Source organism: Anastrepha ludens, chromosome 5 (assembly GCF_028408465.1).
Source record: "Anastrepha ludens isolate Willacy chromosome 5, idAnaLude1.1, whole genome shotgun sequence".
NCBI lineage: Eukaryota > Metazoa > Arthropoda > Insecta > Diptera > Tephritidae > Anastrepha > Anastrepha ludens.
The window spans coordinates 37,921,833-37,993,921 of NC_071501.1; the positions used below are offsets into that span (position 1 = coordinate 37,921,833).

The 72,089-nt window shown below is 37.0% G+C and overlaps 3 protein-coding genes across 5 annotated transcripts; 1 reads left to right on the forward strand and 2 right to left on the reverse strand.

The window, feature by feature from the left end:
* Window positions 1–29,221: 29,221 nt before the first annotated feature.
* LOC128865132 (uncharacterized) lies at window positions 29,222–34,753 on the reverse strand. 3 transcript variants are annotated; one of them, XM_054105145.1, is made up of 5 exons: window positions 34,395–34,753; window positions 34,194–34,329; window positions 32,735–34,128; window positions 32,574–32,677; window positions 29,222–32,512 (listed from the first exon to the last, which is right to left on the reverse strand). In XM_054105145.1, the coding sequence occupies exons 1-3, from the start codon at window positions 34,591–34,593 to the stop codon at window positions 32,793–32,795; spliced, it is 1,671 nt and encodes a 556-aa protein (XP_053961120.1). In that variant the 5' UTR covers window positions 34,594–34,753; the 3' UTR covers window positions 29,222–32,512; window positions 32,574–32,677; window positions 32,735–32,792. The 3 variants fall into 3 exon arrangements, with proteins under 3 accessions (XP_053961120.1, XP_053961121.1, XP_053961119.1); XM_054105146.1 differs by having other exon boundaries at window positions 29,222–32,674; XM_054105144.1 differs by having other exon boundaries at window positions 29,222–32,677.
* A 2,771-nt stretch (window positions 34,754–37,524) lies between these two features.
* On the forward strand, window positions 37,525–38,767 carry LOC128865134 (proliferating cell nuclear antigen). Its single transcript, XM_054105148.1, has 2 exons — window positions 37,525–37,804; window positions 37,869–38,767. Exons 1-2 carry the CDS (start codon window positions 37,697–37,699, stop codon window positions 38,541–38,543), a joined length of 783 nt encoding a protein of 260 aa, XP_053961123.1. The 5' UTR covers window positions 37,525–37,696; the 3' UTR covers window positions 38,544–38,767.
* A 553-nt stretch (window positions 38,768–39,320) lies between these two features.
* LOC128865133 (DNA replication licensing factor Mcm6) lies at window positions 39,321–42,240 on the reverse strand. The gene is made up of 4 exons (XM_054105147.1): window positions 41,985–42,240; window positions 41,787–41,930; window positions 40,837–41,723; window positions 39,321–40,771 (listed from the first exon to the last, which is right to left on the reverse strand). Exons 1-4 carry the CDS (start codon window positions 42,074–42,076, stop codon window positions 39,408–39,410), a joined length of 2,487 nt encoding a protein of 828 aa, XP_053961122.1. The 5' UTR covers window positions 42,077–42,240; the 3' UTR covers window positions 39,321–39,407.
* Window positions 42,241–72,089: the final 29,849 nt, after the last annotated feature.

Consider the following 72,089-nt stretch of genomic DNA (forward strand, 5'->3'; position numbering starts at 1 on the left):
AAACATTCCATGCCATATTAGGGAACGACAGCACGTACGCAGACTTCAAAATTATAGACTACAAGAACTCACAACTGGCGACATTCGACACAGGACTGACAAAAATTCAAACCGGAACTTACAGAATAATACACAAAATAGACCTGGAAGCATGCCAGCAAACCTTAAACGAAATAAGCAGAACCATCAAATCCAAAATAACTCCCGAAAGCCCCTTCTTACCCATCCTTATTAATGAATTAAATCTTACACAAACACAACTAAATAGACTTAAGCCCAAAAGATTTAGAAAGTCTATAGAGGAAAAGTATGGAAATGGATCGCTGGAAACCCCGATCATGACGACCTTATCGTCCTAGAGAACCAAATAAATAACGTAATAGAAAATAACAATAAGCAAGTAACTATAAATAAAATAATTTTTGATAGAATAAGTAATATAACAGCAGTTTCAAATAAAATCTTGAAAGTTGTCCAAACCAATGAGGACATACAAACCAATTTTGCAATAGAATTAAAATATAAACTCATAAGAGAAGATTCATAGATATAGATTATGCAATTCATTGGGCTAAGGCCGGAATTGTTAATTTATACATTTTATCAAATGAGGAATTAGATCTACTCAAATCGGTATTTATTAGTAATAACCTCACATTAAATAATGCTGAGGAATCTTTTGAACTAGGAGATATAAAGATAGTTACAAATAGTTCTATGATATTTTATATTGTCGGCATACCACTAACTAATGAGGAAATTTGTAATTCAGTCACAATCAAACCAATAAAAAAGAATAAATATATCAATAAAATCCCATACGAGGACATTATAACTTGTAACAAAAAAATGTTTGCTGTTAAACTAAAATGTAGAGAAAATAATAATTTAAGAATTTGTAACAATAAAAATATAATAGATATTAGTAACACTACCTGTGTCCCACAACTCCTTAAGAGCAAACCAGCAGAATGCAGCAGCTAATTAATAATCAACACATCCCTTCAGTAGAAGTCATAACACCAGGCATAATTTTACTTAATCAATACTGTTTAGGCCACACCCTAATATTCAATATACATTTTTAGCCACCCTAATGGTAACTGCGCCTACCGTTCCGACTGTTGCTAACCACCGTTTCCAGTCGCTGCAACGTGAAGGCCGTTAACCCTGGCATTTCCCGCCGAACAGTTAAAACGTTTACCGTGTTAAACGTTGTTCGGCGAGGTTACTTTCACTTTAATTCTAATAATAAATTTCACTGCGATTTTCCAATCAGAAGCATCAGGGCGTGTCAGCCAATGTTATCAACTATTAATTATACTTAATATAATAATCCATATACAATAAAACGTAAGCAACGTATTGCATATATATTTCTATGCACATATCTATATGTATATCTATCTATGTATATGCTGCAATAAACATTAATGAATATATACTGACACGCTTTTGTGCTTTCTATTTTTTATAAAATATATCATCGGAGCGACCGTGGAGACCCCACATTTTTCAAACCGCCCATTGCGTCGCATTCCGATTGAGAACATGGTCCTTCGAGCCGGATATTAACATAAAAGATCCATTTAAACAGAGCACCAGCAAGCTAAAGAGCCCCAGCAAGCTAAAAAGCACCAGCAAGCTAAAGAGCACCAGCGAGCATCAAAAGCACCAGCAAGCTAAAGAGCACCAGCAAGCTAAAGAGCACCAGCAAGCATAAAAAGCACCAAGCCATCAGCTAACAATCCGTTTCAGCAAAATCAGAATGACTCGCTACAGTGTGATGAAGAAAAGGGCCAGTCGCCACCCCCAACGATACCCGACAGCGTGCCGTTTGTGTGACGCAAGGCACCCAATACGCCTCTGCCCCGTCTTCCGGGGAAACAGCCCTATTGAGCGGCTTCGGGAAGCGCTTCTGGGCCACTATTGCGCCAACTGCCTATCTATGGCCCACAAGTCGCGCAATTGCACAAGCGAGGGAAGGTGCAGACGATGCGGCGACCACCATCACACCATGCTGCATATTCCGGAGGAACGACGCTCGTGGAGCCAGCAAGTCGCTGAGGAAGACAGCGACGCGGTATCAGTTAATGCGTCGGACGATCTCTCGGAGACACCGATTCCCGATCAAACCACGGCTGGAGCGGAAACTAGGCCTTTTCGCCCAGTTGTGGCCGCAGCGGGAACCCGGCCTTGCCGTACTACCATAGACAGGGGATCGGAGACCAGGCCTCTTCGACCCCAGCTACAGCACGAACGTCGGCGCGAGCGTGAAACGGAAACAAGGCCTGTCCATACCAGGGTAAACAGGGGATCGGAGACCAGGCCTCTTCGACCCCAACTACAGCACGAACGTCGGCGCGAGCGTGGAGCGGAAACTAGGCCTTTTCGACCACGCACGCGAACGACGTTGGTGCGCCAACACCCACGACGCAATGCTCGACTGGCGACTAGGCCTCGCCAGCGAGCATTACCACCCGCATTCCGCGCTGGCGACCTCATTCCAGGCCAGGCGCTACGCCCAGTGGCGACGATCATGCCGACCGCCGTCATCAAAATCGAGGCTGGGGGACGCCTTCATCTGGTGCGCGTCCTCATCGACGCGTGCCTACCAGTCACCATCATTGCAAGCGGCCTCGCAAGGGACCTGGGCTTATTAAGTACCCAGGTAGGAGGCCAAAGGGGATGCGTGATCACCATTCGCGGAAGGAACGGCAATACGATGCGCGTTGTCACACATGCTGCGGTGGTACCGGGATTTCAGCGCGTCACCCCCTTCCGAAGCGTCGACCCGGGTATAGCGGCGTCTTACGTGCATATGAGACTGGCGGACTCCAAATTCTTCGAATCCACTCCTATCCGCCTAGTGATAGGAGCAGAACTTTACTGCAGCGTGATGACGCAGGAGACCCTACCCCGCTCTCTCAGCACCCTGATGGCGCAGGGCTCTATATTTGGATGGGTACTGTCCGGGGTCTGCCCGCTGAACTAAACTTTTTATTTTTATTTTTGTATAATACAAAGCACGAATGAATAAATTTTTGGAAATATAATAAATTTTACTTTTTTTGTGTGCAATAATAAATCCACGTACATAAAATTACATATCTTTGCAGCATTTCAGACGGCACCAGCAGCCTCCGATGTCTCACCAATACCGAACGTTGGCTGACACCTCCGTCCTAAAATAATCATTGCTTATCGCAAGGGGGCCGGCATGTTTAGGCCGCACCCTAATATTAAATATAAATTTTTAGCCACCCTAATGGGAACTGCGCCTAGCGTTCCGACTGTTGTTAACCACCGTTTCCAGTCGCTGCAACGTGAAGGCCGTTAACCCTGACATTTCCCCGCCGAACAGTTAAAACGTTTACCGTGTTAAACGTTGTTCGGCGAGGTTACTTTCACTTTAACTTTAACTATAACTTTCACTGCGATTGTACAATCAGGAGCAAAAGGACGTGTCAGCGAACCAGTAAGTAATATGATACAAACTACTAATTATATTTAATACAATAATCAATATATGTACAATAATACGTAGCAACGTATTGCATATCTATTTCTATGCACATCTATGCATATATCTATGTATATATATTGCCAATAAACTTTAAAGAATATATACTGACACGCTGTGCTTTCTGTTTTTTTATATAAAATATTTCATCGGAGCGACCGTGGAGGCCCACATTTCAAACCGCCCATTGCGTCGCATTCCGAACGAATACACTATTATCCATCAAATCAACGACCTTTTTGACACAGATATACATTTTTAAGTGTTTTTTTTTTCTCTGTATTGTATTCTATGTGTGTACATGTATATTTTTATGTATCCAGCCATTATCAAATCCTATATGAATATGAACTTTGAACATTTTTTTTACCATTTTTCTTAAAATTTTTTAAAACGTAAAGATCTGTGAAAAAAAAATGAAAAAGGATATTAGCTACTGTTGCTAAGGATATTAGCTACTTTACCAGTATCAACATCTACTGCGGAACGCACTTTCTCTAGTTTGAAACGGATAAAGACGATTTTGAGAAACACGACAAAAGAAGTAAGTTTCTTTAAGATCTTAATTTTTTCTCTAAGATCTATAAATTTTATTACAAAATTGGACACTTATTTTTGTCTCTTTTTTTATTGTAGGATCGCTTGAACGGATAGACTGCTCTAGCTATTCATCATGATATTCCAATCACAGCTGATGAAGTCATAGATGAGTTATCGAAAAAGTCCCGAAAACTTGATTTTCTTCTTTAATTGATGCAAGAATTTTTTGCATATTGAGGGCATCCATCTTATGCTGTGCATGCTGCAACAGTGGGTGATGAAAAAAGCAAACATGACATGTGTCGATAGTGGTGCGGCCACACATATGAGTTATGACAAAAATATGTTCGTCTCGCTAGTCGAAAGGCAAGAAAAAATAATGCTTGCAGCAGATAATTACACATTCTCGCAAGGTATAGGTACGATAAAAATAAAAACAAAAGAATGTGAAATAGAACTACGTGACGTTTTGTTTGTGCCTTCACTCAAAATGAATTTTTTTACCGCAACTTAAGCATTACAGCATAAACATACAGTAACATTCAACGAAGATGTTGTCAAAGTAAAAAACAAGATGTAGTTGCTTTTCTTTAAGTAGTACAGAAGCGGAGTATATCGCTTTAAATACTGCAGCAAAGAAAGATGTATACATTCGGCCATTATTAATTGAAGTTGGTTACAACCACGAAGATGCTATTTTGGTGAAAGGTGACAACATGGGCCCAATTCAAATTTCAAAGAATCCGGTATTTCACAAACGCACCAAACACATTGAAATAAAATATCATTACATTCGAGAGCCTATTGAACAAAATAAAATTAAATTAGAGTATGTTTCTACAAATGAAAATATAATATATCTGATATTTTTACGAAAAATTTGCAAAAACAAAAACATGTAAAGTTTACTCAAATGCTTGGTCTTAAAAATTAACGTAAGAAATATTTTACTTGAGAAAGAGTGTTGAAATATCAGTTTGTATTTATAAGTTCTGTAACATAATAAAATGAATAAGTAATATTGCATCAAATGAGCAAGCTACATATACCTATAAGTATATGAACTATTGTACTCATCTGAAGTTTTTATTTTAGTCTTTATTAAACTATCATATTCAACACATCGTGAGTTTGACTTTAACCACAAAAGCGTAAGTATACGAGTATTGCGCACATGTACGAAGTGTCAATACTCTGCAAAATGACTTTAATTTTTCCAAACAGCTAAGTTTATGACCTAGCGAATTCACAAATTCATATGACGATCTCTATTATGCAGCGAATTGCAGCGGCTGCTAGCGACTAAAATTAGCAATTAAAAAAGATTTATTTCCGCATTTATTACAGATGATGGCATTCGCATATAAGTAGAAAAAAATACATGCATTTTGTTTTTGCTTTTGCTTTTGGATTTCTATCACATCAAAATCAGGAATTTCAGGTGAATTTCTGTTGTTATGATTTATCATAATAAATGCAATTCAGTTTCGAGATTTCAAATTGGCAAATACCCCATTTCGGTATTTTGTCAGAAACGGCGTAAATGAAGTTATTCAAATGAAAAAAATTTATAAAAAAAAAAGTGTTTCAAATACAATGCTGGGGTATGTTCAACAATGCATTATAATGCGCAACATACCATTTCAGAGTGAGCAGTGCGTTCAAAAATGCAAATATGGCAGTACTGCAAATGCAACGCGTTCTTAAACGTCATTTTTGTATCAGAAGTCGTGCATTATTTGCAGCAAAAATTTTCACACTGCCAATAAATACGCTAGTACAATGTCTGATGAAAAGTGGGTATTTAATTATTTATTTTAGCTTTTAATACAAAAATTGATGAAAAATACGATATTTAAACTTTATTTTATTATACTTTTCTTAGTTTTAGTGATTACTTTAGTATATCGGAGATAAAATTACTGCTCAGAGTCCGACTGAGCATGGAGAACGAGTTCACGTCGGGAAGGAGGAAAAAGAGCGTGCTCTGGGCTAAGGTCGTAGATGAAGTAAAAAAAGTTAATAAAGATTTAAAAATAGATAGAAACATCGCCCAGCGAAAATTTTCTAATTTACTCATCACATATAGTCCATAATGTTATGTATAAACATTTTTCTAGTGGTTTCCCACAACGACCAGTCCTTGCAGTTAACCAAACTGGAGTTAAAGCTGCTTTCAAATACTTCATAAAACATTTGATTAAAAATACTGATGCAACTGGATATCAAAAACTTACCTCAAAAGTGGACCAATTCATTCGAAAATGAGAATAAAATATATCCTCGGGAAACGATTTTATTGTTTCAAAAAAAGACTTATTTTTGGGTATTTTCCGTTTTGATATTAAACTTTTGACAAGATATGTCCTTCTTTTAAGCTTTACACGGTTTTTTTTTCTTAAATTTAATAAAAGACTTTTCCTTTTTTTTCCTCACATACATATACATCGTCCATGACCAAACTTAGTAACAATTCCATTTTACTGCACAGCGCGTTCATAAATGCAACAAATCTATTTGCAATTTTTCAACAAATCTATCAGTTGCATGAATTGTCACATTGACAGTGCTGCCAGCGCTGCAAGTACTGCGCATTATAATGCGTTTCTGAACATAGCCCTGATTTCGTGATGGCACAAGAAACACCCAAAGTTAATTAAGTGACTTAATTATTGTTACAAAGTAATATCTTAATTAATGCAATTAGGTGGCCTTTTTCTTTGACTATAGGCAAAGTGTCGGTTAAATACAGTGAAGCACAAACGTAATAAGTGAACTCACAGCATTTGAGGCTCTATGTTCCACCTAGGAACTGCGGCAATATATATATGTATATTTATATCGGCGATTCATTACGATTGCAATGATTACACTGGATACATCATCTCAAAACCTGAATGCGAAAAATGTGGAATATTGTAGCTTATAAGAATAATTTTTGAATAATAGTCAATCTATGAATATTACTCAAGTGTTTTACTACAAATTATCTATATAATCAAGCTGGATCTCTTCCCTGAACTTCCTATAACAAAGAAGGATGACCCGAAGTATTTAATTATCAAGTGTCTCATTTCATTTTGACAAACTAGACTCTCAATTTTTTTATTATTACATTAGTCATTTAGCCATAAAGTTCAATTTAGATGGCCCTGACTCATACTCATGTTATTGGCATGATCTACAAAAAAAAATAATGTACGCATGTCGAAGCGTAACTTTGGTGGTGGCAGTGTTATGGTGTGGGCAGTAGGGTTTCTCTCCCGGGATTTCCCGTTCCCGATATCCCGGGTAATCCGCAAAAATATCTATTCCCGATTTCCCGAAAAAAAACGTAAATTCCCGGGATTATTTAACATTTATTATCATTTAAAATGAAAAATTCAAATTACTTTTTTTATTTAAAAATATTCAAAAACAAAGTAAGCTAAGCAAGCATTGACTTTCTTGTTTTCGTGATTATACAGCTGTGCAACACAAATATTTGAAAAGTCATAGCGTTTGGGTGTCTTTACTTTTTTTATTTAAAAATATTCAAAAACAAAGTAAGCTAAGCAAGCATTGACTTTCTTGTTTTCGTGATTATACAGCTGTGCAACACAAATATTTGAAGTCATAGCGTTTGGGTGTCTTTACTTTTTATATTTTAAAAAGTTATATATTAAAAGTGGTTAAAAGATTTCTTTGTGAATTAAAGTAAGTTTAATTGAATTTTAATAACAATTAGTTATTATTCCACTGATATTTTAAATATTAAAATTAAAGGGTTATTAAAAAATACGAATGTCGTCAGAAAGAAATTGGAGATTTTATTTTACCATTGATTCTACTAATAAGGACAAAGCAAAATGCAATAAATGTAATCAAGTGATTATGAGAAAGGGAGGTTCCACAAGTGGAATAAATCGTCATATGCAAATCCAACATGGAATAGATTTGGTTACCAAGAACAATAAATTCGACGCTCAAGTACTTCATCGCCGGACAAATCTGATAAATCAATTTCAGGAAATCAAAATTCCATTTTAAAATATGTAAAGAAACAATCATTGGAAGAAATTCTTGCAAAACTAGCAGCTGTAGATGGAACTTCCATCAATGTTATTTCGAAAAGTACGTTCATTCGTGAATCTATTTGTGCGAAAGGATATTTTCTTCCTAAAAATCCTTCACACATAATGAATCTTATATTCAACTATTATGCCGAAGTTAAATCAAAACTTAAATATAGATTTTCAACTATTCTAAATGCAAATCAAAAATTTTGCTTAACTGTAGATGAGTGGACAAGCAGCCGTAATCGTAGATACATGAATATCAATGTTATGTCCAATGGTGGGATATTTGAAAATTTGGGATTAATAAGAATTGAAGGAAGTTGTGGAGCTGAAAAAACATTAGATTTAGTTAATGAGCGGTTAAAGGAATTTAACTTGAATTTATCTACAGATATTATTGCAATCATATTGAAGTGAAAAATAGAACGACCCTTTATACTCTTAAATGCTCCTACTATGTAATCTACAACTCTGATGAATAAACATGTCCCCTCTTCCGGTCTCGATTTTCTACGAAATGTGTCGTGTTTTATTTCACTGCGTACAATTTTTATAGTTTCTCAAATTTTTTTGGGATTTGGAATTTTTTTTTTTTAAAATGGCGACCGGGGTGTTAAATTTCCCATTTGAGCGGCTACGTGGCCGAGAAAATTTCGACGTTTGGAAGAGGCACGCGAAATCGTACCTGGTGCTAAAAAACTGTTGGAAGGTAACAGAGGTTGGCGTACAAGACGTTAAGGAAAAGGATACCGATGAACGGGCGCTGGCGGAAATTACGCTAATGCTCGAACCGTGTAATTTTGCACATATAGCAAATGCTACAAGCGCAAAAGAGGCTTGGGATTCACTGATGACGGCATATGAGGACAGCGGCCTTACACGAAAAGTTGAGCTGCTTAGAAAGTTAGTGCAGACCAAATTGGAATACTTTTTCTCTATGCAAGACTATGTAAATGAATTGGTGATGACATCCATTAAAGTGCGTAATGCAAGCTTGAGCATTGATGAAAAGGTCATTGCATCTTTAATGCTTGCGGGATTGCCGAGCGATTACCAAGCACTAGTGATGGCTATAGAAAATTCAAAATCCAAATTAACTGTCGACAGTGTGAAGGGTGTATTGATGCAAGACGTAAAATTTGACCGAAGCCACGATTCAACGGAAAATGCCTTGTATTCGAAGAATCACCAACAAAGAAAAGGTGACCGAAATTCTAAGAAAAAAAAGTTCAGATGTTTTAATTGTGGGCAAGAAGGCCACATGCGTAAAGAATGCCATAAGGCTATACAAAAAGCGAATGAAAGCGAAGGTAAGAACAAGACGGCGATGTATTCAAATTCGCTATTAGCAAATTCGTGCTTTTACTCTCAGAGCGGCAAAAGCTCGTGGTATGTTGACTCAGGTGCAACGTCGCATATGACAAATGATCGCCGGTTGATTTCGAAAGAGAGAGCGGCACAGCACAGTGAAGTAATTTTGGCAAATAAACAACGAGTAACTGTCAAGAGTGTAGGCGACGTTAGCCTAATGCTGAATGTAAGAAAGAGACAACTTTTAACTAATGTTCGAAACGTAGAGTATGTTCCTAGCCTTTGCGCTAATCTTTTGTCAGTGCGGCAAATGACAAAGCAAAACAAAAGGGTTGTGTTCGAAGGCAATGTGTGTAACATTTTGGATTCGAAGGGAACATTGATTGCAACAGCGCATGCGGATGGCGATTTGTATAAGTTAGACTGCGAAAAAGTTCCAGTTGGAAGAGCAATGACAGCGATGAACAGTTTTGAGCTTTGGCATCGTAGGCTAGCACACATATGCCCAGAGCATTTAAAGAAAGTTATGCGTGCTTCTATAGGTATTGATTTTGGAAAGATTAGCAACGAAAAGTGTGTGGTTTGCGTGAAAGGAAAGCAAACGCGTGCTTCCTTTAAAAGCAGTGGTATTCGGGCTGAAAATTTACTAGACTTAGTACATACGGACGTAATGGGTCCGTTCGCAGAAAAGTCATTTTCTGGTGCTCGTTTTTTGTTGACATTCGTCGACGATTTTTCGCATAAACAAGTGTTTGATGAATTCGTGAAATTCAAGAAACTTGTTGAAAACCAGTGATCGCGTAAAATAAAAATTATTCGGTCAGATAATGGCACTGAATACATTAATGAAAAATTTCAGAAGTTTTGTTTATCTGAAGGTATTGTACATCAAACTACCTCACCGTATACCCCGGAGCAAAACGGCGTTGCTGAGAGGATAAATCGAACAATCATTGAAAAAGTGCGGTGTATGTTAATCGACTCGGGATTAGAAAAAAGGTTTTGGGCTGAAGCTGCAAATACGGCTGCGTATATATTAAATCGTGTTCCGTATGCGATGAATTTGAAAAGCCCTTACGAAATATGGACACGCAAAAAACCGAACTTGAAATTTTTAAAATTATTTGGATGTAAAGCCATGGTCCATGTACCACGGGAAAAACGAAAGAAGTTAGATGCTAAGTCTTTTGAGTGTATTATGCTTGGTTATTGCAGCGAATTAAAATCGCATAGGTTGTTCAATCCTAAAACACAAAAAATCATAATTAGTCGGCATGTTGTTTTTTTTTGAAACACAAGATAACTATATGAGAAAAATGAACTGTACGCTTGAAATACCAGATGCGGGTGAATTATTCAACATTGTCAATTCAGAAGAGGCAAATAATAAAGAATCGTCAATTGTTGAAGAAAAGCCGACAAAATCAGATTTTGAAAGTGCAAATGACTCTGATGAAGTTGAAGTTTCGGGTGGTCATATTATAAGACGTTCAGAAAGAATCGCGGCAAAAAGAGATGGTGTAAATTTTTTTGTAACTAATTTCACATCAGATGACCCTCAAAATCTAGAAGAGGCTCTAGCTGGTGAGCATGCGAATGAGTGGAAAACCGCAGTTGATAGTGAAATGAACTCTCATTATTTGAATAAAACGTGGTGTTTGAGTGAACTGCCATCTGGTAAGAAAGCCATCAAGTCCAGGTGGGTATTTAAAACTAAAACAGACGCAAATGGCGCAGTAATACGACGGAAAGCTAGGCTGGTGATCAAAGGGTGTAATCAAACAAAAGGTATTGACTACGAGGATACGTTTGCTCCTGTAGTTCGATACACTTCCTTGCGTTTTCTTTTGGCGGTAGCAGCAAAACACGACCTACTTATCCATCAGATGGATGCAGTCACAGCATTTCTCAATGCTGAGATTGACGACGAAATTTACATGGTACAACCTAGCGGATTTGAAGATGGTTCTGACCGTGTTTGTAAGTTACTGAAATCTTGTATGGACTTAAGCAGTCAAGCCGACTGTGGAATGAAAAGTTCAACAACGCTTTACTAAAGTTGGGTCTTACACGTAGCAATGTAGACCAGTGTGTGTATTTCAAAGTACATAACGGCGAGATGCTGTTTGTTGCCGTATATGTCGACGACGTTTTATTGTTTTCAAACGACGAGTGCAGCATGAATATGCTAAAAAAGCAACTTTCATCAGAATTTAGTATGAAGGATCTTGGTGAAGTATCCTCAGTGTTGGGTATGCGTGTCACCAGAGACATTAATGCGGGCACCATCGCGGTCGACCAGTCGCAGTATATCACAGATATGTTGAATCGGTTTGGAATGTTAAATAGCAATCCAGTTGCAACACCAATCGATTTGAATCAGCGTTTAAGCACCACAATGTGCCCTACTGTCGAAGCGGAGCAGCGTGAGATGAGTAAAATTCCGTATATGCAAGCTGTTGGGTGCTTATTATATGCAGCACAAGTAACGCGGCCTGACATCAGTTTCGCTGTGAACGTTCTAAGTCGTTTTTCGACAAATCCAGGAAAAGCACACTGGGTTGCAGCAAAGCGCGTGATGCGTTACTTGAAGGGTACCGTACACAGCGGTCTTGTATTTCGCAGAGAAGCAAGCAATCTTACTGGGTATTGCGACGCAGATTGGGCTAGTGACCTCGATGAAAGGCGATCGACGACAGGCTATATATTCACGTTTCAAGGAGGTCCGATCTCTTGGTGTACTCGACGACAGCGAACTGTTACGCTGTCATCAACTGAGCCAGAATTTATGGCCATGACATCAGCAATCCAAGAAGCAACGTGGCTAATGCGATTACAACAAGAGCTGATACCAAATATGGCGAATGGTATGGTTCTTTACTGCGACAATAAAAGTGCTATACAAGTGGCTATGAACAATTCATATTCACCTCGCACAAAACACGTTGATATAAAAGGTAAATTTATTCGACAGCACTTAGACAGCGGTAAAATTAAATTAATATACATACCAATTAACGACATGCTGGCTGACATCCTGACCAAAGGTATTGTTAAGGTGAATCATATCAATATTTGTAAGTCGCTTTGTCTTATTAAAAAGTAAATAAAATTTGTTTGATATGCTTTAATTTGAATTGACATGTAATGTAATTAACGATACATTTTTTTTTAAATAATCTAAAAAAAAAGGTGTCGTTCAGGAAAAGTATTGAAGTGAAAAATAGAACGACCCTTTATACTCTTAAAATCAACCCTGCTCCTACTATGTAATCTACAACTCTGATGAATAAACATGTCCCCTCTTCCGGTCTCGATTTTCTACGAAATGTGTCGTGTTTTATTTCACTGCGTACAATTTTTATAGTTTCTCAACAAATCATAACTGATGGAGCAGCCGTTATGGTGAAATTTGGAAAGTTAGCTCCTGCCTTCCATTTACAATGCTACACACATGGGATTCATTTGGCTGTTCTGGATACCCTTTTTGGTTCTACTAAGACAGAATTATTATTGCAAAAAAATCAGCAGCACCAAGTAGACCAATTATTAGATTCAGATGATGATAGCGACATTGATAATTATGATTGTCTTGACAAAGACGAAAATACAACATTTGAAGGGATGTCATATGAACATGATACAAATATAAGTGACCTTAAATTCAAAGATCTAAAACCTCATATCCAGGATGCAATAAAACAAATCCGCAAGATAGCATCATTTTTCAGAAAATCGCCAGTACGTAACACAATTCTTCAGCAAAGTGTCAAATTAGAATATGGTAAAGAATTAAACCTATCATTAGACTGTACGACAAGGTGGAATAGCTTATTAGATATGTTGGAAAGATTTGAGCAAATAAGAATTCCGATTAAAAAAAGTCTATGCGAAGTTAATGCTACACATCTACTTGAAAAGGAAGATCAGCTGTTCCAAATTGTAAGCACATTAATTACTTGTTTACGTCCAGTAAAATTAGCGTCCGATGCATATGTCGACGTGATATGGATTTAATAAAGAGTGAGGGAATACTATCGTTCCTAATAGAAACGTTAAATGCGTTAGATAATTCAATATCTCGAGAATTATTACAAAATTTTAAATTCCGTATGACAACTCGAAGATCCAAAATTTTAATTTCATTGGTAAAGTACCTAAATAATTCAAGTTTATTGTACTCCAATCAAGATGATATGTTTTTTGAAATGTCGTCGAAGTCTGAAATGGTTAAATTATCTAAAGAATTGTTACACCGCCTATTTCCAGTTAATATCCTTGAAGACACCACTGTACTTGAAAATGAAGAAAGCGTATTGATTTCCGAAACGGAAAACAATATAGAAGCAGAAATGCCCGCGAATGTTTTGAAACGAAAGCTTGAAAGTGCTATAAATAGTATGAGCGCCAAAAAACAAAGTACTGGAGATACAGAATATAAGACTATATTAAAAGAATTTAATTTATTTGAAGCTAGTGGAAAGTTAACCAAAAATTTGAAAATGCTCTTAGATGCTCTTCTTTGCATTAAACCAACTTCAGTGAAAGTGAAAGAGTATTTTCGACTGCTGGCCTTTTTGTCACCAAAATTAGGACAAGACTCAACGACAATTCAGTTAATGCGCTAGTTTGTCTCAGAACTCATTTTAAAAACTCTTCTAATAAATAACTTTTTTTTTTGTTTTATGAATTTGAATAAATATGAATTTTTTTGTTTTGTGAATATGAATAAAATATGTGAAAATGAATTTTTTAATTGTTTTTAAATTAATAAATTTATTTTAATTAGTAAATATAAAAACTCGATTTTCCCGGGAATCCCGGGAATATTTTCGAAATATTCTCGTTTCCCGGGAATCATTATGTGACGGGAAATGAGAAACCCTAGTGGGCAGCATTTTCGTCAGCTGGCAAGGCTCAACTGTGTTTTGTGCCGTCAAAAATGAACTCAAAAACGTACACCGATATGTTAGAAGACGCCCTCATCACATTTTTAGATGAAAAAATGGACGACGACAGCATTTTTCAGCAAGACAACGCTTCCATCCATGTGTCAAGGGAGTCTCAAAATTTGCTTAAGGAGCATAAAATTGACCTGTTGGGGTGGCCCGCTTGTAGTCCCGATTTGAACCCAATAGAAAATCTCTGGGGATGGATGTCGAGGAAAATTTACGGTCAACAAGCCCAAGGAAAAACTTACAAAACAGTTTTGGAGCTGAAATTAGCAATAAAAGAAGCATGGGAGGATGTGGACAGATCCCTTCTGCGAAGTTTGGTGCAATCAATGAATATATGTGTATATACATATAACTGGTGCTTACACCCTTTAGGCCAAGTTTGATGTCGCCTCCGAACTACAGATGGTTTTTTAGGAGGAGCTTTTCCATGACAGTAAGTTATATATTTATTTGTTGTTTCCCCATTTGCTCTTTCTCTCTTCATTTTAAAACAGTATAAATCCAGCTGTTAAAATAAACTATGAATATCTATAGCTTTTTATGTTAAAGGTGGTCTTTGAAGTAACATTGAAGAGAAAAGATCAAATTGAAGTGTAACCAAATTTGTTTAATTTTTCAAAAATAAATTTAACTTGTGCGTCAGTGAGCATTTACATTTTATACCTGAACATTAGCATTACATCAAGACTGCCGAATCCACTTGAAATTATTATAACATTTAAAAATGCTATTTTCGAAAAAAATTCTCACCATATTGTATGTATTATCAAAAAACAAGTATACTTTACATGAATTTTTCTATTTCACAGATTTCACCATGCCAAAAAAAAATGACGAACGTTCAAGAGGTACCGAAGGAGAAAAAATAAAAAAAATTTCATTATCTAAATTATTGCCATTATCAATCGAAGTAACTCATCAATATCGAGCATTATTTAAGTACGTGAGAGTCTTGATTATTGATGAAATCACCATGATTGGGGCAGAATTACTTGCACAGATTGATGCCCGACTTAAACAAATTACTGGCAATTATGATACCAATTTTGGTGGTATTGATGTCATATTGATCGGAGATTTACGACAGTTACCACCCGTACGAGCAACACCAATATACAAACAGCAAAAACAATCGATTGTTGGACCGATCTTGTGAAGAGGACTGAAATTTTACGAGCTTCAGCAGGTTATGAGACAAGCGAATCAACTGTTTTCATCAATTTTAACAAAAATTGGTAATGGTGAACGACTGCAAGAACACGAATTAGAGTTGATTGAATCAAGATTTTGTACAGTAGACGACGCGAATACTCGTTGTCCACGTGGAATTCAGTTATTTAACACCAACCAATCTGTTACCGCATACAACAACAAAATATTGAATGAAGCAAATGAAAAAACAGTCTCCATAGCCAAAGACGTATATGTATATCGGCAGCACAACAGCTGGCAAGAAGCCTTCCCTAGTCAAAAACTACACAAGATGTCTATCATTGACACTGGAGGACTACCATATGAAACTGTGTTTGTGATTGGCGTTCTGTACATGATAACAACGAATATAGATGTGGCAGACGGCTTGGCAAATGGCACAGTGGGCAAGTTAGTGCATCTCGAATTTGATGGCAATGGAGAAGTCACCTTTGCATGGCTTGGATTTCCGGATTGCTCTTCTACAGGTCGAAAAATCAGAAAAAAAGTTGGTGGTCATGTTGCAGCCAGTAAACAGCGGTACCAATCGGACGACGCACATCAACAATCCCGCTTAACAACAACAAAACGTTTAACGCTAAACGATCACATTTACCATTAGTTTGTGCTTGTGCTACGACCATTCACAAGTCTCAGGGAAGCACGTATTCTGAAGTTGTTTACGAATATGATAAAAAACATTCGCAATCATTAGTTTACGTTGCTTTATCACGAGTCACTTGTATTGAAGGCTTGTGGATTATAACAAACGGAAATGATTTTAGATTTTACCATGGTCGACGAGCATCAGTCAGTATGTCTCATTTACAAGATGAATTCCGGAGACTATCGTTAAATAGACTGGAAACTGTGGATAAACAAATAATCGATTTCATGACTCAGAGAAGAGGGCTATCTGTATATACTCTTAATTGTCAGAGCCTACGAGCACATTCCGCAGATTTAACAGACTCTGCACTATGGGCTGGCATCAAGAAAGGTGGCCAAAAGTCGGTTTTGGAACTGGGACCAATGGAGTATATTTTTGATATCTATACACTTTAGAGCAGCTATGAGCAAAATTTCAGAGAATTTCGTTTAGTAGTTTTGCCATTAAAGGGCGATAACCATTCATACTTCGGCTTTTTTTGCACTTGGTCATATAGTTAAAAACAGTGCGAAATTCGAATATCGCTCAAAATATTTTTGGTAAATTTTACGTTTTTGTATTCAGTTAGAATATTCCAACACAGATTATACTGAAAAAGCTTTGAAATAAAGGAACTTGACGAAAAAAAATTAATTTTATTCTTAAAATGTTGTTTTTTACCAAAAAGTTTTAGCCGTCGAATGCTGGCAACTTTTGGCACTCCATGATATTAACAAAATTTCAATATGAAAATATTCTTTGAAGTATCTATTATTACCTATTAATGCGCAAATGTGCGCTTTTTAGTATTTTCAGAGATAACGGTAAAAACGTATGTGCGCTCTGAACAGCTTTTGTACTGTGTCTATGTTCAAATGCCCATAACGTTTTACTGAATTGACAGATTTGAGTCATTTTTGATATATTAAAAATATTTTTAAAAAATCGTTACACAGCCAATAGAAATGTTTTTTTTGTTTACATTACAAAAGTAACAAAGTAGCCATGATAAATTAAAAAAATCGTAGGGAGAACGTAATTCTGATTGGGGGAAGGTTTTTTTAAATGTCTAGAATTTTGCTTCTAACAACATAGTAGGCATTAAATCAAAAATAAATTTCAGAAAATTCGAAACTTAGTTGGTCGGCTCATTGTTAAATGCAATTTAATCAAAGCTGTTTCATTATAATGGCGACATTCACGAAGAAGGAAATTTTAGATGCCAATGATGCTGAAAAAGGAAGCGGTGTAAAATATATTTTAAATAAATTACTAATTGAAGAAAATAAGGTACATTCTGAGGATCTTAAGCGTTTAGTTAAGATGGTTGCGTCTCTTATTTCTAAAAGAAAGGTTAAATACAAAAAAACCAAAAAAAATAATAAATCATTTACAGAGAAAAATGTCGAATGGATTAATTCACAGTTTCTCATTCCAGAATTAAGAATAAAGTCTAGTTCCGATTCTTCTTCCTTGAAACGTGGTCGCCCATGTGTTGAATTTGAAAAAATGTCAGATCGATCGAAGCGGCGGGCAATTGCAAAAATAAGCCAGCAATGTGAAAACGATCCTCTAAAAATATTATTGGCGGCACGACAAGCTGCAATAAAGTCTCAGGAGTGCGAATTAAGTTCGGTTTTGAAGAAAATCATAGAAAACCCAGAGTATTGCGTGAAAATAAAGCAATCCAGTAAAGCCACGCTTTCACTTATTGTGAAATCTCCTGAAGAAGCTCTGGCTTTTTTGATCGATAATGGGCTTTCAAAATCAGTTTATACAAATATAAGGTTAGCAACAAAATTAAGCGGAGCTGATGTTTGGCCTCCTTACGATCGATTAAAGGAAGCTAAAGAGCAATGTAGACCTCTAAAAGAATTCATTCAAATAAATGAGAATGAAGCTAAGTGCGATCTTCAAGCGCTTTTAAATCATACTGCCAGAAGAATTGCCGAGTTGCAGCAAGAAGTAGTACTTTTATATGCACAGAAGTCTAATTTTTGCGACATTGAAGCTGTTTTTATTTTTTCTTGGGGGTTTGATGGAACCAGTGGATTTCCATCATTCAAACAACCTTATTCTGAATCAAGTGTAGAAAAAGTTGATACAAATTTACTTGCTTGTACATGCATTCCTTTAAGATTAGTAACGTCAAATGGGACCATTTTGTGGAACAACGCTATTTCTCAATCTGAAAAATTTTGTCGCCCAATTTCACTTAAATGGATAAAAGAAACTACTGAAATTATTAAATCACAAAAGCAAATAATGGACGAACAAATTAATAAGCTCGAGTGCTTGGAAATTGAGGTACAACATTTTCGTATACGTTTACATTTTTCTTTGCATATGACTCTAATAGATGGTAAAGTTTTAAATGCACTTACTGACACAACATCATCACAGTCATGTCCAATTTGCCACGCGACACCAAAACAATTCAATGATCTTTCCAATATTGCGACAGATGTTTTCTTACCAATTACTGGCTCCCTGCAGCATGGCATAAGTCCATTGCACGCTTGGATTAAAATTTTGGAATGCTGTTTAAATATTTCATACAGGAAAAATATAAGAAAGTGGAGAGTCTCAAACGAAGTTGATAAAAAAGAATATTCGCGCAGAAAAGCAGAAATACAAGATATTTTGTGGAAGAAATTGGGATTGAAAGTGGACATGCCCAAGGATAGAGGTTGCGGAAACAGTAATGATGGCAATTCAGCTCGTCGGGCTTTTCAAAATTCAGAAGTCTTTGCAAATTGTTTAGAGTTGAATACAGAATTAGTAACCAACTTTTCAATAATATTAATGGCTTTATCCTGCCATCTGCCGATAGATCCTAATAAATTCAATATACTGTGCCATCAGACTGCAAGAATTTATGTTGCGAACTACAATTGGTATTTTATGCCTGCGACGGTTCATAAAATATTAATTCACGGCTCTGCGATTATAGAAAATAGTATTTTACCTGTAGGAATGTTTGCAGAAGAAGCTTCTGAAGCCCGCAATAAAAATTATAAGTGTTACCGTGAGCGGCACAGTCGGAAATGTAGTCGAGAAGCTACAATGCAAGATATGTTCTTGCGTTCTATGGATTCCTCAGATCCACTAATAGCGTCTCATAGCTTGAGTTCACGACTACAAAAACGAAAAAAATTGCCTCTTCCATCTGCAGTAATTGCATTACTCGCATTACCAGAGGTTCCGCAAAGTGAAGAGTAACGGCCACTCCTCAAAAGAGATAAAAAAAAAGTAAATCATAAAAAAAATATAAAAATATAAAAAAATTAAAAAAAAAAATCTTAAAAAAGCAAAAAAAAATATTTTCAGTTGAAATCAATTTTATTTTCCTAAAATATCTTTAATTTTCAAATTAAGAAAAATATAAAATAAAAAAATCTTAAAAAAAAATCGTTTTAATAAAAAAAAACCAAAAAACCGTAAAAAAAAATTTAAAAAATAAAGAAAAAATAAAAAAAAATAAAAAAAAAATTAAAAAAAATAAAAAAAAAAATAAAAGTGGAGTCTTCTAAACCTGTAACCTCCTCGTGGTAGGCTCTGGAAACTGCAAATGTTCACCAAACTTTGCAGGCTAATAACAGGCTTATGAAAGTGCTGGAATTTTCAACTTAGGCGCTTGGTATAAAGATTTTTCAAATTCTGAGTCCAGATTCGAAATCAGCGACCTCGAAAACCCCTTTATGCAAATATTTGTATAAAAAATTGATTTTTTTTAATTTCGGCCGCCATATTGGATCCGCCATATTGAATTTTTAAATTCTGAGTCCAGATTCGAAATCAGCGACCTCGAAAACCCCTGTATGCAAATATTTGTATAAAAAAATTGATTTTTTAAAATTTCGGTCGCCATATTGGATCCGCCATATTGAATTTTTAAATCCTGAGTCCAGATTCGAAATCAGCGACCTCGAAAACCCATGTATGCAAATATTTGTATAAAAATATGGATTTTTTAAATTTTCCAAAAACATTTATATACCAAGTTTCACGAAAAAATGTTTTGATTTCGATTTATGGCCGCTTTTCCTTGATGCCAGCCCATAGTGCTCTGTCATCCGCAAATCGAGTATAGTACTTTTGTCCGAAACTTGGATAAACGATAACGAGGATATTAGTATACCAAATTTCAATTGCGTCATCAAATATAAGCGACTAAATGTTAGAGCTGGCGGTGTGGCAATCTACTACAATCAAGACGATAGCGTAAATATCGTCACATTAAATAAATATCGTCAGCAATGCCCTGCTGTATTTTTAAATAATAAACGAATTCCCACTAGAGACAGAGTCAAATATTTAGGGATGCATCTTGATCGACGACTCACGTGGAAAAGTCACATTCAGGCTAAGCAACAACAATTAAAAATTTAAAACAACACGTATGCACTGGCTGCTTAGCCGTAACTCTCAACTTAGTCTAGAAAACAAAATACGGCTCTACAAAGCTATTCTGAAGCCCATTTGGACCTACGGAATACAGCTTTGGGGAACTGCTAGCAACTCCAATGTGGAGATCTTGCAGCATTATCAATCAAAAACATTACGAAACCTTGTTAATGCCCCTTGGTTTATTACCAATGAAGCTATTCATAACGACTTAGGTATTCCTTTTATAAAGAATGAAATTCCAAAATATAGTACTACAGGGTGGCTGATGAAAGCCGCTACCAAAAAGAAATTGAATAACTTTTTTTCTTTTTAAGTTATCTGTTCCATTTTTGTTTTAATTTGCAGATTGATATTTAAAATTTATTAAAATGGATAACTGGGACACGCAAACAAGAATTTGGATAGTAGATATCTGAATCGACTATCTAATCACATAAATCCAGCTACTATTTGTTTATTAGACACAAGCAATGAAACTCTGTATACGGTTAAAACGCAATCATATTCCTATTCCTCTTGTAGGAAACTACTCAACTACTCAAATAAAATAATTTATAAAAAAATATATATATGTATATATACAGCTATGGTCACACATTTAGCGCACTTTATATTATACTGATAAATAATATACACATGGTAGAAAAAGTCTGCGTTCACCCACTGTTATAAAGTATTAAAATAATTTAACGTGTTTATCTTAAAACTCTCAGTTATTTCTTTTCACTTATTTCAAAGAAAATTATTCATAGAGGTTATGAACAAAATTTTTTGGAGTTTGAGCTGCGTCGTGTTCAGATAACGGGATTGTAGTACAGTTACTTAAATAGGCTAAGCAGAAAAAGTGTGCGTTCATTTCGAATAGTGACGATTATTTGCATGGCAATTACGTTAAATTAAATTTTAAATCATTCATGTAGTTGACGCGGTTAAGAACAAATCTAAAGAGGGAAAAATTGATATTAGAAATACATTTTGTGTTACTATGGACCAAAGGCGAAAAGAAATAGATATTGGTGAAAGGAAAATCATTGTAAGCTTGTGGCAAAATAGTATGAGCTATCGGGAAATCGCGAAAATTGCTGGGAGGCAATACTCCTCGGTCCAAAGAGTGATAAACAACTTCAAGCAAACGAATTGTTTGGAGTCTAAGCCTCGTTCTGGGCGTCCAAAAAAACTGACGGAAAGAGAAGAACGCAATATAACTATTCTTGTGAATTCTAATCCACGACTAACAGCAAGCCGAATTTCAAAAGACATAGAAGTAAAATACCAAAAGAAAGTACATCCAGATACAGTAAGAAAAATTCGAAAAAGAATCGGATTTCACGGCAGAGTGGCCCGAAAAAAACCCTTCATATCGCGAGTAAATCGACTTAAGCGGATGGCTTTCGCCAAGGAATACGTAAACAAGCCACCTGAGTTTTGGAATAGTGTGATTTTTTCAGATGAGGGCAAGTTTTGCATTTTCGGGATAAAAAGTCGTAAAATTATTTGGAGGAAAAACGGAACGGCACTTGGAAAGCAAAATCTGGTACCTACGGTAAAGCATGGGGGAGGAGGTGCCATGATATGGGGGTGTATGGCTAGTTCGGGCGTTGGAAATATGCAGTTTTTTGAGTCGATAATGAACAGACATGATTATCTCGATATTTTAAAAACGAATTTGTGAGAAAGTGCAAGCAAACTGGGACTCGGTGAAAGATTTGTTTTCCAACAGGACAACCACCCGAAACACACAGCAGAGATTGTTAGGTTGTGGTTGTTGTATAATGTTCCAAAACAACTTCGCACACCCCCACAATCACCTGACCTTAACCCCATTGAGCACTTATGGGACGTTCTAGAAAAAAAAAATACGAGAGCGTACAATAACTAGCAAGGAAATGCTTAAGAACGCGCTTAAAGAGGAATGGGTACCCATAAGTCCAGAAATAACAGCCAACCTAGTTGGATCAATGAAAAGACGCCTCCTAGAAGTCATAAAAAGCCGGGGATATCCAACTAGCTATTAATTTTAAAACATTTCTATGATCTTAAGCCTTTTATTTTATTATTATTGAAGTGAACGCAAACTTTTTCCGTTTAGTTTGAATGGCCTTTTTAATTTTATGTGATCTCATTTTAAATTTGATTTTGTTATTGGTAGCGAAATATGTGTGATAGTTACGTTTAAGTGAACTTAATAAAACTCATTAAAAAAAATTTCTGAAATATTTATTGTTTTGAACTTTTTCTAATGCAAAGAATATTTGCATAGGTGAACGCAGACTTTTTCTACTATGTGTAGTTACTTCCAAGGGAGTGCAGATTTTCTTAATTTTGTTTTCAGCATGATAAGAGTTATTTATGGGTCTCTTCAAATGCCCAAAAAATAAATGTTATAATTCTTTCGTATTTGTTATTGCTTATTTTTTCTTGAGTTCTGTCCCAATTACTTTGGACAACTATTTAGCGCACTTACACGTGTTTTTCTCTCTCGCAAATAACTATTTTTTGTGGTGCAACTTTAACTTCGATTAACTTTTAAAGGAGTCAATTTATCGGAAAATTATTAGAGATCTTTTTTGTAGAGAGTTAAAATTGACATCAGAATATGTGTTTTTCATAGCTGTAAATTATCATACTAGAGAAAAAAGTTTATTCCAAAAAGTAGCAAAATCCCATGTTATGTAAATGGGAAATATATCGTGTTTGGGGCAAGGTTTATTCTGAATATTAACCAATAACGACGGCTACAAACAAATATCATATTAGCTTAGCCGTGTGATCCGCTCAACACACTCACAATACCTAAGCAAGAGAGTGCAGAAAAGATGCAATAACAAGACACGGCGACAATGGTGAGGGCAGTTAGGGTAATATAAGGCGTAACTCACTTTGTAATAGTAGTTTGGAATTAGACTCAATAAAGTTAACATTCAACTTAAAGTAAGTGACGCCCAACTGAAGCCCGTGCATTGTACCGTTATTTTAAAAACAAAAAAAATGTAAAAAGGGATAATAAAAATAAAAGCGATTGTGCGTGGCCGCGAAACCTGCAAACTTATCCCGAGATAAGATATCGTTAATTGGTGGTACGTGCTGTTGGTGATTCTGATACTATTTGGTGGAGTGTGCTGTTGAGGAGCCTGATATTATACTGCTGATACGATTGACACGAGCAGGGCAACCCGAGCTCAATATACAAGGATAACACAAGCAGGATAAATGAAATATATAAAATTAATAAAGAATCTAAATCTGTAAGTAGAGTGTTCGTTGTGAAACTATAATGTAAAAGTGTAAAACGTGACAGTGCTGTAGTTTTTGAGCAACTTTGGCTTGTTTCTGTCTCCTCTTTTCCTTTTTGCAACGATTTAATGAGCAGTAACGACTGCAAACTAGACGAATTATTAGATAAAATAAACAGACTAAAAATTTCAAAAAGAAATACAATGAATGCTGACCAATTAACAGCTTTAGTGCAGGCTGCCGTAAAAGTTGCATATCTTTTTTTATGCTTCATATAATCTGGTGAAACTTCTCGACTTTTATCTTCTATAGTATTACACTGTGGAACAAATTCAGGTGAGCAAAAATTAGGTCCATTCTGAGAGTGGCGAAGAATAGAAATAGAAGCGAAATTAGAAGACCCGTATCGCGCCGTTTGTTTATGTTAGTTCGAATTTTTTTTTAATCGGCCTTCGAAGTTTGCAGTCAAATGCCGATTTTCAGTACATTGTTTATATGGTTTTTTGGCTATAACTCGTCGACTAATTGATATTTTTTCAATCTGTAAAAGCCAAATTATTGCTAGAGACCTGTGCAACAATTACAATTTTTGAAAAAAATTGATTTCGAAAATTTTTGTGGTACTTATGAAACAAAATGTTGGAAAAATTATTTTTTTTTCATGTTTTTTGAAAATATTTTCCACAAAACTAAGTGTTTTTTACTTTTTTTGTGGTCTATAATATGCTTCTCAGTTACTTAAATAAATGTAATTTGAAAAGAAAATTACGGGATTAAATACTTTGGCAGCTACTTAGACGAAAGTCACAAAATGTTCGAAAAATTAACGTTTTCCTTATTATTTCTTAATATCTGGCAAGCAACTCATTGTTTTTCGCTTTTTTTCTTATCTAAAATATCAGTATCAGTCGAAAATTTGTGCGATATACACACATTCATTACATAAAACTAATGTAAAAAAACCCAAAATTCCTGGTAAACACATAGTAATTAAAAATCCCCAAAACCATTAAATAAATATCGATTTCGGTAGAAGTAATTAAAAAGGGAAGTTTCAAGAATTCTGTTCCGATTGCGTATAGCACTGACACTAGTGAAACTTTCGATAAATTGAAAGACATTCTGGAAGTAGTCAAATATAACGAACACCAATGGCGCATTTGCTGCGACCTCAAAGTAGTTTCCTTGATTACAGGCTTAACAGCATCTGGCCGTCCAAAATATCCGTGTTTTTTGTGCGATTGGGGTTCACGATACGGAGAAGGTATTAAAGGAAGAAACCAGTACAAACAACATAACTGGAGTAGTCGAATTGGGCGAAAATGACCTAATGACAATAGGTTACACGAAAGTCTTGTTCCTGAAATGAAAATTTTGTTGCCGTTGCTCCACATTAAACTTGGCATTGCTAAAAATTTTTTGAAATGTATCGCAAAAAGACCAGCAGTACTCAACCGCTTGAAAGACCTTTTCCCAAGACTAAGTAAGGCCAAAATTCAGGAAGGGGTTGTTAATGGTCCCGACATACGGAAACTAATGAGTCGTCAAGATTTTGAGTAGGTTCTGGCAGACCGAGAATTAAATGCATGGCTCGCATTGAAAGCAGTCATCAAAGGACTTTTGGGTAAAGAACGCGAAGAAAACTACAGGCAATCTGTTGCAAACATGTTGGCAGTTTTCGCTGAAATTGGGGTTAATATGTCATACAAAATTCATCTCTTGCATCAGCATCTTGAAAAACTCGCTCAACAGTTGCCAACTGAATCTGATGAGCAACGCGAACGTCATCACCAAACTGCGCTTCCATTTGAAATAAGGTAACTATAGAGTGTGCATATTTTGAATTCCTAGATTTTTCTAATATCTTGGTCAGAGTGCACAATTTAAACATGTTAACGATTGAAAACTATTTTCGTTTCAGGTACAGAGGAAAGAAATCTCCAGATGCGATACTCGCTGAAATTTGTTGGTGGTATAAAAACACCTTTGAAGAAGAGGAAGACGAGGAAACAGAGGAAGAAGGGGAAGACACAGATGAAAATCCAGAATATCTGTTGGACGAAATAATCGATCTCTCTGATGATGATGACGATGACCAAGACATTAGAGAGAGCAGTGATGTTGATCCACAGCCGCCTGCTAAACGACAGCTGGCCAAATTATTAATTTAATTAATTTTATTTTTCTACTTAAAACTTTTCATTATTAACATTTCAAAATTATATTTTTTTCCATATTTTTATATTTTCTTTTTCTATGTTTCTTCAAAACCAACACTGAACAAAATTGGTAAATAAAAAATGAGAAATAAATTAATATTAAGCTCAAAAAACGCAAGTTTTGTATTATGACTGTATGCCTAAAGCGCAAATTATCGACTAAGACAATTTTTTTTCAAATGAAATTCAATAAAGAAACTGAGAAGCATATTATAGACCACAAAAAAAGTAAAAAACACTTAGTTTTGTGGAAAATATTTTCAAAAAACATGAAAAAAAATAATTTTTCCAACATTTTGCTTCATAAGTACCACAAAAATTTTCGAAATCAATCTTTTCAAAAATTGTAATTGTTGCACAGGTCTCTAGCAAGAATTTGGCTTTTACAGATTGAAAAAATATCAATTAGTCGACGAGTTATAGCCAAAAAACCATATAAACAATATACTGAAAATCGGCATTTGACTGCAAACTTCGAAGGCCGATTAAAAAAAAATTCGAACTAACATAAACAAACGGCGCGATACGGGTCTTCTAATTTCGCTTCTATTTTCACTCGCCACTCTCAGAATGGACCTAATTTTTGCTCACCTGAATTTGTTCCACAGTGTTATTTTAAAACATGGCGCTTATTCTGACTAAACTACAATATGTACAGATATGAAATACAATATATATCAAAAGAAAGGTTTTGATGAGCATATTTCCGGAAAATTATAAAAACTAAAATTCGTTAATTTGTTCATGAAATATTTGCGTGTAAAGTTATCAAACTTGAAATTTGTCAATTCACTTAAAACAACGGTAACAGTGCAAATTAGAAAGAGTTTTGGACAGACGCAAAATAGAATTTATTTTAAGAAAAAAGTACATCCATATTTAATTTTAAAATATGCCTAGAGGACGACCAAGAAGAGTTCGTAGAAGAGTTCCTACTTTAAGTGGAGGAATAGAGCAGGTAAGTAAGTGATAAATGTTTGAAACGTCACGTATTGGATATGATTGGTAGAAGCACATACATATTATATATGGTACAATTGAACTACAATTTATAAACGTATGTATGTATTTAAAAATTTTGTGTGCGTTTGATCCTTTTAAAAAATTTTACTTTTGCAAATCCAAGAAATTTTACGAATGGCAAAAAAAAATTGTATAATTGTGTTGGTGAATGGCACACGACTAATCATAAAACAAAAGCATCCGATTTGTTTGCACGTGGAAGTGTTATGCGGAGAGGCTGAGGGAAGGCGATTTCTATTGCCTCGTATAAATTTGCAGCCGAGCGAAACCACACTTCCTTTTACGTTGAAGCGCCGCCAATTTCCCATTAAAATAGCCTTCGCCATAACAATAAATAAGGTCCAGGGGCAAACATTATCAAGGGTGGGGCTTCATTTAAAGGAGGATTGCTTTGCTCAGGGCCAACTTTATGTTGCGTTAAGCCGGGTTAGATCCTGGGAAAATATACGAGTTCAAATGGGCAATAACGAAAACTTGACGTTGAATGTAGTTTATAATGAAGTAATTTAAAAAAAAAAAAAATACTGATTTAACTGAAAAAAATTTTAAAAATGTTATATGCATAAGTTCTTACATATTACAGATGAATAAAAATATACACTTTTCTAATCATCATAACTTTTAATATATAAAAGTGTCACATATGCTGTTTACTTTCCGTGGGAAAAAAGCCCACCCGATTTTCGGGGGTTACATACTAGTTATTTAATAACTTGTTCGCGCGAGTTATGAGTTATGTTATTAATTATGTTATTATGTACCCTGTATTTATTAAGGTATTTACTAATGTATGTATGTATTATATTATTCACCGGCTTAACATAGCTGTACACATTCCTTCTAATATCTATGTATATAAAGGCATCGAGATCACGCCACTGTTGGCTGTCCGATTATAGTTGTTTCACAACTTCCCTTTTATGATTCATGTACTATGCTAGTTAATGACATTAACTCAATCTTTAAAGAAACATTTTCTAGTAATTAATCGTTCCTTTTGTAAATCTGATACTTATTTTCCATTTTATAATCAATTTACGGCCAAATTTTAACGTAAAAATCGAAATCATTTCTTTTAAAAGCTGCCATTTTGTGAAAATTTACTATTTTGATTAGCCGAACGATTAATTACTAGATAATCTAATATATTACAATAATTTTGATTTCAGATAATCCAATCCTGAGTTACGATGTACACCGTAAATCGTCTTTTTTTAAAGGAGGTTCCAGAAATCGCCTGCAGCGCGCTCTATAATCAACATTTTCATTTTCATAAAAATTTTGTTACGTTCTTGAAGGATGCTTTTATAACCGCCAAAAATGTTCAAATTAAAATATTCCGAAGTTTCTTCAGGATAAATCCTTGACAACCCGTCTTTTATTTGCTTCATAACTGCGTATAACCCCTTAAATATGAGTCGATGTAGTTTTGGTTTTTTAAGTTGAGTTGAATGGATAAAGTCATGAAAAAATAAAATTTCTTTGAAATATAAAATTTCTTTGAAAAATAAAATTTTCTTTGAAAAATAAAAGAAAATTTAAGCCGCGTGATGATGCGATGTTTACAATCTTTTGCTCAGTTGTAAAAAATTCTTTAATCGTCCGGTTGTTTTTCTCAAGGAATAAAGTAAATGTAAAAAAGTGAAATCAATATTATTTTGTGAATTAGTAAGAAGTGTTTTTAGTGCGGTTGTGTTTTATTTATGTTTCAGTATGAATAGAGAAGAAATTGAAGCCCTTCTAGAGAACTCCGATTTGGATGATGAAGCACCAAACGATACCGAAAGTGATGATGAAGAAGACCAGATATCAGAAGTGGAACCCCTTTACGATCCCAATTTATCAGATGAAACAGACGAAGAGAACAATTCTGTCCTTCAGCATAATGTTTCAGGAGCTTTTCCGTCTAAGGATAGAAAATATATGTGGAATATCCAATCAGTTGCAAGCGGAGCTGGCAGGCGGGCTGTAGAAAATGTTATTACCACCGCACCTGGTACTACACGGTATGCCATTGCTCGGACCGATGGTATAAAATCTTCATTTATGTTATTTATGCCGCCCGATGTGGTGAAAATAATCATTGAGATGACTAATATAGAAGGTAAGTCACTTGCAATTGAAAGACATATTTATATAAGTAGAAGTCGAAATAGATGGTATTAGTTTGGAAGCATATTTTGGACTTTTGCTCCTAGCAGGTGTATTTCGATCACATGGAGAAGCACTCGAAAGTTTGTGGGATGATTCTAAGGACCGTCCGATTTTCAGATCAACAACGACTTTACGCAGATTTCAGAATATCTCCAGAGTCCTGAGGTTCGACAAGAAATCTGACCGGAATGAGAGGCGAGCGCGAGATAAACTGGCGCCAATCAGGGATGTTTGGAATCGCTGGGAATGTAACATCCAAAAAAATTATAATCCTGGAGAATTCACCACAGTCGATGAACAATTGGTTACATTTCGCGGACGTTGTCCTTTCAAACAATATATCCCATCGAAGCCTGGAAAATACGGAATTAAAATTTGGGCCTTGTGTTATAGCCAAACAAGTTTTGCATGGTCGCTGCAGGTGTATAGAGGTAAAGATCGAAATTGTAAGCCTGAGAAAGAGCAGGGGCGTCGTGTTGTACTCGATCTAGTGAAGGATATACAAAGTCGTAATATCACGTGCGATAATTTTTTTACATCTCACGAGTTGGGGATTGAACTTTTGAAACGTAAGATAACCCTAGTTGGTACGGTTCGAAAGAATAAAACGTTTTTGCCTGTGGAAATTACAAAGTTAAAAAATAAACCAGAAAATTATTCACACTTCTTTTTTGATAACAAGAACAAAACCACAATAGTTGGATATGTGCCTAAAAAGAATCGAGCTGTATATCTACTCAGTACTCTCCACAATAATGTTGAAATCAATCCCAACACTGAAAAGCCAGAAATCATAGATTTTTACAACAAAACTAAATCCGGGGTCGATGTACTAGACCAAGTTATTAGGACATACACCTGCAAGCGAAGGACAAATCGATGGCCACAGTCCTTGTTTTACAATATGTTGGATATAAGTGCATACAATGCTTTTGTAATTTTTAGAGAAATAAACACTGAATGGAACAAGAATAAAAAAATTAAGCGTCGTTTGTTCCTAGAAGAGCTCGGAAATGAACTTATTTTACAGGAAATTTCGCGCAGATCTGTACTCCCCCGAAGCAGTGCAGCAAAAATGATCGTAATAAACACTTAAAAAACAGCAGAAACTACTGAAAAGACTCCGAAACCTACAAGTCTAAAACCTGGTCGTTGCTTTATTTGTCCAAGTCGATCAAATAGTACGAAATATAGCAGTAAATGCGGAAGCTGCGAAAACTTTATTTGTAAGACTCATTCTGAAACATCTATCCTATGTACTAGTTGCTTAAAATCGCCATAAGAACACCTTTTTGTACTTACTTAACTGAATTTTCTAATTTTTTAAATAAAACTTGTTGAATTCTATAATTTATTAAATAAAAAAATACTTTAAACCTTGAAATAAAATCAAAATCTATTCATTCGTCCATTGGGCAAAATTGACCCACTTATGTCACGTACGTTACTTTTTTTGAATACAGGATAAGTGTTAAACCACCTGTAGAAATATATACCTATATAGGTATATATATATATTTAATTTATATATATATAATTGGCGCGTACACCCTTTTTGGGTGTTTGGCCGAGCTCCTCCTCCTATTTGTGGTGTGCGTATTGACGTTGCTCCACAAATGGAGGGACCTAAGATTTTAAGCCGACTCCGAGCTGCAGATATTTTTTATGAGGAGCTTTTTCATGGCAGAAATACACTCGGAGGTTGGCCATTGCCTGCGGAAGGGCGATCGCTATTAGAAAAAACTTTTTTTCATTTTCGTCTTTCACCGAGATTCGAATCTTCTTTCGCTCTGAATTCCGAATGGTAGTCTCGCACCAACCCATTCGCCTACGCCTAAATATTTTGCAAAACACTTAAAAAATATTTTCCCACCAAAATTGTTCAATAAATACTAGGTCTCGAAAATTGAGTATATGCTACGATATGGTTGGATCCAAAAAAGCGTTTTTCTCAGATTTTTAAATACCATTTTCAGATTCAGTTGCTTAATTTCCTGACAATCAACCCGAAAATGTTTATACTGATTCGGCAATCACAAATAGGCACCTCCTATTTTATTAATAGCGAGCAATTTTCCTCCAAATGTTCTTTTCGAATGACGTAAGTTGTAGACAAAAGTAAATATTTAAGAACTGGTGCCAAAAGTTAATAGTAAATTAACGCCCAACAGCGTAGGCACCAACATTTGAGTGATTGTCCCATTTTTACTGCGGGATATTCAAAAATTGTGCTATTATACTTATTATTAAATATATATGTTTGTAGGCTTAAAAATATTTTAAGGATCACATTTGCAAATGTTCTATAAATAAAATACTTAAATAATAAAATATGAGGGAATCGTATGCTTTTTTCTTTTGTTCAAAATTTTGCTGTTAAAAGGTCTTACTTAGGCTATTAGACATGAAATAAACCATTTTTTTCGACTAGATTTTTTTTTTGTTCAGCGCCATCAGCTAATTATGAGATCTGTTCATGTAAAAATTATCCAGTAACTTGCCTGTAACTTAATTTCCGAAAATTGTCTCTCAAAGAAAAAAATACCAAAAAAAGTACATGAACACAAAACTAGTACCCATTTGCAAGTTTTAAGAACAGTTGATTTAATTGTTGGCAGGAAAAATCACAAAAATTAAAATATTTTTCACTTGAGCCACCTCGTATTAAATTAAAACAAAAAAAAAATAATAAGCAAAGAAAACGCAAAATAACGAGCTTCGAAATCTCATGACTTCATTTTGTCCACAATAATTTGTTCCATTTCATCATCGCTGTCGATGAAGAGCATTCCTTTAGCAATTGCAATTCGCAAATTTTAATTCGAGTTTTTTTTTACTTTGCGATTAGCTTCGGTACAAATTCTTACAAATAAAAATTTAACCAGTAAAAACTTGCAACTTCCCTTAAAAATGAAATGTCATTTTGCTCTCTCGTTTTCCCCTACTTTTATTGGGTACATGTACACCAAAACGTGATAATTTGTAACAATAGTTACAGACTATTTGCTTCATGAACAGACCTACATATTTTAGCAGTACATATTTAAAGGTAAAGTATTGGCGACTGTGTTTCAAAAATGTTTAATTGTTTCTAAAGCTATAGGGTAGGGTTTAAAGACTGCAGGTGCAGAAATAAATCATCTTAATAGTAAATCCCTAATGCTTGGATTCTATATAGATACGTCATGGGCTTGGGTATTTTCGTACTACCGAAGATTAACCAAGTTTTTAGTGTTTAGCACCTTAAAATATTTATAAATTTGTTCATCGCCTCATAAATATAAATAATAGGCTTCCACTTACATAAACGATTAGCACATTTCTAAAACATTCGTTTCATTTCCATTAAATTTTTATTGTTGGCGACGTTGCTTGCTTTCGAAACCGCTATTTTCAATTGTATGCTTCTGAAAGAAACAACAGTTTTTCCTGGTATATATATGAAGAAATTAGAAATTACATACCTTGTAACGAAATATGACTTTTAAGCGAGTACATTAAATTAAAGCAATTGATGCACACCTAGTCCGGATACAAGTAGTCCTGCAGTATATTCTGAAATGCGATTTTGATTTTTCCTCGATCTCGCCCATTTAATTTTTGTATATCGGGTAGCAAACTCATGAGAAACATAGCATCAGGATCTATTTTGCAATCGCACAACTCCACATGATTTGGTGCCACTGGCGCTGGTGCAGTGGCTGCTGGTGTGTTATTCATTAACGTCGACACCGATACGCCAGCAGATCCTGTTCCAATTGCACCTGCAGCAGCACTACCAGTACCAGAAGAGATGGCCGCAATTTCCAAACGATGGTGAGAACCATTACTACTGCCACTGCCATGATGATTGAAATTGTGGCTGTGATGGGCCGTAGTGCTATGTCGCTGATGCGGATTTAAAACCGTTGAAGATGCTGCAATCTGACTGTTAGCGCTGGATGTACTACTGGCATTCAATTCTCCCTCGTTATTTGTATTGTTCATTAATGAATTACTAACACTAACGCCAGCGCCAATGCTCAAGCCTACACTGCCACCACTGTTACTTGTGGTGGTGCTGACCAATTCCATAGGTTTGGCAAGTGTTGGTCGCACAAATGACACATTTGTGTGCACAGGTGCAGTGTTTCCTGTTGAGCAATGCATACGTGGATGTCCACTAACAGTAGCACCCACAGAGTTTGCAGCGCTGGCGCTATTGTGCACGTTACCACCAATTATACTGGCAGTACTGCCACTACCTCCATTGTTTATTTGTGTACTGCTTATGCTTTCTTGAGAGCGTGGTCGCTTGATACGCAGTTCATCTTGATAAGAACGCGCTTGCAAGCGCATCAGTTGTTGCACACGCAGCTGTGCTCGCCTATCCTCTGGAGGAATATGTGTGCTGCTACTGGCATAAGAATCCATCATAAAATTACGCATTTCCATCTCTTCCAACTCATTATCTTCCTCGTCTGGTCGCACAGCGGATTCGGGCTCATAGTCATCAACATCTGATTTGACATCATCACATTCAGATTTTATGTCACTACTGAGTGTATGCAAGTGTTGCTCAGTATGCCGAAATCGTGACCGCTGCTCATCATCAATAACATCGTCTAAATCATCTGAGTTATTCTGCTCGGGATCATCAAAATATTCTAAATAATTATCTAATGGCTGCTGATGCGACTGCTGGGAGTGCAAATGTGACGCATTCACATCGCCGGTAACACTCGTGCCGCCAAGTGCGACAGCCGCATTTGCAGCTACTGCCGCGGTACGTTCCCGTTGCAAACGATCTGACAAAGAACTGATGCGTACCAATGCATCCTGCACTTGTGAGTCGAGCGATTTAGGCTGCGAATGTTTTCTGAGTGCAATAATAAAAGAATAAATAAGGATATATAATATACAACTTTATTCCTAACCACTTACTTTCTTAGATATGGATGCAGGAAAAACATGCGGTCAAAATATGTCCAACATGGTGGTACCTTTTCTTCTAAATAATTTGTGTATTCCCGACGAAATGATATACGCAAATTTGTCCATTTTGCGAGACTAGCGCCGGCTGCATTTAATTAACACTAACTGTTCAACATAATTTCTTCACCTAGGTACTTTGCCGATACTTACGGTTTTTTTCCAGTTTTTGATCAACTTCGCGCCAAAAATTCTCGACATATGGCCGACAAAAGTAGTATTTGTGACGAGGATTATAAATGGCTTCATCATGTTGCACCATATCGATCAGCTTGAAAACCTCCTCAGTCAGCCAACGCGATGAGGAGCACGAAGGCGTCCCCGATACATTTGCATAATAATCATTCGACATCGCTTAAATGCACACCTTTACATTATTTTAGTTTTTAATTAATTCTTCCAAGTTTTATTGCTAATTTTACAAAAATGTGAAAATCCTGAGGAAGACTGAACAAACTGCAACGAAAATCCATAAAAAAGTCAATTCCGGCAGAATTGCAAATGATAGCATAAAAGTGCGGCAAAGCGAATATGTGAGAAACGAATTTCGAAAAACCTAACATACTGGCCAGAGCTTCAAATTCATATGAATTTACGTTCTCTGTACCGACTGATACCGGTTGAGATCAAGGCGAATTGAGTACTTCTATCATTCTTGTAGATGCAGCTATTCAAACATGGATTTGCTTTGGGCCCAAGGCGAATTGAGTACTCTATTTCACCAAGAATAATAGACAATTCGTCTTGCTATCTCTCTCTACCATTCTTGCTGTTAGTTTGAATTTTATATGCAAATCTAAAAAAAAGTTTTTTGCTTATTAAAATTTTGTTTTTTATCATAAAATTATCAGCGATAGCCTTCACCGCCTTTCCATAATGGAATCACTTAAGTAAAAACCTCATTAATCTGTACTTTGGTTTGCAACAGATTCGCCTTATAATACGTTCTTCTTCTTCTTAATTGGCGCGATAACCGCTTACGCGATTTTGGCCGAGATTAACAAAGCGCGCCAGTCGTTTCTCTCTCGTGCTAACCGGCGCCAATTGGACACACCAAGTGAAGCCAAGTCCTTCTCCACCTGATCTTTCCAACGCAGAGGAGGCCTTCCTCTTCCTCTGCTACCACCAGCTGGTACCGCATCGAATACTTTCAAAGCCGGGGCGTTTGTATCCATTCGGACGACATGACCCAGCCAACGAAGCCGCTGGATCTTTATTCGCTGCGCTATGTCTATGTCGTCGTAAAGCTCATACAGCTCATCGTTCCATCGTCTACGATATTCGCCATTGCCAACGTGCAAAGGTCCAAAAATCTTACGCAGAATCTTTCTCTCGAACACTCCAAGCGTCGCTTCATCGGATGTTGTCATCGTCCAAGCTTCTGCGCCATACGTTAGGACGGGCATGATGAGAGTCTTGTAGAGTGTTAGTTTTGTTCGTCGAGAGAGGACTTTACTGCTCAATTGCCTACTTAGTCCAAAGTAGCACTTGTTGGCAAGAGAGATTCTACGTTGGATTTCAAGGCTGACATTGTTATTGGTGTTAATGCTGGTTCCTAAATACACGAAGTCTTTTACAACCTCAAAATTATAACTGTCAACAGTGACGTGGGTGCCGATACGCGAGTGCGCCGACTGTTTGTTTGAAGACAGGAGGTACTTCGTTTTGTCCTCGTTCACCACCAAACCCATTCGCTTTGCCTCTTTAACCAGTTTGGAGAAGGCAGAACTAACAGCGCGGTTGTTAAGGCCGATGATGTCAATATCATCGGCATACGCCAGCAATTGTACGCTCTTATAAAAAATTGTGCCTGAGCGATTAAGTTCTGCGGCTCGTACGATGCTCTCCAACATCAGGTTAAAGAAGTCACACGACAGCGAGTCACCCTGTCTGAAACCTCGTTTGGTATCAAACGGCTCGGAGAGGTCCTTCCCAATTCTGACGGCGCTGCTGGTGTTGAGCAACGTCATCTTACATAGCCGTATTAGTTTTGCGGGGATACCAAATTCAGACATCGCGGCATACAAGTAACTCCTTTCCGTACTGTCGAATGCAGCTTTGAAGTCGACGAAAAGGTGGTGTGTGTCGATTCTCCTTTCATGGGTCTTTTCCAAGATTTGGCGTATTGAGAATATTTGGTCAATGGTGGACTTTCCAGGTCTGAAGCCACACTGATAAGGTCCAATCAGTTGGTTGACGGTGGGCTTCAGCCTTTCACACAATACGCTCGCTAGAACCCTATAGGCGATATTTAGAAGACTAATCCCGCGGTAATTGGCACAAATTGCAGGATCGCCCTTCTTATGGATTGGGCAGAGCACACTTAAATTCCAATCGGCAGGTATGCTTTCATCCGACCATATTTTGCATAGGAGCTGATGCATGCACCTTACCAGCTCCTCGCCGCCATGTTTGAATAGCTCAGCCGGCAGTCCGTTCTATATATACGTATATATATATTATAATACGTTCACATATAATTAAATGATCTACTTTTTCGTGCTTAACTCCCAATACATAATTAAAAAGCGATATCTCCTAAGCAAAGTTTCTCTCCCAAAATATGAGATTATAAAATATTAATAACCATAACTTTTGACGCACAACCCTGTGTTTTCTGTGTAATAGATCATTATTTTTACGAGTGTAAAGAAAAACGTCAAAGTAAAAACTAAATAAAAATAATGCCGGCAAGGAAAGAAGATTTGTAGACATAATTATAATAAAATATTTGTTAGGTATTATTAATTATGCATTTATATAACGTAAAAAAAGCGTGTGCCCATTAACGGGTGCCCTTTTATTACTTATTATAAAAATGCAACTTCGAATTTTGAAAGCGTTTTGCTGCCATTTTTTTTTGAAACCTTAGTAAGCGTCGTTTACGGATTTCCTCTAACTGCTTATTATTAGCAGCCAATTACGATATTCCCCGTACTTGTCTTTTATACATGTCGTTAATAATAATTAAGCAAACCAAAAACACCGAAATATTCCACCAAAATAATTTCTATGAAGAAAAACCTTTCAAAACAGTATTGACAGCTGATTGTCAATTTTGCAGGTAATCTGCATATATATATGGGTAGATTAATTTTGTGGATTTATTGGTAATTAATACATATGTGAACGTACTTCAAATATATATTCCATCCCAGAATGTTTTTTTTTTTTTATTTTATTTCCAATTCAAGCTGCACACAATCTTTTACTTTTTCATTACTATTGCACTCTAGATGTCACCCTGCACGTCAAACCTGCTGACATTCCTTACCTTTTGACATTTGGCGCCAAAACAAGCGTTTTGCCTTTCCTTGAGCGGAATTGAGTTTTGCACGAATAATCATTTGAAAAACTTCATCGTGTCTTGTAGTTGTGAAATCTACGCTTTAATTTCAGCAAAAATTTATTGCTTTGTTTTCTGTTTTAAAGTCCAATAACAAATATTCGTCAAAATGTTTGAAGCTCGTTTGAACAATGCGACTATACTCAAAAAAATCTTGGACGCCATCAAAGATTTGCTCAATGAAGGCACCTTCGACTGCAGTGATTCTGGTATACAGGTTAGTGCTGGTAGATTTGGTGTTTTTTTTTAATTTGGCGATATTTAAAAATTTTCATTTATAGTTGCAAGCTATGGACAATTCACACGTCTCTCTTGTTTCATTGACGCTACGTTCGGATGGCTTTGATAAGTTCCGCTGTGATCGCAACCTTTCGATGGGCATGAATTTGGGCAGCATGGCAAAAATTTTGAAGTGCGCTAACAACGATGATACTGTAACAATCAAAGCGCAGGACAATGCCGATACTGTAACATTTATGTTCGAGTCACAGAATCAAGAAAAGGTGTCTGACTACGAAATGAAATTGATGAATTTAGATCAGGAGCATTTGGGTATACCGGAAACTGACTATTCTTGTGTTGTACGCATGCCAGCAATGGAATTTGCCCGAATTTGTCGTGACTTGGCGCAATTTAGTGAATCTGTAGTGATTTGCTGCACTAAGGAAGGTGTAAAATTCTCGGCGTCGGGTGATGTTGGCTCAGCCAATGTGAAATTGGCGCAAACTTCAAGTGTCGATAAAGAAGACGAAGCAATCGTGATCGAAATGCAAGAGCCAGTCGTATTAACATTTGCTTGTCGTTACTTGAATGCATTTACAAAGGCGACGCCACTCTCAAATCAGGTGCAGCTGTCGATGTCGGCCGATGTGCCACTAGTGGTTGAATATCGTATAGCTGAGTTAGGACATATACGCTACTATTTGGCGCCGAAGATCGAAGATGACGAGAATTAAGCATAGATTGCAAACCTTTGCACTAAATTGGTATATCTCACTTTTGTATTTCGTATAAGCAACTATTAAATATTAACTAATTTTAAGGATTAAAGTATGTAATAATACCGTCTGTATTGCTTAGATTTCAGAAACAATATATACAAACATAACACATTTGCATTTACCATGTAAGGCAATTGCTGCAAATTTACTAAATAAATTTAGAATACAATTGAGTACAATTAATGGCCTTTAAGTATTTGAAATAGTACATAGTTAGAATTTTTCCGCCTTGGTATGAGATTTTACTGGTAAATTCTCGGCAATGAATTTTATAAGAGGCGTCTTTAAAGTTTTTTCATTGCTTGGGTAACAGCTTTAAAGAGATATAAAACCAAGTCATTAATTTGTTGTGTTGTAGCCTCTATATATTTTCGAAAAATGCAGTTAACGTAGCTGTTGTTCCTACGACAGTCGGCTCTACGATTTTGGAACGGGCCGAATTTATATCCGACTGATGACTCACTCCAGCAGCATTTCCCGTACGAGTATGGGGGGATGTTTATGCTGCTACAATAACAACAACGATCCTTGCCCGGATGTTTTACTTCACATCCTATTCGATCAGTATTCTTGCATGCGCAACTCGGCTCTTGAAACCGATTTTTGTTTTTATATTGAAAGGTGTGTGTTTCTGTTAATTCTGTAACACCTTCTTAACCCCAATTTTTTTCTAGAAACGTTTTCTTTATTTGTACTCAAAAGTGAACTGGCGTTGCAAATAAAATGCGTACATAACAAAATAAAACTTAATTATATTTTACATTAAATTGACAAAGCGCAAAAATGTTGAAATGAAGTGAATGCCTGCTTGCATGTTTGTTATTCGACAATGTAATTGGGATGCACGACCAATAGTGGATCATCCGTTTCCTCCACCTCTTCCTCGGTGCGCCGCGGACTTTTGCCGGGTTGTCGCAACTCGGTTGTCTTTAAAGGAATAATCACCTGATCGTGGTATATCAAGCGATCAATAACTTTCTCAATTAAATGTTTGCGCGAGATAAGCTCTTCTTCGGACTCAATTTGGTCGGCTACTTGCTCCAAATACCAAGTGACAACATCACTGCGCTTCATACCAGAATCTGTGCCTTCGGCTTCGCAACGTGCTTCCTCATTACGCATATGCAGCACAAGCATTGTGGATAGATTTTTATAATCTTCAAAAGATAGCGTGAGCTTCTTCTTTTGTAAAAGGGTACCACCCACCTCAATGCCGTCTTCACCATTTGCACCTTCCGTGGTGATGGAATTGTTAGCGCCATTGACAACAGCAGCGTTATTTTCCATTTCCACATCACCAATGTATGCATCTTCATTCCCCTCATCATCGTCCAAGTGAATGTCTGGTTGTTCAACACGTATAATTGACTTGTTGAGCAACCGATAAGCTTCCTTAACGTGTCGCTCCTGCACTTCATTCATACATTCAAGTTTGGCCATTGCTTCACTAAGTCGTATCATCGATTCCAATTGACGCACTGTGATCCGCCATGTGCTACGACCAGCAATACCTGTATCACGTTGGCGCAAGTGGCCATAATTTTCAACCAGCAGCTTCATAGCTTCTTGTCCAATAATTGGTTTGAATTGACGCGCAAATGTTATGTATCGCAGCACTTCCTCGCGCGTGTACGCACATTCAACGGATTCTTCAATATGCGAGTGTAGATCGACAATTTTGCGTGCGATCGCGTAGTCTACCACTTCGTTGCATTCATCTACGAGTATGAAGAATAGGTCAAAACGTGACATGATAGGCGCTGACAGTTGTATATTCTGTTGCAAGCTTTTTGTACGATCATAACGGCCGTTAATGGGATTAGCGGCGGCTAAAATGGACGTGCGCGCATTTAACGTAGCACGAACGCCAGCTTTTGCCAAAGATATTGTCTGCTGTTCCATGGCTTCGTGGATGGCGACCTGATCGCGTGGATCCATTTTATCGAACTCATCAATGCAGCAGACACCATTGTCGGCCAACATGAGTGCGCCAGCCTCGATGACAAAATCGAAGCTCTCCTCATCACGCACCACAGCGGCGGTAAGACCAGCTGCGGAGGAGGCCTTGCCTGATGTATAAACGGCGCGTGGCGAAAAATCGGCAACTTGACGCAGAAACTGGGATTTTGCCGTACTAGGATCGCCAACAATACATACATTGATATCACCACGTAAAGTTGTTTCTGCAAATATGGAAGGGTTAGTAAAATGCCACATTGCGCAAATTAAAAACAAAATTTTTATTTACTTTCATGCGTGGTCTTGCCGACACCACCAAAGAGTTGAAGCAAAACACCGCGTTTGACTTCATCGTTACCGTAGATGGAGGGGAACAAGCTGGTGATAAGATTATTGTACAAAGTACGATCTTTGGACATTTCGTAAACTTTGTTCCATTCAGCATCAGTCATTTGCTTTTTCATATCCTCCGCTGTGACTTCAGACATTGGCAAGTCGGTGCCGCCAAAACGGGCTGTTGTTGTTTGTACGCTACAAGCCAAGAATGACATGCGATAGTTGAGTTCACGTGTGCCCAACTCCTTTAAGCCGGATACACCTTCAGGCCCATCGCCCGGCTTATGTCGAGAACCGGTATCAGCTTTAGCGCCTGGCATATTCAATACACCTACATCGGGCACCACTATCAACGTGCCGGTAAAATCATAACGATCACCAGCTTGCACAGTTTCTACCAATTCCGAACGCAAAATAATTTCCACTGATCTTGGTATGCAACCACGCGGCAACTCCGACTGTGTCTCTTGTATGCGTATTTTCTGGAAATCGACAAAAAGCGACTTTTCCACATCCAGCATGAAACGGCGTCGATTACTGCATACAGGATTGCGACAGATGGTTGGATTGGTGAATTTAAATTGCTGCTCCACATTGCGTATTTCCGTTTGACAATCTATACACATGAAAGTGCCGGTTACAAGTTCGGGATGCACGGGATGTGTACGCACCACTTGCCCTGAAATGCGTATCAATGTGCCTATCTTGGAGGTTGTTAAATCACGTACTTTATGGCGCGTAGGCACATCGGTGAAAGATATATAACATTCCTTCTCGTTTTTCAGGCCACAACGATCTTTAACAAAGTTGGAAACCGACTGGCACAAAAAAGGGTAGATACTGAAAATAAAAGAACATTACTTGAAACCATTAGTCCTAATTCTTGCTCTTGCACAAACTTACCGATAGTATTCTTCAATAATTGTAGTAGCCAAATTCTGATTGTACTTTTCCACATCGTCAAACGACACTTCCAAAGTATAGCGATCTGGCGACTCCAAATCTGTGGCGGGTTTCACATACTTGATTTCGCCATCTTCCTTGTATCTTTAAGAATATTGGATATTAGTGTAATCCATTGAAGCATTACTTTCTACTTACTCCTCCAAGAAATCTTGAAAAAGTTTCTGGCACCGCAGGCCCACCTCATCCTTTACACGCAATTGACCAATATGTGCATCAGCTACATCCATGACCTTTGTTTAGATTATCGCGGAAAGTACAAGTAATTTGTTGCTTATTACAAGTTTAACGCAGAATTTCCCAAACACGCTGACGACAGTTGATGTTTGTATGGAATTTGACAGCAGAGGTCCTTATTTTGGCGCGCACACTGATCGTCAACCGAGCAGTGATGCCATGAAGGTGAAAAAACATTCTTCAAAACGGTACTAGATTTTCTGATTTTTTATCTTGTTTGCGCCAAAGAATCTCTCTTTTTATACCAGACTTTGGCAAAGCAATCAAATACAAACAAGGCACACTTATAAATACAACAACAATGAATGTAAAAGATGCAATACGACTGCAAACACAAACCACATCATATTTCACTGCAACAAATACACGAATGCAAGAAACAAGTACCCACGTATACGAAATAACTCATCAGTAATCGAATTCTATCGAAACACCAATGTAACCGAATACAATACCATCACAACCTTTCTCACAGGCATTCAAATAAACTTATGGGGTTGGGCGTACTCAGAGGCCCGAAAAAATGATGATTTTCAATAATTTTTTTTTGCTAGACAATTGCTTTATTTAAAAAAAACAAAAGCAGAACATTAATACATCATGTTTCAACTTGACTTAAGAAAAATTAAAAAAAAAAAAAATCAATAATTGTAAAAGTTATCCCTGTTTGTGTGGAGCCCGTTTCTCCAGAAGTCCCTTGCATTTTTCGTCGCAAGTCTTTGAAGATTCATCTAAAATCAATCGGACAAGAGAAATAAATTTTATTAATAGATATTCTTGTGCCTGATGGAAGCTTTTTTTTTCAAAATTAACAATATGGCGGCCTCAAGAAGTAATTTTCAGATTTTCGAAAAAAACCGACAATTATTTGTTAAAAAAATTTAAATTTTTGAAAAAATCCTTCGATCAGGCACGAGATTTTTATGTCTTTCAAAAGCAGCATACATTTTATTGAAATTTACAGTGATCACCAGTTCAAAAAACATACTTTTGAGAAAAACGCATTTAAAGTTTTGCTATCCGCTCCGGAGCCCCCAGCGCCATTTGTTAATTGTTGAATCACTCGAAAAGTATTTATCAGATTCACATCAAATTTTCACACGATATTTTTAAGATATTATATATATACATATATATATATATACAATATATATATAAAACTGGCGCGTACACCCCTTTATCCGAGCTCCTCCTCTTTTAAAATATTATACTTTAAGAAAATGCAAAAAAAATCCAAAGTAGAAGAATTCACGCAATTGGAGTTGGCCTTTTAGCTCTTAAGCTGGCCAAATAAGTCTTCAATCTTTCTTCAGAAATATTGAAGCATCCTTAAAAAAAAATTATGTACATACATTCGTATTTATTTGTAACTTAGATTTAACTTTTTTTCAATTAAATCGAAAGAGATTCAATATATTAGATTGGCGAAAAATAAATCCATTAGTTTTATTTTTAATTTTGCGTAAACTGATTTATGGTTGATCTGAAGTTAGAAAAGCTACGACTACTAATATGCCGATGTTGTTGTTGTTGTAACAGCATAAACATTCCCTATACTTACATACGGGGAATGCTGCTGGAGTGACAGTCCTTGGCCGAAATCTAAACTCCACGTTATTAGCTGTTACAGCAGCGGCACCATAAACACCATTCACAATTCAGCGGACTGACTTGTATTTTCGCCTTTATCAAAGAAAAACTGTAAAATGTCTTCCATTCTTAACACCTTGTAACTCACTACTGAATGGAACAAGCAAAAAACATCAAAATAATTTTTTTTTGTGTGAAATGCTACTTTGACAACGAGCATATATTTGAAATTGTTTGATCGAGATCGAGATCGCTTTGAAAAAAGGTTGCAAAGGAGATATGAAGGGGTGTATCCCCATCTTGAAACTGAAAACCCCATCCTCCGAAGGCTTTTAGTGTTTAAGTAATTTATTGTTAAAGTAGTTTAGTGAAAAGTTGATGTTGTCAGACCCCTCAAATAAAAACGAAGTTTGCGTGCAGAGATGCTCACTGGAAGACCGTTTGTAAAAATGCAGTATTTTTTGCTTTAGTTTAGTTGAGAAACATTTTCGAAAGTATAAATATATAAACGTGAATTTTACAAGAGTATCGACTAGTTGAGTTTTTGTAAATTTGTAGAATTTAGCACACAGTTAAGAATAAAATTTTTTGGCCTTCGGCCACACTTCAAAATAATATCCCTCATCACTGCAACTCCATTAACAGTATTTTTGCGTAGAGCTTCTTTCCGCATGGGCGGCCTTCGGTCTGTGTAGTAAGGATGCACAATAAACCCAAATCCGTATTAGCAAGGCTGAACAGAAGTACTTCATATTCATATTTTCATTTTCATTTGCACTATACTGTTGTCAATTCAATTGAATTGTTATTTCGCTTAAAATTGGAAAGTGATGATATTGGTAAATGCATTTGCACTTAATTTCCATTACAATATTTCAAGTATAAGTATAAAAATAAGCAAAAACACGCGCGTCAGTGTATGTTTTGTGAATTTAAGTGAAGTTTATAAAAATTTATATTGTAATGTGCCAAGCTATAGTGAAAGTTCCTGAGGGCACTTTGAAGGCAAATAATTACAAAACATTTGTTTCCGAATAATTAGAACTTATAAATGTTATCTCTGAACCACTCCCTAACATCTTCAACAAGTTTTATTAAATAAGTCATTATACTTAGCCTAAATTATATTGTACCTATGTTATATGTATTATTCCAAATCCGTCACTTACTTTTGTCGAATACTTCAATTGAGATGCAATAAGAGAAAAGGCTAGGCTTAACCAAGCTGTCCGACTACATACATAAATTCTATTAAATCTATCTGCTACTATATTTTTTATATGGGGCAATACTTTCATTGTGGCACCACAGTGCGTTTTACACGTCACGTCAGTCAAATGCGTTGCCGCAACGGGCTCAACGGTCCCATTGCAACAGTTCTATTAGCTTTAAAACGCCATTTGAAGAAGAGGAAATCTTTCTACATAATATAAAGCCTCTTCTATTCGCTATTTCACCGCTCGCTATTCTATGCTTGATTAACTTAAAAAAATAGCATGCGAAAGCAACAACAAAGTTATCGAGTAAGATTCGCCTCTAACGAGTATGGATATTGATCATTAGGCCGCTCTGCCTTACCAGCACATGTAATTAAGGGCAGCATTCTTCCCGCGTTTGAAAGCTTTTTCCAATCATTATAAACTTAAAAAAATCCATACATTGACATAAAATAGCAAAGCTATGGCAAAAAAACCTAAAACCAACGTTGACAAAAGTCTACATACAGTACACAAATATCTTACTCCAGTGTGAAAAACTTCACTTAACTCTAAGTAATATTGCTTCTTAGTATTTAGTTGGTAGACCATTAGCATTAATTACAGCTTGAAGCCGTCGTGGCATCGAGGCGACTAAATTTGTTAACTCTGCAGAAGTTATATTGTTTCAAGGTTCTATTAGTCGATCTTTGAGTATTGAAGCGTTTGAAATGAGATTTTTTCTAATTTTTCGATCTATAATTTCCCAGACATGGTCAATAATATTCAAATCTGGGCTTTGCGTTGGTGTATTTAATTGCCTTTGAGAAGGGTAAAGCAGCCAATCCTTCGCAATGTGTGCTGTATGTTTGGGTCGTTTTCCTGTTGAAAGACCCAACCTGGACCAAGCTTCAAATCATCCACCGAAGATTTCCGATTGACTTCCAATATTGCCAATTTTGCCAAAAATCCATCCCCTTTTTCCTGTGTGCTTTGGCGAACTGCAGGCGAAGTTTACGGTTTATTTCAGAAATAACAGGCTTTTTTCGTGGTGTTCTACTATGAAAGCCGTTTTTGTTCAGAGCTCTTTGAGTTGTTCTTGGATGAACACACTTGTTGGATGAGCTTGCTATATCCTCGGCCAATTTCGAAGCAGAAACTTTTGGATTTTTGTCCACTTCTTTTAGAATCAAGCTGGCGTCTCTGCGAGATAGTTTGTTCGGGCGGCCACTGCGCGGCTTATTATTGGTGGAACCATTATTTTTAAAGTTTTTTACAATGGTCTGGACTGTTGCACGACTTAAGTTTAAGATTTCTGAAATTTCCTCAAATAATTTTTTTTCTTTCCTGTGCTGAATAACTAAATTTCTAACGTCAACTGACATTTCTTTTCGAGGAGCCATTGTAGATGCTTAGATATTCAAATTGCAATTAAACTAACATAAGAAAGGGAAAGAATTAGACGAACGGTATTTTACCGTTATCACAAAAGCTAGGGAACCGGTTCTGTAAGTACACTTTTGTCAACGTTGTTTTTGCGTTTTTTTAGTATAACTGTGTTGTTTTATGTTAAAGAATGGATGTGTTTCAGTTAAGTCGATTAGAAAAAGATTTCAAATAAAATTGCATAATCATATTTTTAACCAAAGTGGCCATTCGATCAACCCAATTTTTAAGCACATTTTCGATTGTTTGGGCTCCAATGTCATGAATGGCAACTTTGATTTCGTGTCTGGATGGTTCGCATAGCATTTGTCCTTAACGGCCTCCCCACAAAAAATAGCTCAACGGGCTTAAATCACAGCTCCGAGGCAGCCAATTGATATCGGAGTTTCGGCTGACTATTCGGTTTTCGAAAACGGTAGCCAAAAGTTCGAGTGTAACTTTGGCAGTGTGACAAGTTGCACCGTCCTGTTGAAACCAAATGTCGTCCATGTCATCCGCTTCAATTTTTGGAAACAACTCGTTGAGCATGTCACGGTAACGCTCGGCATTTACTGTAACCGCGGCTCCTCGCTCATATTCGAAAAAAATGGCCCGATGATGCCGCCAGACCAAAAACCGCACCAAACAGTGATTCGTTGTGGATGCATTTGCTTCTCTACAGTAACGTGTGGGTTTTCTGACCCCCAAATCCGACAATTTTGCTTATTGACGTAGCCACCGATGTGAAAATCAGAAAAGAAGAAGAAGACTCACCTCTTTGGAAATAGGTTTTCAATATTTCCCAATTTTGTTGAAGCGTATAGCGACCCATTTCGTAAATGTCAAACCTTTAAGTAAATTATGAACACATTTGACATGTCATTTGTCCATTCTCAAAAAAATAGGTGGTTCAAAAAGCAAATGCTATATGGCCCACTCTGTATTATAATGCAGGATTGCTAAATCACACAGTGGCTCAATAAAGAACTCGGACACGCAAGTGTTTTGGCATATATGACAAAAAAAAAAATCGGACATTTATTTAATTTTATTTAAGAAAAAAAAAATATAATTAATATTTAGTCGCCAAGCCTTTAACTTTTCCCACAGCATTCAGTCTTCTTTGCATGGATTCGATCAGCTTCTTGTATGTTAAAGTAACTATTTTCCCTCGCTCTTTTTTAATAGCATCTTCTAGGGCTTTCTTGATTCTAGTAACATGCTTTTTCAGTTGGTTTTCCAAATGAGCCCACAGATATTCAATTACATTAATGTCTGGAGATTGTGGATGGGTTTCACGCACTTTAGGGCAGATGTACATAAGCTTGGGATCGTCGTCTTGATAATACTGGAAATTGTCCCTAATTCCCAACATTTCAGCAATTTGGACCAAATTTTCTTTCATAATTAAGTATTTTTTGTGGTTCATATTACCGTTAATGAATCACAAATTACTAGCACTAGCATACCATTACCGATCCACCCCATGCTTAACTGTCGGACGCAAGTTTTTTTCTAGCAACTCTTCATTAGGTCTTCTCCACACATATGATTATTCATCTGACCTAAATATGTTAAACTTGCTTTCATCTGCAAATAAAATGCGCTTCCACGTGCTCGAAATCCCTATCCCTATGACGCTTTGCAAATTTTTTTCTCTTGTGCCGGTTAATCTCGTTCATGCACTTCTTCCATTTTCATCGATCCTGGCATCAAGGTAAATGCGAAATATTATCGTGAAAGTATTCAGAAAGTTGCTTGAAGCCGTGGGCAGACAAACATTTCGGTGACAGACCATGTACGTTTCAACAGCACTCAGCACAAAGCTCAAGTGAACCGAGAATGGCTAAAAAACAACGTTCCGCAATTTCTAACGTCCACACAATGGCTCTCAAATTCAGCAGACGCGAATCCGATGGACCATTTTGGAGAGCAAAGTCCGAACTAAACGCTTCACCCGTCCCGATGCGCTGAAAAAAGCCATTGTCCGCGAGTGGGCTAAAATATGTACCTGCAAGTCATATTCGGCCAGCTTGCGATTCTTTTCTGGAGCGCCTCATAGTGAAGGCAAAAGGTGGTCATATCGAGCAAAAGTATTTTGACTCTTAATTTTGTGTTATTTTCACACATTTTTTGCTTTGGATAGAATAAAAATATTTTTCCAAACAAAATTTATGGCCTTTTTAATTGTTCACACTTCGAGTGCGGGCCCGGTATTATTAATTTGCCGTTGTGGTTGCTTTTCTAACATCATTAATTTTCTCCAGAAATGTTTGGCGTATAGTTTAGATTATGCCTAATGGCGTAGCATTAGAACTTTTTCAATAGCCTTATTCAATAGTCTTATTCAATATACATTTTGTCATTGAAATAAAAGCTTTTTTAATTTAGTTCATATAACGTTATGTCTCTGCATACATTCACTTGTCAATGTGAACAGTTAGAAAATTCTGTGCTGCTAAACTAACAAGGAAAAAGGACAGAACGGCACTCTATCGGAATCACATCACTGTGGTTGAATTTGAGTGGAAATTTTTTCTCATGATCTCGATCATCGATCGGGTGTTTTTTAAAAGCTTCAGAACTGAAAATGATAATAAAAAAGCGGAAATATAGTTGGAATGCATTTTTTATTATAACCTGGTAAATAATTTCATGGAATTTATTTTTTTAATATAACGTCCGGCATATGTCCGCCGCGACTACGAGTTGTATCGTCCATTCGATCAGTCCAATAAATCGATTGTTAAGCGCGATGTACGACAAGTTGTGCCGTTTTGTTGGAACCCAAAGTCGCCGATGTTTAGCTGATTAATTTTTGGAAACAAAAATTCAGTCAGCATGGTTGGATAGCGCTCGCCATTCAGCGTAACGACAGCTCCTTCCCCATTTCGAAAGAAATAAGGACCGATGATGCTGCCAGCGTGTAGGCTGCACGTAAAATGGACGAAGGGCTCCATGAACCTAAAATATATTTACTTTCAAAATAAATTTCCACAAGACTTGCCGAGCCTTACTGAAAATAAATGTCAACACAGTTTACCATTCTCAGCTCCTAACCATAGTTATTGATATCGATAGTTCTCATGCACCTAAAAAACACCCTTTATATTGCACGTACAGCAGTGCCGTCGGAATTCTGAAGGACTTCTTCGAACCGTTTGATATCAAATGAAATTTCAGACAGGGTGACTCGCTGTCGTGAGACTTCTTTAACCTCATGCTGGAAAAGATCGTAAGAGCTGCAGAACTTAATCGCTTAGGCCCAATTTTTTATAAGAGCCCAAAATTGTTGGCGTATGCCAATAATATTGACATCATCGGCCTTAACAACCGCGCTGTTGGTTCTGCCTTCTCCAAACTGGATAAAGAGGGAAAGGGAATGGGTCTGGTGGTGAACGAGGACAAAACGAAGTACCTCTAGTAATCAAACAAATAGTCGGCGCACTCAGGTATCGGCACACACGTCACTGTCGACAGTTATTATTTCGAGGTTGCAAGAGTCAATAACAATCCCAGCCTTCAACTCCAACGAAGAAATTCTCTTGCCAACAAGTGCTACTTTGAACTAAATAGGCAGTTGAGTAGTGCAGTTCTCTTTCGACAAACAAAAATAATACTCCATAAGGTTCGTCCTAACGTATGGCGCAGAAGCTTGGACGATAACAATATCCGATAAGGCGTCTCTTTGAGTGTCTTTTAAGACTACCCTCTCGAAGGGATAGGTGATGACCCCTTTAGTTTCAGCGAGAGGCCCGAAAGACTCTGCCCTTAGCAAAATCAGCTATTGTCAGTTGTTTATGGGAAGTTTTGGGTTGCAGTATCGAAGGATTTCCTCCTTTTTCTCCAGAGCAAAAGGTTCAGAGGGAAGTTAGACACGGTCACGCGGACGCAGAGGCAGGTCCTTTTTGTCCACCACTTCGAGCTTAGCTGGCTTCCATGGTGACCGACCGACACTCTCTGGAAATGGCACCGTCTTCTCTACCGTTGTTAACAACCAACAGAGTAATAGACCCCGTCCGCTTAGCAACCCCGCGCACTTAGCAACCTTCGGCGGTCCTCCACAAGTCCTTAACTTCTTTACTACGGGTACTTCCTCCTCTTGAGAGCGCTGTCGTTTGACCGCCGATTCCAACGGCTCACTCTCCCGTTTCACGTTACCTTTCTCTGCACCACTGAGTACCATTCTGGCCCACTTAAGCTTCCGTAAGTACTTCTCAGGCACCTGTGAAAGATTTTGGCCGACAATCCAGTTAAGACTTAAGTGACTCGAAATCACGTAGTTTAAACAATTTTTTGAATTTAATTAGCATGCTTTGAATTTCTTTACAATTTAAGTCAGCTCAAACTTAAAAAAGTTGTTGCTAATAAAACTCGATTAATAGGTTTTGGCGCAGAAACATAAAAAATTGCCATTAAAAATATAAAATGCTGTCCTTAATAGGAAAATTAATGTGTAAATGCATATGTAAATACAAGCAAATTCAGTACAGGCTTACTCACAATCCTTCACTTAGCGCCACTTAGGAGATATTTGTGCTACGCTCATGAACTGATATGCGCGCGGGTGCCTAGAGCACTTGTCAACTTTTTAAGTTAGTTGATAATAAAGCTTCATTGTTGATTAACACTCATATGGATGTGTTGGTGTAATTCATACAGTGAATATCTTATAACAATTTAAACGATTTTTAATGACTGTATCCCACTGATAGTCTCTACAGAATCGCAGCACAACTTGAATGACAAAAAGGATTATAGGCAGAATACTAGGTTGTTCAATAAGTTTTGCGGTTTGATAAAAATCACAATTTTATATCATACCATGAATATCAATACAGTTGTTCTAATGAGATTCCAATTTATGAATTCCATCCCTGAAGTGAGAATTTGGAAGAGCTGCAAAATACGCCCCCACAGCTATTATGACTCCATCATTTGATGAAAAATGCTTTTTACGCATGAATTTTTTCAGGTCTGGAAACAAATGGAAGACGCTACGGGCCAAATCAACCTCTTGGCCGATTTCTGGACACGAACTCGATTCAGAGCCGTAGAACCAGCTTCCCACCACTCTTTAGCCTCTTGTTTTGATTGAGGATCATGGCGGTAGACCCAAGTCTCAAAGTGATAATCGATGCACAACAACTACTTTATCCTTTTGAAAACGCTCTTGTTGCTCAGAAAGAAAGCATTCGAATGCGTTTTTGTTGCATTTGTTAGCGAATGTGGCACCCATTGTGCAGTTTTCTGAAACTCAACATTTCAGTCAAAATATTGTATATGTATACTGTCCAGTGTGATGCCTAGGACCACTACTTAATCTCTTTCAGCCACTTGACGATTTCCCAATGCGATATCTTGAATTTTTTCCACGATTTCTCTTATTGATGCTGTTTTGGACGTCCTTGACGTGGATCGTCTTCAAGGCTTATACGTCCACATTTACATTCAGCAAGACATCTTTATACTATACTAATTGAACATTCGTTCATAAATTTCCTTTGATTTTAAATCTTCAATCACTGCGCGATACTTCATTTTTTCCATCGAAGAAAATGCTGTGACACGTCGCACAGTGCGGCCGATTCCCGAAAAGCTGGTCAAAACTCAAAAAATTAAGTAATTGATTCAAAATTTCTTACTCGGGGGTTGTCGGGGTCGCTGATTACGAATTTGATCTTAAAATTTTGAAAATCCACCCCCTTCCACCCCTATTGACCACCCCCTCACGTGAAATAGCGTATATTCTAGAACATAATCATGTTAATCTATATGTTTCGGGGTCGCTGATTACAAATTTGATCTTAAAATTTTTAAAATCCACCGCCTTCCACCCCTATTGGCCACCCCCTTACGTGAAATAGCGTATATTCTAGAACATAATCAAGATGCATGTAAATTTATGTTTTCAGGGTCGCTGATTACGAATTTTATCTTAAAATTTTGAAAATCTATTCATCGACAGTAAATGAATGCGACTGAAAATACAGAGGATACTTAGGGTACAGGACGTTGCTATGAACGGTTTTCACTACTCAAGGCATTACTGTAGCCAACCCAAAGACAAAAAAACTCTATCTAGAAACTTTTTTTTTCGACTTTTGGCCAGCTTTTTGGGAATCGGCCGCACTGTGCGTCGATACTAAATAGCTTGTAAACAAAAAAATAATTGACAGGTTGCAACACCCTCTGTTATCAAACCGCAAAACTTATTGAACAACCTAGTAATTGCATGTAATTATAAATGCATGCATGCATAACCAGCTAATCACAAAGGGCGGTAATTTTTTATAAATATTCAATACATTTACATCGTTATAAACAAACAAAAAAATTAGACTAATTTTCATGGAATTTTAGCGACTTCAATTGAGGTAAAAACTTGTTTTTACTGCAACAAACCTTCGAAAATGTGTATGCCACATTAAGTTTTTGCATAAATTTATTTGATGTGGTGTATTTTACACATTTAAGAAGCCTACCGCTTCCGTAATTTTGTGTCAAAATGTCATGCAAATTAGAGGGAAACTGAGGGAGTTATAGATGTTTGGCGGAAAGAATTGAGAATAGTTAACATCCGAGTTTAGTGGCAAAGGGTTAGGCGCAGCTTGTTGCAACTGCACGTGGTTGTGTATAGTGAAACACTCTCTTTATAATTGTAATTCCTTCAAAGTATAGTAAATACATCAGTCTTAGTATTTGCCAAAAGAAACGAAATAATTAAACAACTTAATAATATTATAACAACCCTTAAAAGTATGCTACAAAAGTAGTGCATGGAAAAGCACAAATCACAGCAATACAAAACGCACTAAAGATTTAGGAATGGGGTTGGTAAAATGTATAAATTAATAAGTTCACGCGTGGGGGCCATTCACGAAGTGCTGCTGCAGGGTCACAGAGGGGAGTTAAGGTGAACTTAAGCACCGCCTCCTGTGAGTTGGGTGTGAGGCAACATGCTTGTATTGTTGTTAGTATATGGTTGTGCGTGTGCTTATGCGCATTTGCCGGTCTTGTGTGCGTAGGTGTTCAGGCGACAAGAAAACAACAAAAATAACAACATCCCAAAATCTACATCACCAACAAATACACAAACATACTATATATTGTACATATACACCTACAACCCAATAGTACTGACGAATGAGATTCAAGTTTCGGTAGTCGAGTCAATGACGTCATTAACAAGACGAACGAAAGTGACCAACAAGAAAGCAAATGTTTAAAGATAAGAAAAATATAACAAATAATCAAAAGGCAAAAAAAAACAAAAAAGTGCGCCCACTAAAAAATGTATGGGAAAATGTTAGTGTTCAAATATACAATATACAATTTTATGTTTGTGCATGCGTCTTCAAAAATATGCTTAGGAAATATCAAATGCTTACACTTTTCTTAATCGCAAAAGTGTTCGTTACGAATGATAACATAACGCGTAGGCGCTTAAACGTCGCACCCTCCATTGCTCCTGTGCTGAGATTTTACGTGAGGGCGCACACAGGTGGCAGTTAAACAAACAACAATAACACAGACGTTGTTGGCGCATTTAACAAGCCATAGACACGCGTAGTGTAGTGTGTGTAGACTCGCTGTTGAAAGGGGCAAATGTAGGAGCTTTCGCCACCTGTGCGAACGCATACGAAATATAAAAGCCAACGAGATAATACCGAAACCGAAGCATTTATGCTAAATAATAACAATGTGTGTGCATAAATTTGTTACATGCGATTTTTTTGTGAGCTGTAGTCTAATGTGAAGCTTTAAGAAAATAAAATGAATACATTTTAAGATAAGTAGACAAATAATTATTGGTCATTGAATTTGGAAGTGTTGTGAAGAAAATAACTCCTACTTGAGTTAAACTACTCTCACAGTACGTGAGAGATATTAGAAGCCGATAGATATTTGGCAGAACCTTCTCAAATTTGTTGTGTGTCTCTTGAAATGGAATTTTAAATTTTTTCCGCTTGCGAACTCCAAAAGATTCTGTTCCAATTTTTTAGTTTGCGCATTAAATTTCTCCATCAAGTGGAGTGTCGGCCCAAAATTTTATGCCATCTCTGAGTGGCGTTTTTTTTAAACCATATGAATTTTTCACATTTGGGGCATGAAACATCAAATGATGGAAAAGGTGCAATGCGTATTTTTACCAATAAAAATCATCTACTGCTCGGATGCGGTATAAAACCGTAGGCCCTTCCTTTTGTAGAAAAACATCGACCACCAAGGGGGATCAAACGCCAAATAAAGGGTGTAAATACCAATTATATAGCTTTTCGTACAGCTGCCACTGGCCGTTATTAGGGTCTACTGATTACAAGAGCGACTTTTGATGTCTGTTGTAATCTTGGGCGCAAATATTTGATAAAATCTTCAAAGTGTCTTTGGTAAATAATTTAGTTTTCACATAAACAATATAGCGGTTCGCCATACCCAAATCGCACGGTGCGTTCCTAAGTTCGAAACCCATTGTGGGCACGAAATACCGAAATTATGGAAGATGCTTTTTCTAGAAGTGATCACTCCACCGACAAGTAATGGCAAGCCAGCGAGGGTATTTTAGTCTTTAAAAAGCAACCCATGAAACCGTTCGGAGGCGGCGTAAGACTTTAGGTCTCTCCATTTGGGAATAGCGTAAGGACACACACCACAAATTGGAGGAAGAGCTCGGCCAAGCAACAAACAAAGGATGCAGACGCCGATTAAGGAAGGTTATTGCTTTCCATCAAGACAACGTCAGATCGCTCTCATCTTTAACAACGCTTCGAGAGCTTGGCTGATGAGTTCTAACGCATTCGCTGTATAGTCCAGACTTTTCTCCAATATTTGATTACCCTCTTAAGGATCTGGTACATAACTGTCCTCAACAGAGGCTTGCAGAAATGAGTTGGATCAAATAAATAGGTGAGCTACCGTAGAAGACTCAGCCGTAAATAATTCAAATCATAGTCCGACATTCTTAACGCTGGCTAAGCGTGGCTAAATGCAGAGTGAAAGGAACTACACGCCTTTAGGGTAAATTTTTAATATAATAAACAAGAGGGATATATTCAGAACACTTGATTTTTCACAGGAGATAACATTGATTCTTGCTTTGTCAAGCTAAAAAACTCGTTGAATTTATTTGCCCAGTTTTTTCAATCAAACTTTGTCCGTGACAATGGTGACTCTTATGCTGTTCTCCTATCTGGTCAGTTTTCATACATAAATTTTGGTAATTTGAATCTCTCTTCTAGTTACATCTCAGATGGAATTTTAGCTTTGAAGCTCTCATCCTACACAGATCTAAACGGTCTTCCGGTACTTCTCTAGTACTGAAGTATCCAATCATTGCAAATCCCCTAAATTATCTTTAATGAATCACTTGCAGCCGGAATTTTCATTGATGATTGGAAAGTGACAATAGTAAATCCAATTTGTAGAAGTAATAATAAGAAAGATGTACGTAACTATAGTCTAATTTCAAACCCACTAGGTAGGTGAAATGGTTGAAGTACCACTCTCGCACTAAGGCACCCAAGTAGCACTAAAGCGCTGTTTTGTTACCATTATGAGAACAGGCAGACATCTACAGGCAGCCAAAGCTGTTGATGTAAAGGAGAAATTTTATGGGATTTAGGTTGGCGCACTGCCCCAGGCTGTCGAAGAAAGGAGCACTTGGTAACCTTAATCGTCTAGCTGGACATTTACAGAGAAAGGGCTCAACAGTCTACTTCTCTGAAAGCTCCCCACAGCTTCTGCAAGGGGGTTAATTGGTAAACCTAGCGTTTCCACGCGAGTGTCGATCGTCCAACAACCGGTAAACACAGCTAAGAGATTGGAAATGGAATTGCGTGGAGTCCAAAGCACTTTCTGTGTCCTCCATATATTGTACTGTGGTCATAGGGTTTTCGAAATGGCACATGAAGAAATGGAGCTTTGCCTTTTCTGCGCCTTTCTGAGAAACAAGTTGTCCTCTTTAACAACAGTCAGGGGATGTTGATGACCGAATAGGAGGTCTCTCAGGAGAATTCGGTTCCCTTTCTGGCAAGTTCAACAGCAATTTCATTTCTCTCTAAGTTCCTATTTCCTAGAACCCAGATCAGGGAATTGTTACCTGCACACTAAAAAGATCTAATAAACTCCTTAGAGGAGTTTACTAGTTTCGTTCTGGACTGTGGTTAATATCTCTGGACTAATGTTAATATCTCCCTCGTTCTCGAAAAGACTTCTGGACACAAGAACTTATCCCTAATCTTAACACGTGGTTACGGCGAAGACACGGATAAGCGGATTACTTGCTCTCCCAGATGCTGAGCGGACACGGGTGCTTTTGGTATTATCTGCATAGGTTTGGTCTCTCCGCTTCGCCACTCTGCCCTACCTGCCCAGAGAATGTTGAAGACGCACGGCACGTACTCTTCTACTGTTCAAGATTCGCAAGAGAACGTGACGTGTTAGCCACTTTCCTTGGAAGACAGCCACGTTTGACTAATTTAACTGGCAGTATGTGCATTTCAAGTCATTGCTGGGATGCTGCATGCAAGTTTTCGAAGCAACTATTGCGTACGATACACAAGCAGGACGAAGAAAGGCGAACAATAGAGCTGTTTCAGTACCGGCAGCTAGAGCAAAATAATATTAAAGCCCTGTGCCGCGTCTGATCACACCGAACTTCTCGACAAGTGCTAAAGCTAACATGAAAGACTGTTCCAGATGAGGTCGATTCAGACATACCGAAAACACACTTTCGAGGTTCCATTTACTTCTTAATGGAGTAATGGAGACTATCGCCGACGTATAACCTCCATACGTCATAGTTAGGGACCTGAACGCAGCTTTCTTTATTGGTTGTTATCCACAATCACGGCTCCGCTCTCGAAGTAGTGCAAATGCGGTCACGGGGTGGAAGTCAGTCGAAGAGGGAAGGTCTGTTTTAGTGGAAGCGTGCCCTACATACCATTGGCGCGCAGATATCAATTGAATGTTTCTGACATTTTTATCCTCCATTCCCACAAAAAAACAAAAACAAAAAAAAAAATAAATGGTTTATATTAGCACAAAGTTAATAGTCAGCAAGAACTTTTGTGTTTTTGGCTAAAATTAAAAAAAAAAATTTCAATGATTATGATGAGCGGTACAAACCTGGCACAGCTAATATGGCAATTGAATCAATGCATTAAAATATCTACGAACATACAAATGAGATGGGTCCCACCCAGCGTTTGTAGTTGACGTCAATTTTTGCTCATGAGTTAGCAAATGAGATGCGTACAACTTTAAAAAAATTTGTGCCCTTGTAAATATGTCATGCAATAATAAAATTGTATCTCATGATATAACTTTAATTTAATACATTTTTAACACAACTTAATACAACAACAGAAAGCTCTCGCTAAACGACCGCTAACATTTACACATCGTTCACTGTTAACTTCGCATGCGAACTTCACGCATTCGTAACTTTGTCGCTGTTAACGGAATATCACAATATAAATACGCAAATGCCTTGAAGTCGGCACACATTCGTTTTTAACGCGTGCCGCTGACAGCAACTCGCAAACGAAAGCCTCCAAGTATAGACTACAGTTGTTATAACCAATCAGTTGAGTTGTTAGCAAAGTGATAATAAAAATTGCTTGCTACATCTACCAATAACGTTGTGGTATTTAAGTACTTAATTACAAAATATTAAATAACTGTCATAAAAGAGGGTGAAATTTTCACTTTTCTTTGCTTACTGTGCGTTTCAGCTGAGGAAATAATCAACTGTTTTCCTTTTTTTGATTGCCTTTGATCTACATTTAGGCGCCAAACAATAAGTGTGCAAGTTGAACAAGCAAAATTCCAATTAAGCAGCGGTGTGAAGTGTAATTGGCTGCGTTCGTGTGACATTAATAAAAAAAAGTATCATATGCTCTCACCTTCGTTTATATCTAACTGAACATACTAACACTTTCACTAAGCTGACTCAGTCGTCGTCTACATTTTTGGCGGTCTTTTGCAGTTTTAGTGGCTTTGTGTGACACGAAGTACATATTTTAAACTTGATCAAAAACGCTGTGTTACTAGGAAAAGTGGGCTAAAAACGGCAACAAGAACATAAGTGGAAATTTCAGTTGAAAAATTCCACGTTGAGGCAGCTAAAGGAAAACCACCAGTTGACAAAATTTCAGGTATGTTTTTAAGTAGAAATATTTTTAATAACGAAATTTTTTAATTATTATTAATTTTTTTAAATATGTTGCTCGAATATTTATACATATGGAAAACACGGGCTGAAAAGTCACGGGCCTAACAGAGAAAATACGTCTTTTTTTGTTGAAAATTATCTCTATTCACCAACTTAATTTCCATTAAGAACAACGCAATCATTCCAGCTCCACTCTAACATCTCAATACCACTTTTGTAGAACGATTTACCTTTTGCCTCAAAATAGGCTTCAGTTTTAGGGATAACACCTTCATTCGAGCGAAATTTTTTACCGGCGAGCATTTTCTAGGTCTGCGAATAGCGACTAGTCGCTGGGAGCCAAGTCTGGCGAATACGGCGGATGTGGAAGCAATTCGAAGTTCAATTCATGTAGTTGTGCCATTGTTTTAATTGACTTTGAACAGATCTTTCTCACATTCAAATGCTCTTGCAATATAGAGCAACCATATTTTTTGATATCTTTACGATATCAGCCAACTTACGCAACTTCACTTTTCGATCATTCAAAACGATTTTGTGGATTTTTTGATGTTTCTGGTTTTACCGCCTCATTTGAATGTCCACTGCGTTGTGCATCACCGGTGTCTATACGACCACGTTTAAAAATCAGCAATGTCAGCAAACCCTAGTTTTATTGTTGTTTCTACTGGAGCCGATTCCCATAACACTTTTCAACCCATTGCTTCGCTTGAGCGGTATTTTTCCCCATAAAGAAGCAGTGTGAAATTAAAACACGAAATTCTTTTCAATCCATTGTTTTGAAAATAACAAAAGTAGCGTCTTTCATTGGACAATAACCCATGTGTTATTGTGAGTCTTATACAGGGTCCGGCATTTGAAGTGCAACCAACGAAAAAGGCCATAAATTTAGTTCGGAAAATTATTTTTATTCATTTCAAGGTAAAAATTGTGTGAAAATAATACAAAATTAAGAATCGATTTACTTTTGCTCGATGTGACTACATTTTGCCTTCACTGTGGCCATGAGATGCTTCAGAAACGAATCGCAAGCTGCCCGAATGTGACTTGCAGGTATTTTGGCCCACTCGCGGACAATGGCTTTTTTCAACGCCGCGAGACTGGCGAATCTTTTAGTTCGGACTGGTGAATTTGAGAGCCATGGTGTGGACGTTATGAAGTTCGGAACGGTGTTTTTTAGCCATTCTTTGTTCACTCGAACTTTGTTAGACGGTGCCAAGTCCTATTGAAACGTCCATGATCTGCCACCGGTCTTTAATTTTTTTCCTTCTCGTGCTGTCTACCGAAAATTAAAAGTACCAAGACAAAATAAATCCTTCTCCTAAAGAGAAAACCCTTCCTCTTTCATTGTGTCGAATACTTATAGAACTACAGTCTACGTATCCATTTGTACGAAATGATCAAATCCGCTAAGCTAAATCTTTATTCGCTGCACTTTGTCCATGTCTATGTCTATGGCCCCGTAGAGATCAATCAGTTTCATAGTTTACGATATTCGCTGTGGTAAACTCGAAAAAAATTCTGTCTCAAACACGCCATGCCTCCGCCTATAAGGTTCGGTTTTCACTAGTCGAGAGAGGAATTTATTTCAAAATTGCTTACTAAGGCCAATTAGCATTTGTTGTTGAAACGAGTTCGGCATTCGATTTTAAGACTGGTATCATAAGCGTTGTTAATAGTGGTTCTCAAGAAACGAAGTAGGTGCTAAGTTTGCATTTCGTCTGGCCTCTCCATCTACAATCCGCGATTCGGAGGTGTTTTAAGGAAATTGTATTTTTGACTGCACCTAATGGTGTGAATACCGGTTCTGCAAAAGCGTTATTCATGGCAGATCCCCCCTTGCCAGTTCAACTGCTTTTGCGTTACCTTCAAGTTTCCGGTGTCCCGGGACCCATAAGGTTACTTTATGGTTTTCACTCAAGGTGGTAAGGCTACTCCTACTTTGTTCCACCACTTTAGAGGTTGATCCAGTACCTGGATTGCAGCTTAGCTATCCGAACGAATAGCAACATTGCTCTTAAAAGAGAAATCTGCGATTAGTAGCCTAGAGTCTTCCCCAATCGCCAGTACTTCCGCTTGGAAGACACTGCTGGTATTAGGGAGACGCACAGATTTCTCAATTTTAAGTCTGTGAGAATATATACCAGCTTCAACACCACAGTTCCATTTACTGTCATCTGTATAGACTGTAGTGTCGAAGTTGCTTAGAGAGAATCTCTTATTCCATTCTTCCTTAGATGGAAAGAGAGTAGCAAAATTCCTATTGAATGTTACCGTCGGGACGATGTAGTCAGTCCTCTCCGAGGTAGGTGCCGAGGGAGTGTACTAACTATTTTATAACAGAATATACTTCACTTTATCTTTTCAACTTCAGACTCGTTCGCTTCGCTTCTTTTCCCGTTTTTGTTTTTAGATTCCATAGATTTAACAGATCCAATGCCACAGTGCTCCAGTCAGTCTATTGACAATGTGCTTTGGACTATCTTACAAGACGCTTGATAGAATTGTATATGCCATGTAAAGGACTGATTCCAATGCAATAACTTGCAAAGATTGATTGAATTCCAATCAGTAGTTGGGCATCCTTTTAACTATAAGAATAGCTTCTGTTGCATTTACCTCACCAGCACATTGCTGCCGTATTTGAATAGCCAAGCTGGAAGTTTGACGGTTTCCAGTGTTGTTCTTTAGCCGCGCTACTGTTGTACGCATTTCGTAGATAAACGGACATTAATTTCGCTGCCAGCGATCGAAGGATCTAAGTCCACTCTCAGATTTCCGTATCATTTATAAAGGAGTGTCGTTTCTGCCATAATTCAAGCTTGCTCTGGGTATCAGTCACCAGATCGTTCTTCCTATTTTTATGATAAATCGGTCGGATATTGCATTATTCTGTAAGCTGCCAAATTTATATATATGAGTACATATTTGACGCTTGTGAACTAGACAGCTGTAGTATTCAAACATACAAGCAATGGAGTGCGTAAAAGTCAAAATGAAGATTTTCATCACTCAAAATAATTTTTTTGGAAATCATCTCAGCACCTTCTCCTTAGTTGCCTTGCTCTCGCGGGGCTAGGATTTGGGGGCATCTTGGCTTTTATTTCTTTGCTACGCATGCTGATATAGCCGACCTTGACATTAAAAATCTGATGAACTTTATCAGCAGCATAAAGCGGTTAAGGCAAAGTGACTCAAAAACAAAATTGGTTGACTAATTTTGCTCCACCTTGTATTTACACACAATATTCAAACTTCCTCCTCTGTTTGCTCGAAACAGTGCTGAAAGTATTTTTCTCTTAGCTCCTGCAGAACGCCTGCCGGTGTCTCTTTTAGCACTTCAACAAACTCAAATCTTCAAATCGCACGGCTCAAAATTCGACTCGCTAGGCGAATGCTCTAACAGAGATGGTTTATTCTATCCCAGTTCCGGTCGCTATTTCCATATTCTTCGGCAGAGTTTAGCAAGAGCCTGTAGGGTGCAATGCTATTAGCTGGACCGCAGGAGCCCAGTGAGCGTGCGATATTATAGGTGTCCGAAATTTTTTCGCGGGTAAAAAAAAATCTATGATGCCAATAGGACCCCACTAGTATAGGACTTTGCCTACAGCAGCTAAAGCCTTGGTCGTCGCTGGAATTTGCTTATATACTTTAACGTTTTTTCGAGTAGAACCATTCATGACATTTATTTTTTAAAGATAGTCCCTTGAAAATATTGGCCGCAAATGCGCCGTAATTCGGCCATCCGTAAACACCAATTTTGAATGAATCGCTGGAGAATTTCGGACGGTATTTCGTGAATTACTTTAGTTTGGTTTCCAATACCTCAATCGAAGCTGGTTCATCCACAAAGCATTTAGACTTTACATACCCCACAAACAAAAGTTCAAAGGTTTGATATCACACGATATTGGTGGCCAATCCACTGGTCCGAGACGAGAGATAAACTGCTCACCGAAACGACGACGCAGTAAATCCATTGTTTTATGGGCTGTATGGCAAGTAGCGCCGTCTTATTGGAATCTAACGGTGTGGAGACAATGTGGTTCAATTTCCGACATTAAAAAGTCGTTTATCTTGGCACGATAGCGTTCGCCATTCATTGTTATATTGACGCCAGCCTCGTCTTTGGAGAGATGTGGGCCGATGATTCCTCCAGCCAATTGGCGGCACTAAACGGTTGTTTTCAATGGATGTAATAGCTGTTCTTGAACATGTTCGTGTAGACGTAGTTATTAAGCCAAAAATGGGCCACATCGCCTAACACAATTTGGGTCTGAAAAGGCGGATCTTCGGCGAGTTTTTCAAGAGCCCAATGACTGAAATTATGACGCTTTGGAAAATCGCCCGGCTATCTGTATTTTATTTGCTTTCTCACCAAGATCTTTGTGTAAAGTCGCCAAGTATTGCCATAAGATAGGCCAAGTTGTTGAGATCGGTGTCGAATCAATTCTTCCGGATCTGCGGCAAAACTCTCATTTACAGCCGCCATACTCTCTTCACTTCCGGCCGCCGTAGCCGAATGGCTTAGTGCATTACTACGTATTTAGTTTGAGAGTAGTCACCCGTGATCTGCAAAAAAAAAAACCCTATTGGCAAAAGTAGCTCCAATTTGATCATCCTTTACTTTTCCTAATACCAACTTTACTTTTTACAGACACATCTGATTAAAAAAAATACCTTATTTCGGCATCACAACAAAGCAAGCCGGGTTGCCGTCAGTGCAGAAGTTAGTGTGGTATGTTGAAAGTCCTTCAGGTCTTCATTGCAGTGAAAATTCGAAAATTGGTAAGAATTGTGAGAAATGTAAAAATAGTGACAATCGGTCACTACGTGTAGAATGGGAGTCGCTTTTATTTCCTATTTTATAAAAATAACTCTAGCATATTGATTTTCATTTCATAGTCGAGTGAGTGAACACAAGTTAACTAAGCGAGTGCGCCAATGAATGATACTTTGAAGGGCAAATACACAGGCACACAAAAGGATTTTAAAGGCGTGGATACAATTAATAAACTGAATATATATCTATTTCAAATGGTAATCTCACTCGATTAAAATTCATTAAATAACAGCCGCTTTGAATCCTTAGTAAAGCGTCATCGTTTGCTGCAAATGTAAATCCTTTGAGTGCAATTATTTTCCTGCAAATTTGTGTAAAAGTGAGCTTGAACGATTTATTGCTAAGAATAATTGGGCGCACACCTGTTCACTTTACCATTTTATTGTTGTGTCTTATTGTGAAAATAAAATACAATACAAATAGAATGTGTCGTATTGTGAATATGGAATATTGATTGCTTTTATTAACACTTAATTAAGCAATTGTCTCGCTTATAAACCAAATTTAGCTTCGAACAATCGTAAAAGTAGTCCACATTGAAATTGAGTAGGAATTATAGGCACTAATTTAATAGCAAACACCAAGGTAGATGATTGAATGTTGGTGGGTGAGAAAGGCATGCAAGATGATTAATAAAAAGTAAATGCGTGAACTAAAATACCTGCCTAATGATACAATATTTGTTGTCATTAGCTATGAAGATACCATTGCTTTGGTATAATTTATTTTCCGAAAAAAAAATCGTATTTAACTTACTATTTATTACGTAAGCTTCTTTCTATCAGCACGTCGTTAAAGCTGATTCACTCCCTTCCATATCCTCTCAGAACGGCCAGCCATTGTATATTTACCGTAGTTGCCCCTATCTGCAATTCCCCTCATTCTCAGTTTCTACCACTTGGCGCTTAACTTATTGCTTTGGCAAATTATTTGTAATTAAATTGACTTGCTTGAGTCGACACGGTTAAAAATACTTGATATTAGGAATTTCTTTGATATATCGCCAATAGCAACGACAAGTCAACATTGCGAGAAGTTTGTAAGTAGACTCGTAATTAGTCATAAAAAAGTAGTGTCTGTGAAAATGAGTTAATTTAATGTTTCGAGCTTACGAGTTTTGATATAAAAAAGAAATCGCACGGAAATTTGTGTGAAGTTTAACTGTAGTTAAGAGTAGACTGCAGTTAAAGCTCGTTGGAGATAGTCACACTAAACATATTAAGTATATAGAAGAAATTAATGATATATATATACAAATTTATCATCCTATCGGAAGATTTATAAATTTAATTTAGATTTCCAGCACTTGAAATCATTTTTGTTTTTTTTTAAAGCGTTATGCAAAAATAAAATCGGATGATTAATTTTGCGCCACCTTGTACAGTTGCGAATTCTTCAAGCATTTTAGTTGAGATTTAGGTGAAGAGAAATCTATAGTGAAACAGTTTGAGAGCAAATTAAACATTTTTAAGTTTCGAAAGAGACCATTAGAGGCGTAAGTTCTTCGCATGCATTAAATGAAAAAATATGCCACTATTTCGAAGGCTTCTAACAGGAATATTGAAACCAGAATCGAGCTTAAATTTTCTTCTGCTTTCTGTTACATATTTATTAAACGCATTAAGCACAATTTTGTGACTTTCTGCATGAATAAAACTATTTATATACGAGGGTCGTTTGAATAGTTCGTGAAAGTCTGAGAGATGGCATTACTGGCGCGTACCAAGGCTATTTTTAGTTAGTAACATCTGTTGGAGGAACACACACCAATTTTTAGTCAGATCAGTGTATTTCTTTGTGTTCGGTATTCGTTTGAGTCGAGGAAAAGAGCGATTTTCAAAAAAGTCCTTTTCTATCAGGACAACGCACCAGCACACGCCACCAGCAGTGGTGGTCGCTAAATTAATGGAAATAGGGTTCCAACTCGTTTCACATCACACCTACTATCCACACTCACTCGGATCCCTCGGACTACTATTTGTTCCCCATTTTGAAGAAATGGCTGGCGGCAAAAACATTTTATTCCAACGAGAAGGTGGTTTTTCAGACTTGTACAAATCCTATTATTCGGAAGGGCGAAGTATATAAGCTTTAAAGGAGATCATGTCGAAAAATAAAAGAGGGTTTACCCCAAACCATTAAGTAGTTTTTATTTTTGCTCATACTTCGAATCTCCTTATACCCTCAAATATTGTTCGTCTTTGTTGATCTCCAATAAAAAATGTCCGCTGAAAATTTAAATTGAAGATTTAACTGTCAAAAAGCACTTTTAATGAACTTTCGTATCTTTCTTTAAAAAAGAGTTGAAATGACCCTTACAAGTAGACGTTAGGGAGTTAAAATGAAAGATTTGAAATTGCTCGTAAAATTTTATTATAAGTCTCTGAACACAGAAATAAGATTTGAAATCAATTTATGTATAATATTGCATGCAAATTAATTGTGTTTTGAACCGAAAATACTGAAACTTTAATTCATCGGAAATAAAGTTGAAATAAAGTGGAATTTATTTGTAGGAATACAAATGTTGCGATTTAGTTTGGCTGAGACCTTAAACAACAGTTGAAATTTGAATAGGTAGAGTCAAGAAGCACCAAGAGATTTGGTGGCTCCTAAAACATTCAGGCTAAAAAGTCCATTGTATTTAGAGAAAGAAATAGAAAAGAATAGAGACGGTGATAAAGGGAGTTAGTCCTGTAAGAATTTTCCAGATTCTTTGGCAAATCTGTAAATGTCCTCCAGTTTTAGAGAACGAATATTACTCATTATCCCGACAACGGAACCCAAAACTCGTAGTATTGCTCTAGCAATGGCAGGACACTCACAGAGAAAGTGCTCAGTACTATCCGTCTCCACCAGGCAAGACAGACACATCGGGTCCTCAACGACTCTAATGGGGGTCATATGCTGAACCCATGGGCTGTGTCGTGTAACCGACCATCAACCGAACGTCTTTCCTCCTAAGTTTAAGTAGAAAGTTTCACAGTTTTCTCTTCGGACTTGTAACAAAACACTTTGCAGTTCTGCAGCGTTCGCTATTTATGTAAATTGCATTGCACTGAACCAATTCATGATTCCTGCGGAACTGATTCCGATTACTGGCTCTGATCCCTGTGGAGGAACCGCTGATCTACGGTTGGCCAATTCATCGGCAATTTCGTTTTTCTGAGCACCGGAGTGTCCGGGAACCCATATAAGTACAAGCCTGTTCTGTCTTGCGACAGAATTAAATTTCTTCTTACATTCTTGAACAATCTTCGAGGTTTGCTTCGCATTCTCCAGGGTCTCCAGTGCAGCCTGACTGTTATTGAAAACTCTAATCTGTTTCCCGCTCCATCTCTTACTTAATTAGAAAAGGTGACCTTCTCATGAAAACCAACTACCCTTCAGAGTATGTCTGAGCTCTAGGTTTCATTACATGCAGTTCTCCAGCTCAATATAACCAAAACTGTGTGGAAGATTGTAGCCACAAATAAAAAAAATGTAAGAATTCGTAAAGGTTTTTTTTTACAACGATCGACAGACATGAGATAAAATATGAAAAAGCCAACAGTTTTAAAATTGCTTAACATTAAGTGGTACAGCGAGCCCAAAGTTTAATGAAAACGAGGCCATTCTAGATATTAATGAAATGCATAACCTACCAGGGAATGTTTTATTTAATTTTATTACAATCGTATATATAAATACATAAGTAATATACCATAATATAGTAATTGAATTCTTCTTATTAGTAAATTAATACTTTTGCTGCCACAGGGGCAGGATAGTGACAAAGAAGACGAACAGAATTGAGTAGCACCTTTGAGCGCCTGAAGTCCTATTCTGGGAAAATTCTTTTTCCTTTACAATTCCCTTATATGCCACTATGCCCTGGCACCCATATCAATTGGATGTGGAAATATTCCGCTATCTCGTTAAAATACACCCGTTATTTGAGAGCAATGATGGAATTAGTGATAACCGCACCAAAAAATTTAATCGGTGATCCGCTATCAGTATTTATACAGATTTCTCATTTTTGCCTATCAAGACAGCTAATATGCAGAATTCCAGCCTGAAATAAACTACCGTGATTAGGAAGCCGAGCCGAAGGGCTTACTTTTGGCTTCTTACAGTAAACACTAAAGCCAACTTCATCATCAAGCTTCGAGCCATCAGTAAAGAATCGTAAACAGTTTTTCCGACCAGGTTATTGTTAACCCACGTACATCTAGCTGGAGTTCTAGTACTAAATAACCTATTAAAATATGGTTGATCCAAACAATAGTCAACAGGATTTATTGGAGTCAGCTCAAGTGTAATTTAATACCTAAATCGATGCGGGTGGCCGATCAGTAGTGTTACCTGCATCTTGCTTACGAACCAGGTCTAGGCGAGGTAAGAAGAAAAGAGCATTCAGTGCACCAGAGAGCGTAGTTCTAGAGCACTGCTGATATATATAAGCGCCATACGTTGAACTTTCTGAATCGTGGTCTTATCGATCTTATCTTATCGTAGTCTTGTTTCCAATCGTAGTTTTATCGAGACCAGACTATATTCCGGAAAGGAGGATGGCTCTGATATAGGATCGTTATTATAAAACCAGTAAGTGTTCTTCGGAGAAAGTCACCACCTGCATCCTATACACTTTTTGCAAAAAAATAGAGCTACAGCTGCTTTCCTTACTCTGTGCTCTACATTCATGTTCCAATTTAGTTTCTTATAGAGAATATATTTAATACTTAAAATCCTACTTCTAGCTTTACACCATTTAGTGATGTAATCACAAATTGTGTAGTTTTACGAAAAGTACGCTTTTTTAATAGCCAAAGTAAGTTTCAACATTCGCTTGCACATTTTTTTCATAATTTTTACGAAAAATATACTAAATTGGAGCTTCCAGCTAAATTTTCATTATTTAAAGCCATTTTTTGTATGAAAAGCGCTAATTTCGATGCGCTAGTTATTATTTTGAACCGCTTACTTATCGCCCATATAACACAAAATGAATGTGAAAAATCAGCTCTTAAATATTAATAAAATCTTTTTAATTAGTCAACTAATATTAACTAAATCCTCTTATTTGGCTTTACTATAGTTTGCCGGCTTGACCCGAAATTACACTAATTGTGGTCATAAATAGTATAAAAATATTTGCAAGTAATTTCCACTACAAATTTCGAAATTTTTAGTATTCCAAAAAAGTTTACGCGCCTACTCCATGCCGTTTTGATCCCCTAACCAAGGAAACCCAGGAGATTACTCATACGCCCGGGCCTACAGTTTGATGTGCATATATTAGTAGACATGCGCGTTTCCAATACTTAACTATAGATTTTATAGTATAGAATTATTAAAATGCAATATTTTTTATATGTGAATATTGTTTGTCTACCTGCATTTCGTCTGTCTATATTTCACTGTGTTGTTAATGCGGTTAAATTTCAATTAATTTACATTTTCCATGCAACATTTTTCTTCAAAATTACCCATGTGAATAAATAAACATTTGCGTATAGGTACGTCTACAGTATTGCGCTAAGCTTAAGCAATTTTGTGTGTGGATTATTATTTATTATTATTAATTAATAATTATTTATTAAGTTTATTTCACTTACATAGTTTCTTACAGACAATTAACAAAATTAAGCCTAATATTTATAAAAAATTTTTAAATAATAATAATATAATTATAAATTCCTATAAAATACAATAGATTTTCGAAGTTCGGCAGAGTCATCCGCAAATGTTGCAGTTACTTGCTGATTGTAGGTCGTGACTATGCAGGAGATAAAGCAGAATACTCAAAATGCTTCCCAGTGGAACGGTTGCGCTTATATTTCTTAGGGATGGATATGCATTTTCGTGTATTACGCGAAAGTATCTATCATTTTCGAGATATGGCGATACGACGAGAGCATCTTGTAGTATTATGTTGGAAGCATGGACTTCAGCTTTTGGGGGAGGCCTTATCGTGCCATACTTTTCGACAGCTTGCGAGATATCAAGAAAAATGGCTGAACCCCCTTTTTTCTTTTCCACAGCGCTTTCTATGGTGCTTAGGACTCTGTGTATTTGATCGAGCCTTTAATGATGTTTTCTGAAACCAAATTAGTGAATGGGAATCAGACGTTTATTTTCAATGACTGACTTTTGTCGATTTAAAAGTATTTTTTCAAACAGCTTCGACATTCCTGGTAAAAGAGATATTGGCCTGGTAAAAGAGATATTGGCCTGCAAAGGGCACTTTGTTGGGAGATTTATCAGGCTTAGTTATTATGGTAACTTCGACGAATTTCCTTACATACAGATATGTACTCAAAAACTGAGGCACTTCTTAAATAAACTGAGGCACTTCTAAAATAGACAATGAAATTTTTTGGCAGGCGACATCAGGACTTTTGAAGCTTCCCTTCCACTTTCCCCTGGAACTTCTTTTTCTTGATTGGCGTGATAACCGTTTACGCGATTTTGACCGAGTTTAACAAAGCGCGCCAGTCGTTTATTTTTCATGCTAATCGGCTCCAGTTGGGCACACCAAGTGAAGCCAAGTTCTTCTCTCCCTGATCTTTCCATCGCAGAGGAGCCCTTCCTCTTCCTCTAGTACCACCAGCTGGTACTTCGATACGTTCAGAGCCGGAGCGTTTGCATCCTTTCCAACGACATGACCCAGCTAACGTAGCCGCTGAGTAACGCAGCTCATTGTTCTATCGCCTTCGATACTAGCCTCCAAGGGAGGCCTCATCGAATGTTGTCATCGTCCAAGCTTCTGCGCCATAAATTAGGATGAGCATGAAAAGAGCCTTGTTGAGTGTTAGTTTTGTTCGTCGAGAGGGGTCAATGTGTAATACGAGGTGTTAATCCCCATTTGATTTCGGCCGATATTTTGTATGTTTGGTCTTTTGAACCCTATTCTGAATTGATAATAATTCTAATTAAAAAATTAAATTGATGAGGAAACTAAAAACTTAAATTAATGAAACATTTTCAGGATATCTTTTATTTTTGTATGGTGTTTTTTGTTATTTTTTTTGCTGTAGAATTAAAATTGCTCAGGCTTTGCACAATACTATGTGTGCGCTTATGTTTTCTATGTGTGCTAATGTATGTGTATGCAAGCAATATTCATGTTAAATTGCTACTTAAAAGTTAATAAGTGCAAACCAAACATGTGGCATGCCACAATTATGATGTTTACATAAAAATGCAAGTGAAAACCAAAAGTCCATTCCTAACAAATAAAAATATTTACACATTTATAAATTCCATACATTCATTATTTGTTCCACTGCGACGGGCCATTTCAGTGCAGGGAGCCGTTTAAATGAATTTCATGTAAATAAATAGCAAATAAATCGCATTCATTGATATGGTTTGGCTTAATGTCTGAAATAAAGCGTTTGTTCATCAAAGAAAGTGATTATTTAACGCGTTTGCAATATGAAAATAATTAAGTTGTCACATTGGTACATATAATCAGCAAATATAATTGTGTACTTACAATTGAATAAAAAAATTAATAAAAAAAATTAATAAAAACAAATGTTTACATTTTCTCTTGGAATTGTGAAGTTGGCAGATAGCGAAGTGTGACTAAGAAGCATGAAACCTTTTTTCACAGTAATGGTAATGGTAATGCTTGTACTGGTTAGGCTAAGGCCCTTATGCACTGCGACCAGATTGAGTTAAGTGCTTAATTTGAATAATTTAGTATTGCGAGGAATCGAACCACCTCCTTGGAAGGGAAACGATTGATAGTCTTCATCCTGTAGTAGGTATCAGAGACCTGCATGGCTCACTGTTTTCTTGAGTTGTTCATACGCTAAAGTTCTTGCTCACATTCAGTCAATTGAACCAAAATATTTGGTCAAGTGCAGTCAGCTCATGCAGGCGAACGCGTAGTTCAGCTCAGTCAACACGTATGATCTAATGTCTTCGGCTCAAATCTAATCATTGAACAAAAAGCAGCAATGAATGAAATTAGCATCGGCCTTTGCGTTCAAACGATCAAACTTGTTCAAAGAAGTAATTGTCATTATTGTAAATAGCACATGTTCGAGCATACGAGCGTTGGCGTACAATGTACGCTGTAAATTGCGATTCGTATTATAAGAAAAAATGAATTGAAATGTTTTCCTTATTTACATTATTTTCTTTCGTGTTTTATTATAAGTTTTAAGAAAAAAAACAAATATGAAAATATAGTGTTTTTGCATTAAAATTTTGCTTTTACTTTGCTATCGTTACATGCAAAAACTCAAGCGGGATCATACGTGTTCAAACCGTTTCATTTGGCTCTATAGCCCTTTTATTCTTGCTCAAAAAAATGAATGTAGAGCCGAACGAGCAAACACCCGAAACGGCTGCTATGAAGACGATTGGTGATAACATCGGAGAGCTAAAACGCAGCACATGATTTGATTGGGCTGAAATAAACGATGACAATAACTTATTTGAACAAGTTCGATCGTTTGAACGCAAAGGCCAGTTTTTTTGTTCAAAAGCGAAGCGTATGAATGTTTTACACTCAACCGGTGCAGTTCTCTGGTAGGTATGAGCTCAGGATTCTGTGTCTCCTGTGACCTAATGCTGAGCAGTTGGTGATTAAGTGTACCTGCATAAGCTGGTGTTAGATAGCCCTATTGCGTTGAAATGTTTATTGCAGGCAGAGTGGCCTGTAAGGGGCAGGCCTAGGATTAGAGCAGATTTTTCTCTGTTGGTATTAAAGTTCAGGAACTTTTTGGAGTGATTGAGTGATTGGTTTGTTTTTGATTAGGTTGTTTTTGTTAAAGGCG

Bases quoted from the DNA above. Each gene is read 5' to 3' on its own strand.
- LOC128865132 (XM_054105146.1), bottom strand. From the start codon at position 34,593: ATGTCGAATGATTATTATGCAAATGTATCGGGGACGCCTTCGTGCTCC. The intron at 34,330-34,394 runs GTAAGTATCGGC...AATTAAATGCAG, and splicing joins TCAAAAACTGGAAAAAAACC to CCGGCGCTAGTCTCGCAAAA. The intron at 34,129-34,193 runs GTAAGTGGTTAG...TATTGCACTCAG, and splicing joins CTGCATCCATATCTAAGAAA to AAAACATTCGCAGCCTAAAT.
- LOC128865134 (XM_054105148.1), top strand. From the start codon at position 37,697: ATGTTTGAAGCTCGTTTGAACAATGCGACTATACTCAAAAAAATCTTG. The intron at 37,805-37,868 runs GTTAGTGCTGGT...TTTCATTTATAG, and splicing joins GCAGTGATTCTGGTATACAG to TTGCAAGCTATGGACAATTC.
- LOC128865133 (XM_054105147.1), bottom strand. From the start codon at position 42,076: ATGGATGTAGCTGATGCACATATTGGTCAATTGCGTGTAAAGGATGAG. The intron at 41,724-41,786 runs GTAAGTTTGTGC...TTTTATTTTCAG, and splicing joins ATTATTGAAGAATACTATCG to TATCTACCCTTTTTTGTGCC. The intron at 40,772-40,836 runs GTAAATAAAAAT...CCATATTTGCAG, and splicing joins CGGCAAGACCACGCATGAAA to AAACAACTTTACGTGGTGAT.